Below are 71,010 nucleotides of genomic sequence, written 5' to 3'. Positions count from 1 at the left end.
AGGTCGCTCAGTCGAGCAATGAATTTCAAAAAATGATTCAACCACAACGACCATGGAGGTTTTCCAATGCTTCAAAATAAAAAATATTAAACATTGAATATCCCTTTTAAGGTGAAGTTATTAATTACACGTTGGATGGTGTATCAATACACCCAGTCATTACAAAGATGCAGGCGTCCTTCCTAACTCAGTTTCCGGAGAGGAAGGAAACCGCTGAGGGATTTCACCATATGGACAACGGTTACAGAGATGAATGGCTGTGACAGAAGAAAACTGAGGATGGATCAACCTCATTGTAGTTACTCCACAATACTAACCAAAATGACAGAGTGAAAAGGAAGTACAAAAATATGCATCCTATGCATCCGGTTTGCAACAAGGCACTAAAGTAATACTGAAAAATGTGGCAAAGCAATTCACTTTTTTGTCCTGAATACAAATTCGTTTTTTGAAAAACATTAGGTTTTCTGTCTGGAATTGTTACACTCCTGCCATGTAAAAATGACTGCCGTGGCAGATTTGCACGGGACTAAAGTTACAATGTGGTGTTTTGTGCTTGTGCACATAACTATATTACCCAACCTCCCCCAGTAAACTGAATCCTGTTTGAATAGGGCTAATAATTGCAATTAACAGATTATTGATGGCTCTGACATAATTATGGTTGTATCCCAAATGACACCCTATTCCCTATATAGTGCACTACTTTTGACCAGGGCCCGTAGGGTGCACTATATAGGGAATAGTGTGCTTTTTGGGATATTGCCTGTGACATTTCTACCCATTCATCCCCTCCCCTAGCATGCTGACCAGGTGGTACAGCAGAGTGACCTTTCACATGCCCAACGAGGAGGTCATCAATGGGATCAGGGTGTGCCTGCTGGCTGCACTGCAGAAATACTACGTTGTTACCATTTTAAATACATACAATTTTTGAGTCTAGGCCATTATGAGGTGACCCTAAAGAGTTGTGATGCCAATTGTATATATTTTTAAACATAGCTTACTAAAGGCCTTCCAGCCTGGAAAAACGACACATTTTTGTTCAAAACCAGAGACAGTAAAAAATGCCTTTCAGAAAGTATTCACACCCCTTGACTTTTAAAAATGTTATATTACAGCCTGAATTTAAAATGTATTAAATTGAGACTGTGTCACTGGCATACACAAAATTCCCCATAATATCTAGGTGGAATTATGTTTTCAGAAATGTTTACAAATACAAACAATAATAAAAAGCTGATGTCTAAGGTCAATAAATATTCAACCGCTTTGTTATGGAAAGCTTAAATAAGTTCAGGAATAAAAATGTGCTTAATAAGTTGCATGGACTCACTGTGTAATAAGTGTTTTAACATGATTTTTCAATGACTACCTCATCTCTGTACCCCACACATACATCTGTTGTGTCCCTCAGTCTAGCAGTGAATGTCAAACAGATTCAACCACAAAGACATGGGAGGATTTACAGTGCCTTGCAAAGGGCACCTATTGGTAGATGTAAAATAAAACATTGAATATCCCTTTGAGCATGGGTAAGTTATTAATTATACTTTGGATGGTGTATCAATAGTCACAACAACTATGCAGGTGTCCATCCTAACTTGGTTGATGGAGAGGAAGAATAACGGTCAGGGATTTCACCATTATGCCAATGGTGACTTTAAAACAGTTACATTGTAATGATTGTGATAGGGAAAAATTGATCAATATTGTACTTACTCCACAATACTAACCTAAAATAAGGAAACCTGTACAGATTAAAAATATTCCAAAAGATGCATCCTGTTTGCAATAACTGCAAAAACAATGTCAAAGAAATGTCCTGAATACAAAGCGTTTATGTTTGGGGCAAATCCCACAACATGTTGCAGTGTATATTTTCAAGCATGGTGGTTGTTGCATCATGTTATGGGTATGCTTGTCATTGGCAAGGACTATGAAGTTTTTAGGATAAAAAATAAATTGAATGGGGTAAAGCACAGACAAAATCCCAGAGAAAAACCTGGGTTGTCTACTTTCCAACAGACACTGGGAGGCATTCACCTTTCAGCAAGACAATAACCTACAGCACAAGGCCAAATATACACTGGAGTTGCTTACCAAGACAACGTTGAATGTTCCTGAGTGGCCTAGTTACAGTTGACTTAAATTGGCTTAAATCTATGGCAAGGCTTAAAAATAGCTGTCTAGCAATGATCAACAACCAACTTGACAGAGCTTGAATAATTTAAATAAGAATATTGTGCAAATACTGTACAATCCAAGTGTGCAAAGTTCTTAGAGACTTACCCAGAAAGACTAACAGCTGTATTCGCCAAAGGTGATTCTAACATGTACTGAGTCAGGTGGTTGAATAATTATCGAATCAAGATAGTGTTTTTTAAATTTAATTTAAATGTAATTTCTTTTTTACAAATGTTAGAATTTTTCTTCAATTTTGATAGGGTTTTGTATAGATCGTTGTCAAATGATAATTAAGTCTATTTTAATCCCACAATGTGGAAAAGGGGGTGTGAATACTTTATGAAGGCACTATATACAGTGGGGCAAAAAAGTATTTAGTCAGCCACCAATTGTGCAAGTTCTCCCACTTAAAAAGATGAGGCCTGTAATTCTCATTATAGGTACACTTCAACTATGACAGACAAAATTAGAAAAAAAAAAATAGAAAAAAAATCCAGAAAATCACATTGTAGGATTTTTAATGAATTTATTTGCAAATTATGGTGGAAAATAAGTATTTGGTCACCTACAAACAAGCTACATTTCTGGGTCTCACAGACCTGTAACTTGTTCTTTAAGAGGCTCCTCTGTCCTCCACTCGTTACCTGTATTAATGGCACCTCTTTGAACTTGTTATCAGTATAAAAGACACCTGTCCACAACCTCAAACAGTCACACTCCAAACTCCACTATGGTCAAGACCAAAGAGCTGTCAAGGGACACCAGAAACAAAATTGTAGACCTGCACCAGGCTGGGAAGACTGAATCTGCAATAGGTAAGCAACTTGGTTTGAAGAAATCAAATATGGGAGCAATTATTAGGAAATTGCAGACATACAAGACCACTGATAATCTCCCTCGATCTGAGGCTCCACACAAGATCTCACCCAGTGAGGTCAAAATGATCACAAGAACGGTGAGCAAAAATCCCAGAATGGGACCAAAGTAACAAAGCCTACCATCAGCAACACAATACGCCGCCAGGGACTCAAATCCTGCAGTGCCAGACGTGTCCCCCTGCTTAAGCCAGTACATGTCCAGGCCCGTCTGAAGTTTGCTAGAGAGCATTTGGATGATCCAGAAGAAGATTGGGAGACTGTCATATGGTCAGATGAAACCAAAATATAACTTTTTGGTAAAAACTCAACTCGCCGTGTTTGGAGGATCAAATCAAATAAAAAATGTATTTATATAGCCCTTCGTACATCAGCTGATATCTCAAAGTGCTGTACAGAAACCCAGCCTAAAACCCCAAACAGCAAGCAATGCAGTTGTAGAAGCACGGTGGCTAGGAAAAACTCCCTAGAAAGGCCAAAACCTAGGAAGAAACCTAGAGAGGAACCAGGCTATGTGGGGTGGCCAGTCCTCTTCTGGCTGTGCCGGGTGGAGATTATAACAGAACATGGCCAAGATGTTAAAATGTTCATAAATGACCAGCATGGTCGAATAATAATAAGGTAGAACAGTTGAAACTGGAGCAGCAGCACGGCCAGGTGGACTGGGGACAGCAAGGAGTCATCATGTCAGGTAGTCCTGGGGCATGGTCCTAGGGCTCAGGTCCTCCGAGAGAGAGAAAGAAAGAGAGAAGGAGAGAATTAGAGAACGCACACTTAGATTCACACAGGACACCGAATAGGACAGGAGAAGTACTCCAGATATAACAAACTGACCCTAGCCCCCCGACACATAAACTACTGCAGCATAAATACTGGAGGCTGAGACAGGAGGAGTCAGGAGACACTGTGGCCCCATCCGAGGACAAAGAATGCCGAGTTGCATCCAAAGAACACCATACCTACTGTGAAGCATGGGGGTGGAAACATCATGCTTTGGGGCTGTTTTTCTGCAAAGGGACCAGGACGACTGATCCGTGTAAAGGAAAGGATGAATGGGACCATGTATCATGAGATTTTGAGTGAAAACCTCCTTCCATCAGCAAGGGCATTGAAGATGAAACGGGGCTGGGTCTTTCAGCATGACAATGATCCCAAACACACCGCCCGGGCAACGAAGGAATGGCTTCGTAAGAAGCATTTCAAGGTCCTGGAGTGGCTTAGCCAGTCTCCAGATCTCAACCCCATAGAAAATCTTTGGAGGGAGTTGAAAGTCTGTGTTGCCCAGCAACAGCCTCAAAACATCACTGCTCTAAAGGAGATCTGCATGGAGGAAAGGGCCAAAATACCAGCAATAGTGTGTGAAGACTTACAGAAAACACTTGACCTCTGTCATTGCCAACAAAGGGTATATAACAAAGTATTGAGAAACTTTTGTTATTGACCAAATACTTATTTTCCACCATAATTTGCAAAGATTTTTTTTCTCATTTTGTCTGTCATAGTTGAAGTGTACCTATGATGAAAATTACAGGCCTCTCATCTTTTCAAGTGGGAGAACTTGCACAATTGGTGGCTGACTAAATACTTTTTTTGCCCCACTGTATCAACATTAAGGACACCTGCTCTTTCCATGACAGACTGACTAGGTGAATCCAGGTGAAAACTATGATCCTTGTTGATGTCACCTGTTAAATCCACTTCAATCAGTGTAGATGAAGGGGAGGAGATGGGTTAAAGGAGGATTGTTAAGCCTTGAGACAATTGAGACATGGATTGTGTATTTATGCCATTGAGAGTGAATGGGCAAGACAATATTTAAGTGCCTTTGAACGGGGTATGGTAGTAGGTGCCAGGTGCACCAGTTTGTGTCAAGAACTGCAACGCTGCTGGGTTTCACCAGGTGCAACCATTTCCTGACCGAAAGGGCATCCAGCCAACCTTCCGCTCAGGACTGTCCTGGACCACACCGTCACCAACAGGGATTGGTTCTTCCTGGCTCTGTCATTATGAAGCCCAATGCTGTTTAGACACCCACTTCTACCCCTCTGGCTGTACATTCTCAGTGGAGAAATGGGCAGAATTAGGCTTAGGTCATCAGTTTTGTAACACTTCCTCATTTATCAAAATATATATCTCTCCCCAGGGTTTACTTCTTCTACCTGATGGCTCATCACATTCAACAGGGCTGTGGCTTGCCCACAAACTACATATCAGTCTACAACACGGCAAACCTCCAGGTGCCAGTGCCGTACAAATACGGCCTCAAACTGGCCTATCTGTCAGGCCAGTACTTCCACTCAGAGCTGGCCATCCAGCTGACAGACAAGCTTTACTTCCTCCTTTGCCTCAGCCCCGCTAGAAGGAGCACACCAGCCTGCACAACAATGAACAGGTCTCAACCGAGCAAACCGTAAAGAAGAAAAATAGAAAGAGGGGGAAAAATGTATTATGAGGAAAGGGGACGCTTTCAGATTCTAACTTGGATTAGATTTCAAATTGTCTTCTCTTGGTAAGATTAATCAATGTCTGAAATAGAGGTAGTATGTACATTAATGTATAGTTAAAGTGACTGCATATATGATAAACAGAGAGTAGCAGAAGCGTCAGGAGTCTTATGGCTTGGGGGTAAAAACTGTTGAGAACCCTTTTTGTCCTAGACTTGGCACTCCGGTACATTCTATGACTGGGTTGGCTGGGGTCTTTTACAATTTTTAGGGCCTTCCTCTGACACAGCCTGGTGTAGAGGTCCTGGATGGCAGGCAGCTTAGCCCCAATGATGTACTGGGCCGTACGCACTACCCTCTGTAGTGCCTTGTGGTCAGAGGCCGAGCAATTGCTGTACCAGGCAGTGATGCAACCAATCAGGATGCTCTCGATGTTGCAGCTGTAGAACCTTCTGAGGATCTCAGGACCTATGCCAAATCTTTTTTTTTCCTGACGGAGAATAGGCTTTGTCTTGGTATGTTTGGACCATTCTAGTTTGTTGGTGATGTGGACACCAAGGAACTTGAAGCTCTCAACCTGCTCCACTACAGCCCCGTTGATGAGAATTGGGGTGTGCTCGGTCCTCCTTTTCCTGTAGTCCACAATCATCTCCTTAGTCTTAGTTACGTTAAGGGATAGGTTGTTATTCTGGCACCACCCGGCCAGGTCTCTGACCTCCTCCCTATAGGCTGTCTCGTCGTTGTCAGTGATCAGGCCTACCACTGTTGTGTCGTCTGCAGACTTGATGATGGTGTTGGAGTCGTGCCTGGCCATGCAGTCGTGGGTGAAAAGGGAGTACAGGAGGGGACTGAGCACGCAGCCCTGGGGAGCTCCAGTGTTGAGGATCAGCATGGCAAATGTGTTGCTGCCTACCCTCACCACCTGGGTGCGGCCAGTCAGGAAGTCCAGGATCCAGTTGCAGAGGGAGGCGTTTAGTCCCAGGATCCTTAGCTTAGTGATGAGCTTTGAGGGTACTATGGTGTTGAACTCTGAGCTGTAGTCGATGAATAGCATTCTCACATAAGTGTTCCTTTTGTCCAGGTGGGAAAGGGCAGTGTGGAGTGCAATAGAGATTGCATCATCTGTGGATCTGTTTGGACGGTATGCAAATTGGAGTGGGTCTAGGGTTTCTGGGATAATGGTGTTGATGTGAGCCATTACCAGCCTTTTAAAGCACTTCATGGTTATGGACGTGTGTGCTACGGGTCTGTAGTAATTTAGGCTGGTTGCCTTTGTGTTCTTGGGCACAGGGACTATAGTGGTCTGCTTGAAACATGTTATTACAGACTCAATCAGGGACATGTTGAAAATTTCAGTGAAGACACCTGTCAGTTGGTCAGCACATGCCCTGAGCACACGTCCTGGTAATCCGTCTGGCCCTGCAGCCTTATGTATGTTGACCTGTTTAAAGGTCTTACTCACGTCGGCTACGGAGAGCGTGATCAACAGTCCGGAAGAGCTGATGCTCTCATGCATGCCTCAGTGTTGCTTTCCTCAAAGAGAGCATAGAAGTGATTTAGCTCGTCTGGTAGGATGGGTCACTGGGCAGCTCGTGGCTGTGCTTCCCTTTATAGTTTAATAGTTTGCAAGCCCTGCCACATAAGACAAGCATCGGAGCCGGTGTAGTGTGATTCAATCTTAGCCCTGAATTGACGCTTTGCCTGTTTGATGGTTCGTCGCAGGACATAGCAGGATTTCTTGTAAGCTTCCGGGTTAGAGTCCCGCACCTTGAAAGTGGCAGCTCTACCCTTTAGCTCAGTGTGAATGTTGTCTGTAATCCATGGCTTCTGGTTGGGGAATGTACTTAGTCACTGTGGGAACGACGTCCTTGATGCACTTATTGATAAAGCCAGTGACTGATGTGGTGTACTCAATGCCATCGGAAGAATCCCGGAACATGTTCCAGTCTGTGCCAGCAAAACAATCCTGTAGTTTAGTATCTGCTTCATCTGACCACTTTTTTTATAGACCGAGTCACTGGTGCTTCCTGCTTTAATTTTTGCTTGTAAGCAGGAATCAGGAGGATAGAGTTGTGGTCGGATTTACCAAATGGAGGGAGAGCTTTGTATGCGTCTCTGTGTGTGGAGTACAGGTGATCTAGAATTATTTTCCCTCTGGTTGCACATTTAATATGTTGATGGAAATTTGTTAGAACTGATTTAAGTTTCCCTGCATTACAGTCTCCGGCCACTAGGAGCGCCGCCTCTGGGTGAGTGGTTTCCTGTTTGCTTATTTCCTTATACAGCTGGCTGAGTGTGGTCTTAGTGCCAGCATCTGTCTGTGGTGGTAAATAAACAGCCACGAAAAGTATAGCCGAGAACTCTCTAGGCAAGTAGTGTGGCCTGCAATTTAACACAATATACTCTACTTCAGGCGAGCAAAATCTAGAGACTTCCTTCGATTTCGTGCACCAGTTGTTGTTTACAAATATGCACAGACCACACCCCCTCGTTTTACTGGAGTGTGCTGTTCTATCTTGCCGGTGCAGCGTATATCCCACTAGCTGAGTATCCATGTTGTCATTCAGCCACGATTCTGTGAAACATAGGATATTACAGTTTTTGATGTCCCGTTGGTAGGATATTTGTGATCGTACCTCGTCTAGTTTATTGTCCAATGATTTCACGTTGGCGAGTAGTATTGACGGTAACGGCAACTTTCCCACTCGCCTTTTCCGGGTCCTGACCAGGCATCCGGCTCTTTGTCCTCTGTACCTGCGTTGCTTCCTCTTGCAAATACCTTGGATGTTTGCCCTGTTGGGTGTTTGGAGAATGTCCTGTTCATCTTGTTGATGAAAAAAATGTTTGTCTAATCCAAGGTGAGTGATCGCTGTTCTGATATCCAGAAGCTCTTTTTTTGCCGTAAGCCTATGGTTGCAGAAACATTATGTACAAAATAAGTTACAAATAACGCAAAAAAAAACACCTTTTTTTCACCTAGTCTGCCATTAGGCTACCTACTGCCCTGACCCATCTGATCAATGAGATAAGAAATAAGATGGCGGTGTATACTTTGTTGGATTACTTAATGGAGCAAAAATTGATTTGATTTATCTGGACAAATTCTAAATGCCAACGTTCGTGCTGAGGTTCGTGTTTACATGGCTAATATTTTGTAAGAGTTAAATATACACTATATAAAAGTATGTGGACACCCCTTCAAATTAGTGGATTTGGCCATTTCAGCCACACCCATTGCTGACAGGTGTATAAAATCGAGCACACAGCCATGCAATCTCCATAGACAAACATTGGCAATAGAATGGCCATACTGAAGAGCACAGTGACTTTCAATGTGGCACAGTCATAGGATGCCACCTTTCAAAGAAGTCAGTCAAATGTCTGCCCTGCTAGAGCTGCCCGAGTCAACTGTAAGTGCTGTTATTGTGAAGTGGAAACGTTTAGGAGCAAAAAGCTCAGTGCGAAGTAGTAGGCCACACAAGCGCATAGAATGGGACCGCTGAAGTGCATAAAAATAGTCTATCCTCTGTTGCAACACTCACTACCAAGTACCAAACTGCCTCTGGAAGCAACGACAGCACAAAAACTGTTCGTCAGGAGCTTCATGAAATGGGTTTCCATGGCCGAACAGCCACAGGTAGGTAGCCTAGTGGTTAGAGCGTTGGGCCAGTAACCAAAAGGTTGCTAGATTGAATCCCCGAGCTGACAAGGTACAAATCTGTTGTTCTGCCCCTGAACAAGGCTGTTCCTAGGCCATCATTGTAAATAATAATTTTTTCTTAACTGACTTGCCTAGTTAAAGGTGTAAAAAAACAACAACACAAGCCTAAGATCACCATGCGCAATGCCAAGAGTCAGCTGGTGGTGTGAAGCTCATCACCATTGGACTCTGGAGCAGTGGAGACGCGTTCTCTGGAGTGATGAATCGTGCTTCACCATCTGGCAGTCCGCCGGACGAATGTGGTTTGGCTGACGCCAGGAGAATGCTATCTGCCCTAATGCATTGTGCCAACTGTAAAGTTTGGTGGCGGAGGATTAATGGTCTGGGGCTGTTTTTCACGGTTCGGGCTAGGCAATGCAATGATGACCAGTGGTGGGAAAAGTACCCAATCGTCATCTTTTTAAAGTAAATACACCTTAATAGAAAATTACTCAAGTAAAAGTCCTCCAGTAAAACACGACTTGAGTAAAAGTCTAAAAGTAATGTTAAATTTACTTAAGTATCAAATATAAATGTAATTCCTAAAATATACTTTATCAAAAGGTTAAAGTATAAATAATTTCCTTATATTAAGCAATTCAGACGGCACCATTTTCTTGTTATTTTAATGTACGGATAGCCAGGTGCACACTCCAACACTCAGAAAATAATTTACAAACGAAGCATGTGTGTTTAGTGAGTCTGCCAGGTCATCGGCAGTAGGGATGACCAGGGATGTTCTCTTGATAAGTGTGTGAATTGGATAATTTTCCTGTCCTGTTAAGCATTCAAAATGTAAACCAGTACTTTTGGGTGTCAGGGAAAACATATGGAGTAAAAAGTACATTATTTTCTTTAGGAATGTAGTGAAGTAAAAGTTGTCAAAAATATAAATAGTAAAGTACTACTTAAGTAGTTTCAGGGTATTTTTTAATTAAGTACTTTACACCACTGACATTCTAGACGATTCTGTGCTTCCAACTGTGGCAACAGTTTGGGAAAGGCCTTTCCTGTTTCAGCATGACAATGCCCCCGTGCACAAAGCGAGATTCATAAAGAAATTGTTAATTGTTGCATTTATACATCTCTGACACACACCCCACCAGCCATGCCACCTGGGGTCTTTTCACAGTCCCCAAATCCTGAGCAAATTCAAGAAAGCGTATAGTATTACATAGAGACATTATTGCATGAAACACCCATCTCATACTGCACAAATGAACACCAAACCTGGTTTCAAAAAACATAAAGCAACACCTCACAGCAACGCCTCCCCCCTATGTGTCCTAGATCACAGGAGGTTGGTGGCACCTTAATTGGGCAGGATGGGCTCGTGGTAATGGCTGGAGTGGAATATGATCAAACATATGGTTTCTATGTGTTTGATGCCATTCCATTTGCTCCATTCCAGCCATTATGAGCCAACCTCCCCTCAGCAGCATCCACTCACCTAGATAGTTTCTGTTTGTATTGATATGTAGGCTATGTGTGCCATTTTTAAATTGATGTAGTTCTGTCCTTGAGCTGTTCTTGTTTTAGTATTTTGTCATGTTTTGTGTGGACCCCAGGAAGAGTAGCTGCTGCTTTCGCAACAGCTAATGGGGATTCTAATAAAAGACCCAAATAGAATACAGTATATACATAAGAGATGAGAAAAGCAGTTTGTAAACATTTTAAAGGCAAGGTCAGTACAAGTGCATCAAAGCTGGGACCGAGAGACTGGATAACAGCTTCTGTCTTAAGGCCATCAGACTTAAATAGCCATCACTATTCGGCTTCCACCCCGTTACGCAACCCTGCATCTTTAGAGGCTGCTGCCCCATATTCATAGTCTTGGAATTACTGGCCACTTTACTAAAGTTACTAGTGTTCCATTATTAATGTTTAAATAATGTTTACATACTGCTTCACTCATCTAATATGTATATACTCTATTCTATTGTATTTTAGTCAATGCCACGCCGACATTGCTCGATCTAATATGTATATATTTCTTAATTCCATTATTTTACTTTTAGATGTGTGTATTGTTCGATACCAATGCACTGTTGAAGCTAGAAACACAAGCATTTCGCTACACCCATAATAACATCTGCTAAATATGTGTGCGACCAATAAAATGTTGATTTGAAAAAATAAAAATATGTATATTTTTGATCTAGGTGTGACAGAAGTATTTTAATTTAACACCAACCATAGTAGTTTTTGTGTTTGGTTTTGTTGCTCCAGATACATTTGTGTGGATGGGAAAAGTTCTTAACCTGTTTTAAAAATTTTTTTTACAGAATGTTTGTGGGGCCATCCCCAATGTACTGCATGTCAAAGTGATCAAAAAGCTTTCCACTTGAATGTATTGATAGTCCATTAGCTGTGATGTCCCTTCTCTGTAGGTGTGTAGGCACAGGCCTGGGGTATATTCATTACCTCTTGCAGCAGAAACCGTTTAAGAACGAAACGGAAAAACACAGAGACCTACCTAAATTTGTCCAATAAACTACTGTTGCAAAATGTTTTCTGTTAAACGGTTTGTTGCAACAGACAAATGTTTTGCAACAAATCGGCATGAGAGTACACAGTTGATCGTTTAAAGAAGCACTATGCAGAAATCGCGGCGGCATTTCCTGGTTGCTAAAATTCAAGTACCTGATCAGGCTGTTGATTGTGGAATGTTGTCCCACTCCTCTTCAAATGGCAGTGTGAAGTTTCTGGATATTGGCGGGAACTGGAACACGCTGTTGTACACGTCGATCCAGAGCATCCCAAAAATGCTCAATGGGTGACACATCTGGTGAGTATACAGGCCATGTAAGAACTGGGACATGCTCAGCTTCCAGGAATTGTGTACAGATCCTTGCGTCGTGGGGCCATGCATTATCAATTGCTGGATTTAACAAAACTTGCGACCTTGCCTAATTCCTCTTTTCAAATCAAATCTAGGAGAAGTGCCATGCTTTAATTTAATTGAACTGTTCCCATTCATATAAAGAGTTTTAATAGTACTACAAAATAATTCCCCAAAACCAAATTTCTCAAGGGAGAGAAATAAAAACTCATGTTCCACTGTATCGAAGGCTTTATAAAAGTCTAAGAAGACAAAACTATCTTCGAAGATTAGATTAGAATAGTCTATAAAGGTTTAATACCAGTCGGATATTATTAGATATGTCTATTCCTCATGAAGCCAAATTGGCGGCTCTATAATTGATTCCAATGCTGCCTTCAGTATTGGAGGCTAATATTTTTTGTTTGTTATTGAGCAGACAGATTGGATGCCAATTATCGAGCAGAAACAAGTCTTTCTTGGGCTTAGGGATTAATGTAATCAGACTGAGTCAAACTGGGAGGGAGAGCATTATTTGCAATGCTTTCAGAAAAGACCAACAGAAATGGGCCAACTGTTGAGAAAACGTATTGTAAAACTCAGCAGATATACCATCAGTCCCAGGAGACTTATTATTTTTAAGGTGTTCAATAGAAGAAATGATCTCTTCAACTATAATAGGATCATTACACTGTTCCCTCTCAGCCTCCCCAATTGACTTCACAGCCCCCAGAGTCAAAAAAAGAGGTGAGGAAACCTCACAATACTTAGAACTATATCTATTCCTGTAGAAATTGCAACTAAAGTTAAAGATTAATTTGGGATCATATGTGATGAGACCATTAATATTTACTTGTGGTATTTTTCTAACATGAAACTATGAATTTCGTTCACCCTCTAGCCACTTCTTCCTCGATCTGACAAAGGCTCCTTCTGCTTTCAGTTTATACATCTCGTCAACTTGTGTTGTAGCTCAAACAGAACAGATTTGTCCTCAGAGCTTTCAACAGGCTTTTGAACTCGAGGTGATCTTTGTAATAACACCTTCTTCAGCTATCCTCGTCTTGGCAAGAATACTCCCATATTATCGAGCTCTTAATCTTCCAGTAGGATGCTCTGCCAAGGTCATTATCAGAGAAAAAGTTTAATGTCAATATAAATAGCTCTATGATCAGTAAGGGGAGTGGCAAGGATGTTAACAGAAATACCCTGTTTATCCAAACATTTAGACACCAGACAAAAATCTGTGATTGTCTGGAGCGTGCCTTATTACTCCAAGTGAAAGACTTGTCATTAGGAAACTTTACTCTCCAAATATCTAATATCAAACCTTTCCATAAACTGCCCCACACTTGTATTGATGGAAGTGGACTGTTCCAAATATCTCTAATATCAAACCTTTCCATAAACTGCCTCAAACTTGTATTCATGGAAGTGGACTGTTCCAGAGGCCATCTATCAATTCAATTAGTTGGAGAAGTATTAAAAAACCCACCTACTGTAAGTAAAGCATTAGGGAACTTGGTTAGCCAATAGAGAATACGCTTTCCAAAGATTCAAGTAACTGATCATTATCAAGTTTGGAATTGTACCCATACATGGTCGTGGTATTAATAATGTTACAGTTGACAACAAGAAAAATAAAGTGTCCAAAAGGGTCAGTCAGAAAGCACAATACTTCATTTGAAATTATTCTTTAGCGCGATAACGCTTGCAGACCGTTCAGAACCATAAATCATTGCCGCACTGATCTCCAGAAGTTGACATTGGTAGAAAATTCTACCAATGACCTCCATACAAAACATCCCAACTGTAAAGTATGGTGGAGGGAGCATCATGGTTTGGGGCTGCTTTGCTGCCTCAGGGCCTGGACAGCTTTCATTGACAGAAAAATTGTTTCCCAAGTTTATCAAGACATTTTGCAGTAAGTTGAAGCTCAACAGATGTTGGGTGATGTAACAGGACAACGACCCAAAACACAGAAGTAAATCAACAACAGAATGGCTTCAACAGAAGAAAATACGCCTTCTGGAGTGGTCCAGTTCGAGTCCTGACCTCAACACGATTTGAATGACCTCTAGAGCAGTTCACACCAGACATCCCAAGATTATTGCTGAACTGAAACAGTTTTGTAAAGAGGAATGGTCCAAAATTCCTCCTGAACGTTGTGCAGGTCCGATCTGCAACTACAGAAAACGTTTGGTTGAGGTTATTGCTACCAAAGGAGGGTCAATTAGTTATTCAATCCAAGGGTTCACATACTTCTCCCACCCTGAACTGAATGTTTACGTGTGTTCAACAAAGACTACAAAACATATAATTGTGTGTTACTCGTTTAAGCAGGCTGGGTTTGTCTGTTGTTGTGACCTAGATGAAGATCAGATCAAATTTGATGACCAATTTATGCAGAAATCCAGGTATTTCCAAAGGGTTCACATACTTTTTCTTACCACTGTACCTACACACACAAACACCTCACTCTGTGAGAGAGAAAAAACGCCACCTGCTGGAGAAGACAGATTTTGGGCCGATTTATCATTCTCGCTTTCGCGTCTTTCTCTCTAGTCTGACTTGAGAGCTGCTGCGAAAATGGCGGTGTCTCGTCGCTCATCGCAGCAACAACAGTGCAACCTGCTATCTCCGCCACGAAACGGTTCTCTTTCGGTAAGTCCGCCGGGATCTCCCTCGCTTGATCTTGTGACAGCGACGTTAGTGCCTCCGGATGGTGAGCGTGGATGCAGCACGGGCATGGAGAATCCTTCGGCCTCCCCGGATCTTCAAACCTCGGCCCTCAGCAGTGGGAACAGCACAAGTCCGACCACAACAACCTCCGGCGGGGGGAGTAGTAGTGTCTCGAGCCCGAGTTCAGGAGGCACGACCCCTGGCGACGGTAGTGGGATCGGTGGAGCTTTCAGGGAGCTATTTGAGGCCTGTCGGAATGGAGATGTGTCCCGGGTGAAGAGACTTGTTGACTCGGTGAATGTGAATGCGAAGGACATGGCCGGACGAAAATCTACCCCTCTGCATTTCGCTGCTGGTTAGTTAAGATAGCGCTTGTTTTTGTGTTGTCAGCGCGAGTTGGCAGGTTGGAGTGTTTTCAAACGTCGCATCGTGCTTGTGAAAAATATCAAAATGCTGGTGTGCCACGACGAGAATGGATAACTAGTTATTAGTTAGCTACTATACTGTAACTAATTACGAATGCTAATTTAATTTGCTTCTGTTAGTTAGCTAACTACTTTTCCAATATCAAGGCCCATCGAAAACAGCTAACTTAGTTGGCTAACTAGCTAATACTAAAGACAGTTTGGCACACAGACCGATAGGGACAGAAGGCCTCAGTCTCTCAGCCTTCGTTGTTACTAGCTAAACGTAAACAAACGTGCATTTTTGGGTGTTTCTCAAGCTAATCCGCGGTGAACCCCAGAGTGTACTTTTTGGTTCCAACCCAGCACTAACATACCTCTGGTTCACTAAATCAATAGTTGGTGATTTGTTGAATCCGTTCTGTTCCAGGGCTGTAACCAAAATATGCATACCTTTTTTGGCATTCTAGAGCAGGGTTTCCCAAACTCTGTCCTGGGGCCAATGCAGGGTGCACTCGTCGTTTTTGCAATAGTATTACACAGCGGACTCAAATAACCAACTCTTCAAGCTTTGATTATTTGAATCAGTAATGTGGTGTTAGGTCAAAAACCAAAACGTGCCTTGATCGCAGGATTGAGTTTGGGGAACCATGTTCAAGAGGAACTGCTAAAAAGTAGTTTGGTTGTTAATATTATGCTCTGTTATTATAAAAAAAAATCTTCATAGAACTGACATTACATTTTTTGGGGTAATTTAACCTTTATTTAACTAGGCAAGCCAGTTTAAGGACAAATTCTTGTTTACAATGACTGCCAAACCTGGACAATGCTGGGCCAATTGTGCGCCGCCCTATGGGTCTCCCAATCACGGCCGTATGTGATACAGCCTGGATTACTGTCACCATGTATGCACTGATCATGTTTTGTCTGTCATTGTGTCAGGTTTTGGCCGGAAGGATGTGGTTGACCACCTCTTACAGACTGGAGCAAATGTGCACGCCAGAGACGATGGTGGCCTCATCCCCCTGCACAATGCCTGTTCCTTTGGCCACGCTGAGGTGGTCAGTCTACTGTTGTGCCAAGGTGCAGACCCCAATGCACGGGACAACTGGAACTACACACCTCTGCATGAGGCAGCCATCAAGGGCAAAATTGACGTGTGCATCGGTAAGGGTGGATGTAAAAAATAAATTGTCTGAAGATGGAGGGTGACATGCACATCCTAAACTTAAGAATAGCTGTACTTCAAATACCTGCCTATGGAATATTGCTGCTCCCAGTGCCTTGTTACTGCACCCAAATATACAGTTTTGTCTTTCAACACTCTTAAACCCTGGTCATTTGTCCAGGAAATGTTATGTTGACAATATTCAATCAATCCAATTTACATCAGCAGATGTCACAAAGTGCTTATACAGAACCCAGCCTAAAACCCCAAAAAGCAAGCAATGCAGATGTAGAATTGACTTTACTAAGGTGATTTACTATAGGTATGTTAAACTACTGTAAACTGTGCAAGGTATAAGACTATAATTGAATTAAAATGACACTGTTTCCTATGTCTCCTTCACACAGTGCTTCTCCAGCATGGCGCTGATCCCAACATCCGTAATACGGATGGCAAGTCTGCTCTGGATCTGGCAGACCCCTCTGCCAAGGCTGTGCTCACCGGTGAGTTTCATACAACTACTCCCTTTCAGCCAGTTCTCTCCCCCATTACATTGGGTACGTTCCTATGTTGTATATTGTATTTTACGTGACTGCAACGACCTGGGCCCGCTTTCCCAAAAGCATCTTAAGGCAAAATGAATATTGGAACCATAGGATCCTATCATTCTAATGATTAACTTAGCCATAAGATGCTTTTGGGAAACTGGGCCCAGGACTGTAACCTTTTATCTGAATCATGGCTTGTCTTGACTTGGAACTCTGTGCTGTTCTAACCTGATATTTTGTATTCAGGTGAGTATAAGAAAGATGAACTCTTGGAAGCGGCAAGGTGAGTATCTTTATCGACTTGTTTCATTGGAGTGATCTGTTTGTAGTATTAGGCTACCTACCACATCTTTAATAATTTTCTAATACAAAATATTTTCTCTTTCTTCTGTTCTCTTATGAACTGTGTGCTACAGGAGTGGCAATGAAGAGAAGCTGATGGCACTATTGACCCCACTAAATGTCAACTGCCATGCCAGTGATGGCCGCAAGGTAAGAAGGATATCGCCTCCACAACATTACATGCCCACATGTTATATTAATGTTGTATAATATTGTAGCATATGCTTGATTTGTTCTAAAGATTGGTGTGACCAATGGCAAGAAAAGTCTGGAGAGAGACTGTTTTCAGCCTACATTCCAAAACAGTCACTTGTGTAGGGTTTAAAAACACCATCTCATCCTAGGAGGATTATTATATGTAGAACACCATAAAGAGGATTTGTCATTGGATTGGATTTAGGCAGGGGACGCTTTGACTTTAACCAACTTCTGCTCAGGCCATATTCTCTATATACTGTACTGATTTAACAGTGATATCAACATGGGTTTTCCAATTTTTGACCAAATATTTTCTGTGATTGTAGTTGAAATGTAATCCTTTTCATTGTATATAAATGTATGTTACCCTATTTAACCATTCCCTGTTTTCATTTTGGTACAATGTTTTTGTAAAAAAAAAAAACTGTTTAGTAGAATATGGATAATTAGTATTTTTCTTTCTACTCCTTCAGTGTTTAGCTATTGCTCCAAATCAATTTTGCAGATAGATCTTCGTAGGAAATATTTTCACTTTTATTTGGGTCCCTCAGTTACCCCTTAATTCTAGTAACACTGATCCTCGGTCTTCTGCACATCAAACATTTGCTATAACCAAGTTGTTGCCAATATCGATCAAATTTTCCTATCAAAGCTGTTATTTGAATATACTAGCTTGAAGCTCTCAGATCTTTGTTTTTGAATAGTTGGTCATGTTTATCACATCATTAATATTTTATCATGTAGTGCAGAGTTTCCCAACCCTCTCCACGGGGTTGTTTTGTTTTAACCCTAAACTGGCTCACACAGTCTGGGGCGGCAGGGTAGCCTAATGGTTAGAGCGTTGGACTACTGAAAGGTTGCAAGTTCGAATCCCCGAGCTGACAAGGAACAAATCTGTCGTTCTGCCCCTGAACAGGCAGTTAACCCACTGTTCCTAGGCCGTCATTGAAAATACGAATTTGTTCTTAACTGACTTGCCTAGTAAAATAAAGGTTAAAATAAAATAAATAAATAATTAGTCAAAGGCTTGATGATTAGTTAACAAATTTAATCAGGTGTGTCAGTTTAGGGTTAAAACAAAAATGTGAAACATCTGGGGGGTGGGGTGAGGACAGGGTTGTTAAACCATGATGTTGTGCAGTGATTCCCAATTCTGCTCCTAGAACTCAACAGTAAAATTAAAAAAATAATAATAATAATATTTGTGGCCCAGGACATGCACACCTGATACTACTTGTCAACCAATCATCAAGCCCTTGACAAATTGAATCAGGTTTTCAAAAATGTGCTGTTGGGGGTACTCGAGGACCGGAGTTGGAGACATGGATTGTAGCGTGTTATGTTATGTAAATTCAATTTTAGCTTAATGCATTGAATCTCTAGAACTTTCACAGACCACATTTACATGCACACTAATATCTCATTATTCGGGATACTCATGTATTGTTTGAGTTGACGCATATAAATATCATATCCTGTTTACAATAACCTGAAAAGGCTTGTATCCTGGCTATGCGAAACCTGGATAAGTTGCCTGGGATTTGCTGATCTTAGGTGGGATACTGTGGCATGTAAACATCTTATCCCATTTACTGTTGTTTTTCAGTCTGCGCAGGCTTAGTTTCACATTTCATGGATGTTGGGCGATGTTTTCTTCTCATTGTCAAACAAATCACTTCAAAATGTAGGCTACCTGCGGAATTCAATCAACCATAATTCCAGAATTGATTTAGCTGATACTCTGTACTGGACCATATAGCCTACTGGCTATATAGCCTATAAGTTTCTGCTTATAATTACAAACATTTGGTAGGCCATTATTATAGTTTCTGACATTTGGTAGGCCATTTGTTTGTCAACTACAGTTAGATACATGCAGCTTCTTCTCTGTCAACGTATTGCACCAGAAGACTAAGTAAAGTAGTGCTCACCAGAATGTCTTACATCAATAGAATTAATACATTAGTAACCTGGTTAACATTGGTTAAGTTGTCTGTTTCGTTTAGGAGCTGAGGAGAAAACGCTATAACTTCAGAACACTAAAGATTGGTCATGTGCAAAATGTCCTAATGTCATCAGTTTGACCGATTTTAAGGAAATGTATAGCTGAGGACTATGAAACACGTTTCCGATAAGACTTCAATTAGTCTTGGGTGCAAATTGTATGTTGTTGAAATACTGTCTGCTTGCATAAGTGTCGAAGATGACACACTCATTCGCATTTTCTCGAGATGCTGAAAGAAATAATATTTTCCTGTTTGAGACAAAAGAAACATTTGTTGTTAAAAACAATAAAACATAATTCTGCAGGAGTTAATAGGATATCACGCTGCATGTGAGGTTATAGTCCTACAGTCCATGTCCATATTTCAGTTAGTATTCCATTTAACCCCTATGAATTTAAATTATGAATATTTTGTTCATTCATAGATACAGGGATACTCGTGAGTGGGATATTGAAGGTGAAAGTACACGGCTTATCCCGAAAGACCTTTAGCAGGATATGAGCTACTATCCAGAATACTGTACATGTGAACATGGTCATTGGCTTACTGTCATGAGTGCTTTGTGGTAATAGGATGGTTGTTTAGGATTATTTTCATCTTTGCATTGTTATTAGCTGTTGATTAGTTTAGTGTTTGGATCAGATGATATTGTTTCACCAGAGCACTCCTCTCTCTACTCAGGGTGTCATGACTTGACAATTAACTTCAGTCTGAGGAAAGTGTATTTAAAGTCAAGGCTCTACTTTGCATTGGTAATTGTGGGATAGTTTTTGCTCATTTGTAATTGTATTTACCCCTCGTCTTGTTTGGCACTAGTTTTAATTATTCAGTTTTTCACCCCCAATGCATTCTCATGAGTAGAGAAGTCATTGCCAAAAAGCTAGAATTCATCTCTGAGTTGGCAAGAAACCATATCTTTCTCCTTTTCATAATTTTGAATAATACATAATCTAGAGTCTATTGGCTAGGATGAGCAGTATTTTTCTGTCATCATAATTCACTCTGGCTAACCTGGTCCCTAAAGTGTATAATTTAAAATCCTACTCATTATTCTTTGACATTTAGGTTTTCCAAGCACATTACCTTGTTCCTAACTGACATTTAGGAAATCCTCAACAACAACTAAATGTTATCATAACTGCGTCTCCTCCATCTGTTTTGTTTGGGTTTGTATGAATGGGCCGTTTTGTTAAGAAGACTCTTGGGCACACTGTGGTGACAACAAAGCACTCACTCCCTGCGCCTCCGTGTGCCTGTGCCAGTCTGAGGACTTGTGTGGGTGTAGGATAAGCACTTTGGCTTTTCCCGAGGGGATAACCAGGGAGCCTGTCTTCCTTATTAAGAATACTACGGCGCAACAATGAGAGTAGTCACCTTTCCCTAAAGCTGTGTACTCATTGTACCTGGTGTCACTGAATTTCTATGAATGGTTAATTCCGGTGTGTTTCTCACTTCACTTTAAAGGGTGATAGGCTAAAAGTATTATTTTTTGCTGTGAAATAAAAATACTAAAATTGTAATTTGTTTTGTTTTTTGTGACTCTGGCAACATTGTCGATCAGTCAACATCCCAAAAAATGCTGGTAAGTTTCTCGATAACTGCCACCTGATTGTTGCACTGTTGTGATTTGTATTTTTTTTTCTTTAATCCATGTTTTATTTGACCAATACGCTGGCTCTCACTTGTAATTGTGCATCATGGAAATGGGTCTACTGGTCACGTTCATATTTCCCACCCCAATGCTCCTGTCCTGTGAATATGTGTGTGGGTGGGTGTATGTGTGCCAGACCTAGGTTTAAATCGTATTTGTTGTCTTTCGAATACATTAGCTGTGCTTGATTTGAGCTTTCCTGCTGCGATGGTACAGATGGAATAGTCCCCAAAGTGGACTACCAAAACCATGCCCATCAAGCACTCCAGCAAGGCTCAATCACATGCTGAAAGGATTTAAAAGAAAACAGGTGGGCCAACCTACTTTTTGAACCCAGGTCTGGTGTGTGTGTGTGTGTGTGTGGTGGAGGTGAGTAAGTGGTTCTGAGGCCACGGCCCGCTTCGCTCGTTGGTTTTGGAAAGGAGCTCGAATATACCACATTGCCTGCTTTTCCAGAGTGCCACCCTCCCCTTTCTGCACTCCTAACTACTTTACACACTCTGCTAAGTTTCAATCACTTCTTGCTCTTCAATCAATATATTTATTGTAGGACTGTGACTTTTCTGTTTTGGTCACATGTGCATGTCTGGATGCCTGCACCTGCATTTTGTCAATTGATTCTTGTACTATATTGTATGTTTGTGATTTGACACTGTCCGCTTGTCTCGTCTTGAATGGGTCATATTCCTTGGTTGAAGAAAAACTCTAATTCCTCATCTTTAAGTGCTGTGCCGTCGTTGCTGCTCATGCTTTTTGTATTATTCGATTTCTTTCCGTGTGATTGCCTTCATCAAACGTGAATGATATTGTTAGTCTGTCCTGTCTGAGTTGTTCAGTGGTCTTATTTTGTCTTGATACCTACCAGTGCATGACTGCTACTGTTTCTTCCTTTCTGTCCGTGAGGTAAACTGTTGCTAAACTCCTGGGTGGCAAACTTTTCCACAGCTTTGTGTACACTAACATTATTATGCTTGGCTCACATAGGCACCATGTGATTTGGAATGGCCAAACAGATCTACACAACATATTTTTATGAATAAACAGTAGATTCAAACCGTAGCCATCTTTTTAGCCTCCTGTATATTATGTTTAGGAAGGAAGGGGTGTAGTTGAGGGACAAGTCAGATTTCCATTTTTCATAACTTGTTTGAGGTAAGCAAGCGTTAGTGTGCGGCCTAAGAAATATATTTTAAGATTGATCATCTGAGACTTCTGTCAGACTTTCATAGACGGGGCGGTTGAGAACAGGTTGATTTTGTTTTTGGGGGTGTAATACTCAAACCATTCTGAGCTTGCATCCTTCCACCATTCAACTGCAATGAGAACTCAGACTGCTCGCCCATGCAATTTGCTTCCTAGCATAATCAGCCATTCACTCTCTGGCTCCCTGAAGGCAGTGTGTCCTGATGTGCATTGACTCTGAGCTCTGTGTGTCTAATGACATGTCCTCTCTTCCAGTCCACCCCACTGCACTTGGCGGCTGGCTACAACCGAGTCCGTATCGTCCAGCTACTGTTGCAGCACGGGGCAGACGTCCATGCCAAGGACAAAGGGTAAGACCAAACTCAATACAGTTCCATTGAAGGCCTGTTTTCCTCCACTGTTTCTTCGTCTGAGACCATTCTCAGCTGAGAAGCGTCTCAACCACAGATTCATAGAATACAAGAACTGTTCATTTGAATGACTATCTCTCTGGCAGTGGCCTGGTCCCTCTCCACAACGCCTGCTCCTATGGACACTTTGAGGTCACAGAGCTTCTGCTCAAGGTAAGGGCTCTAAAAGATTCTAGTTCTTTTTACAAAATGGATTTCTGTGGACCCGCCATTGATGCCCCTTTTAATTAGACAATTGTAGAATGTTGGTTTTATTGATGGAGAACAATTAATAAACTCTCCTGTCTGTCTACAGCATGGAGCGTGTGTGAATGCCATGGACCTGTGGCAGTTTACTCCTCTCCATGAGGCTGCATCTAAGAACCGTGTGGAGGTGTGTTCGCTGCTGCTGAGTCATGGTGCCGACCCCACCCTTCTCAACTGCCACAGCAAGAGCGCCGTGGACATGGCCCCCACCCCCGAACTCAAAGAGAGACTAACCTGTGAGTTCAGTGGGAGACTGGAGAGAACACATACGTGCATACACACTTTTTCTTGCCACGGTATGCATGTATGTGAGCCCTTTGGAATTACCTGGAATTCCCTTTGGAATTACCTTAGATTTGATCTGATCTTCATCTAAGTCACAGCAATAGACAAACATAGTGTGCTTACACAAATTTGTGTGTTATTCGTTTATTTTTCTTGTCTATATTGAATACATAATTTAAACATTCACAGTGTAGGTTGGAGGGAAGTATGTGAACCCCTAGGCTAATGACTTAGCTTTTGGATAATTGGAGTCAGTGGTCAGCTAACCTGGAGTCCAATCAATGAGACGATATTGGAGGAGATGTAGGTTAGGGCTGCCTTGCCCAATAAAAAAAAAACTCACAAAATTTGGGTTTGCTATTCATTAAAAGCATTGCCTGATGTCAACCATGCCTCGAACAAAAGAGATCTCAGAAGAAATAAGATTAAGTATTGTTGACTTGCATAAAGCTGGAAATGGTTATAAAATTATCTCTAAAAGCTTTGATATTCATCAGTACACGGTAAGACAAATGGTCTATAAATGGAGGAAGTTCAGCACTGTTGCTACTCTCCCTAGGAGTGGCCGTCTTGCAAAGATGACTGCAAGATCACAGCACAGAAAGCCCAATGGGGTTAATAAGAAAATTGGAGTGTAAGCTAAAGACTTACAGAAATCTCTAACATGCTGACATCTCTGTTGACGAGTCTACAATACGTAAAACACTAAACAAGAATGGTGTTCATGGGAGGACAGCACAGAAGAAGCCACTACTGTCCAAAAAATTGCTGTACATTTGAAGTTTGCAAATGTGCACCTGGATGTTCCACAGCACTACTGCCAAAATATTCTGTGGACAGATTAAACTACAGTTGAGTTGTTTGTAAGGAACACACAACACTATGCGTGGAGAATAAAAGGTACAGCACACCAATATTTATTTCACCTTTATTTAACCAGGTAGGCTAATTGAGAACAAGTTCTCATTTACAACAGCGACCTGACCCAGATAAAGCAAAGAAGTTCGACACACACACAGTAACGGAGTTACACATGGAATAAACAAACATACAGTAGAAAAAGTATATATACAGTGTGTTCAAATGAGGTAGGATAAGGGAGGTAAGAAATAAATAGACCATGGTGGTGAAGTAATTACATTATAGTAGTTAAACACTGGAATGGTAGATGTGCAGAAGATGGAGGTGCAAAAGAGCAAGATAAATACATAAATAAATACAGTATGGGGATGAGGTAGTTGGATGGGCTATTTACAGATGGGCTATGTACAGGTGCAGTGATCTGTCAGCTGCTCTGACAGCTGGTGAGGGAGATATGAGTCTCCAGCTTCAGTGATTTTTGCAGTTTGTTCCAGTCATTGGCAGCAGAGAACTGGAAGGAGAGGCGGCCAAAAGAAGAATTGGCTTTGGGGGTGACCAGTGAGGTATACCTGCTGGAACGCGTGCTACGGGTGGGTGTTGCTATGGTGACCAGTGAGCTGAGATAAGGCGGGGCTTTACCTAGCAGAGACTTGTAGATGACCTGGAGCCAGTGGGTTTTGCAACGAGTATGAAGCGAGGGCCAGCCAACGAGAGCGTACAGGTCGCAGTGGTGGGTAGTATATGGGGCTATGGTGACAAAACGGATGGCACTGTGATAGACTGCATCCAATTTGTTGAGTAGAGTGTTGGAGGCTATTTTGTAAATGACATCGCCAAAGTCAAGGATCGGTAGGATGGTCAGTTTTTCGAGGGTATGTTTGGCAGCATGAGGGAAGGATGCTATGTTGCGAAATAGGAAGCCGAATCGAGATTTAATTTTGGATTGGAGATGCTTAATGTGAGTCTGGAAGGAGAGTTTACAGTCTAACCAGACACCTACAGTGGGGAGAACAAGTATTTGATACACTGCTGATTTTGCAGGTTTTTCTACTTACAAATCATGTAGTCTGTCATTTTTATCATAGGTACACTTCATCTCTGAGAGACGGAATCTAAAACAAAAATCCAGAAAATCACGTTGTATGATTTTTAAGTAATTATTTTGCATTTTATTGCATGACATAAGTATTTGATCACCGACCAACCAGTAAGAATTCCGGCTCTCACAGACCTGTTAGTTTCTCTTTGAAAAGCCCTCCTGTTCTCCACTCATTACCTGTATTAACTGCACCTGTTTGAACTCGTTACCTGTATAAAAGACACTCAATCAAACAGACTCTAACCTCTCCACAATGGCCAAGACCAGAGAGCTGTGTAAGGACATCAGGGATACAATTGTAGGCCTGCACAAGGCTGGGATGGGCTACAGGACAATAGGCAAGCAGCTTGGTGAGAAGGCAACAACTGTTGGCGCAATTATTAGAAAATGGAAGAAGTTTAAGATGATGGTCAATCACCCTCTGTCTGGGGTTCCATGCAAGATCTCACCTCGTGGGGTATCAATGATCCCCGTCCAACCTGCACAGAGGGAGAAAATTCTCAAATACAGGTGTGCCAAGCATGCGCCCAGCCTGCCACAAGGAGAACCTAGAGCGCGATGGGACGAGGACATCCTTGCCGGCCAAACCCTCCCCTAACCCTGACGATGCTGGGTCAATGTGCGCCGCCCGATGGTGTCCCCTGATCGCGGCAGCTGCGACAGAGCCTGGACTCGAACCAGGATCTCTAGTGGCACAGCTAGCAACTGTGATCCAGTGCCTTAGACCACTGCGCCACTCGGGATGCCCTCAGTTCTTTATTTTTGATCAAATCCAGATTATTTCCTTTGTCATTATGGGTTAATGTGTGTAGATTGTGGCAAAATACCTTCCAAATGCACTGTATACATGTGCACACTTTTTATACCTGATAATGAAATAAACACTTGTGCACAGACTACTCTCACAATTCATAAAGACTATATACAGCTGAGAATGTCTGTGTGGGCCCATGGCTTTTCTCACATTTCAATTTAACCTTTTTCATTCAATCTCCTTTCTGCCATCCAGATGAGTTTAAAGGTCATTCACTGCTCCAGGCAGCTCGGGAGGCAGACATGGCGAAGGTGAAGAAGACTCTGGCTCTGGAGATCATCAGCTTCAAACACCCACAGACAAATGAGACAGCCCTGGTGAGATCATCCCTGTTCCTTCTGGCTGATGCTCAATGTCACAGTGCTGACGTCTATAATGTTACGTCATAATCAACAGCTATGGATGTCACAAATGGCAACCTATTTCCTATATTAAAAGTTATGGGCCGTGATCAAAAGTAGTGTACTATATAGGGAATAGGGTGCTATTTTGAATGTAATCCTATGTCAGAATACATTTGTGTAACATACAGAACCTTGCTCCCTTTGTGACATGCATGACCTAGGATAAGCACAAAACCTGAAGGCATTCACACACTCTCCATACAGTGATTTCATTGAAGGTGTTGTCCTTCTGTTTCAGCACTGTGCCGTTGCCTCCCCTCACCCCAAACGGAAGCAGGTGACAGAGCTGCTGCTCCGTAAAGGTGCCAACATCAACGAGAAGAACAAAGAGTAAGACACCATGTCCGTGTTTCCAATAACATTGTATCGGAGGGCCCCCCTGCAGAATGAGAATCCTCTGAGGCTGATTCCAGCGCAAGTAAAGTGATACCTCTGTCTCCTCTTCTGTCTCTAGCTTCATGACAGCACTGCATGTTGCGTCTGAGAGAGCACACAACGACATCCTAGAGGTGCTGCAGAAACATGGAGCCAAGGTACACCCTGCAGGCTTCTTCAGTCTCACAAATACCACTTCATTTAATTTATCTTGTCATTTCTCACTGGCTCACAGCCTCCATATCTGATAGTTCATAAAATATTTTTTGGTGAAGTTAAGTGTATCACAATTAGTTTTGAATCTGTTGCTGTTTGTCACTGACTATTCCCTCTGTCCTTCTCCCTACCCCCTCCATCCCTCCAGGTGAATGCGGTGGACACCCTGGGTCAGACGGCCCTCCACAGGGCAGCCCTGGCGGGCCACATCCAGACATGCAGACTACTGCTGAGCTACGGGGCTGACCCTGCCATCGTCTCCCTGCAGGGCTTCACTGCCTCACAGATGGGCAACGAGGCCGTGCAGCAGATCCTCAATGGTACAGTAGTAGAGCGTCTTGGGTTAAATACAAAGATTATCTTTTTATATTCTATTCTCTACATTTGGGTTGACAATGGTACCTGTGTGCATCTAAGATGTTTTATGAACTTCGATGAAAGATGCATTACATACATATGGCCTTTAAATCTAGCCTATGCAGTGATGGTAAGTTTGCAGGATGTATAAGAAAGAAATGATCAATTATCTTGCCCATAAATATTGCATAGTGCTTCGTCAAATTTCCCAGTATGTTTTATTTCATGATGTTGGTTCATTTCATACAGAAAATGTTCCAACTCGTAACTCTGACGTGGACTACCGGTTTCTGGAAGCCGCTAAGGCTGGAGATTTGGACACTGTGCAGGTAAGCTGATCAGCTACATCGTCTCGGGGTCATGAATTTAATCACGTTACATGCATCAACCATCGACCTACCATCATGAATCCAAGATGTCTTCCTCTGTCACCTTTGATATTCCGTCTATGTTGTCACGTCTGTGTGTTGTAGCAACTGTGCACTCCTCAGAACGTGAACTGTCGGGATCTGGAGGGTCGTCACTCCACCCCTCTGCACTTTGCTGCAGGCTACAACCGTGTGGCCGTGGTGGAGGACCTGCTACATCATGGAGCTGACGTACACGCTAAAGACAAAGGGTCCGTGTTGTCTTTACTAGTCCACCCTACTACCTCTGTCTTCCTTAGGTCTCTGCTGAGACTTTTGCTTTCACTTCAGATAGTCAGCAAAAAGGCTTTCACTTTGTATGAATAAATATCTTTACATTTGCTTTCATTCTGCATTGACTACCTCTTTATCATTGGATTACATTTAGCATTCAATACATACAATACTTGAAAACTTTAGTCATAGAATTACATAATTTATAGGATCTCTGTGCTTTTACTGGTTTAACTAGTCTTCTGTCTGTCCTGCAGTGGTCTGGTGCCCCTCCACAACGCCTGCTCCTATGGTCACTATGAGGTGGCTGAGCTGCTGGTCAGACACGGGGCATCGGTGAACGTAGCTGACCTCTGGAAATTCACCCCTCTCCATGAGGCTGCTGCCAAGGGCAAATACGAGATCTGCAAACTGCTGCTCAAGGTTAGTCTAGCTGTGCCTTTCATATCAACTCTTCAGAAATGATCAGGTCGCAAAGGCATAAGGCTATATATACTGAGGCAAACGTAAGTATTTATTGTGATAGCTTTTTATAGACTTTGCTCAAAGCACCAAAATGTCTCTCTGTGTATATGTATAACTAAAAGAGATTTTCAGCGCCAGAACAAAGTATTTAACAGAACATCTTTTTTTAAATGTACATTCAAGATGATGCATTTGTGTGTGTTTCTCCAGCATGGAGCAGACCCCACCAAGAAGAACCGTGATGGCAACATGCCTCTGGACATGGTGAAGGATGGAGACACAGACATCCAGGACCTGCTAAGAGGAGACGCTGCCCTGCTGGATGCTGCTAAAAAGGGCTGTCTGGCTCGTGTCCAGAAACTCTGCAGCCCAGAGAACATCAATTGTAGAGACACACAGGGACGCAACTCCACTCCCCTGCACCTTGCTGGTATTGTACCTACCAGAATCAATTCATGGAATCAATCAATCCATTTTCATATTTTTATAAAGCACTTTTTACATCAACAGTTGTCACAAAGTGCTTTACAGTTACCCAGCCTAAACCTTGAATAGCAAGCAGTGGAATCAATTTATTGAATGGGAAATGTGGAACCCAGACACAAACTTTTACTACCCAAACAGAAGTGGATCCCCTTACATAAAAGGATGACAGGCAACTCATCAAACCCTGGACACTTTGATCATTTGTAGCTATACTATTACACATTACATTCATTCATTAATGCTTTTTTGTAAGGTAGACTGCCATGTTTCATGTTGTCATCCGTCTTGTGTCCCACCTCTAGCTGGCTACAACAACCTGGAGGTGGCGGAGTATCTCCTGGAGCACGGGGCTGATGTCAACGCACAGGACAAAGGAGGCCTCATCCCCCTGCACAACGCTGCCTCCTACGGGGTGAGTCGGCACATATTACGCCAGGCTGTGGAAGACATTGTACATGCTGTATGGTTTGACCTAAGGTTTTATAACATAGACAATACATAAATACCTACGCTATGTAACAGCTTGGATGATGACTTAGAAGATATTGTTTGGGTTACAAAACCTTATAGAAAATCCGCACAGCAAATATAAGGAACAAAACACCCACACTGCTTTCACAAGATTTCCACAAGGTCACTTTCATCACAGTGTGGGTGTTTTGTTCCTTATATTTGCTGTGCGGATTTTCAATAAGGTTTTGTAACTGTGTGGATGTCATCCGTTTCTGGTCATATCGTGTTATTAATTTAGTCTCATCTGCTACTCCTATCCTCTGCTCCTCTCCTGTCTCTCCTCTCCTACAGCACGTGGACATTGCTGCCCTCCTGATAAAGTTCAACACGTGTGTGAATGCTACAGACAAGTGGGCCTTCACCCCCCTCCATGAGGCGGCTCAAAAGGGCCGGACCCAGCTGTGTGCGCTCCTGCTGGCCCACGGAGCAGACCCCACCATGAAGAATCAGGAGGGACAGACGGCACTGGACCTGGCCACGGTAACATGCCTTGATCTCTTACTGTTAGAGCAGCTAGCAATGCCACAAAATGAAGTGTTGTTTTTTTGCTGTTACTGGCAGACATTTGCTCAAATGGCGAAGGTGCATAAAGATAGGAATTCATATATGACTCCATCGTTTGAACACTATCCACAGTTTAACTACGGCGTGCGACGTAGTTCTGATTTTATAGGCAGATTGAACCATCTCATTTTTCTCTTTTTTCTAATTGCCGCCGTCTTGGAGCTAGAATTGGGATCATGTACAGTGCATTCGGAAAGTATTCAGACCCTGTGACTTTCAAAAAACAAATTACGTTAACAGCCTTATTCTAAAATGTATCCAATCATTTTTTCCCCTCATCAATCTGCACACAATACCCCATACTGAAAAATTAAAAACAGGTTTGTAGAATGTATTAAAAAATAAAAAACATAACTTATACATAAGTATTCAGACCCTTTGCTATGAGACTCGAAATTGAGCTTGGGTGCATCCTGTTTCCATTGATCATCCTTGATGTTTCTACAACTTGATTGGAGTCCACCTGTGGTAAATTCAATTGATTGGACATGATTTGGAAAGGCACACACCTGTCTATATAAGGTCCCACAGTTGACAATGCATGTCAGAGCATAAACCAGGCCATGAGGTCAAAGGAATTGTCCGTAGAGCTCCGAGACATGACTGTGTCGAGACTTCAGATCTAGGGAAGGGTACCAAAACATTTCTGCAGCATTAAAGGTCCCCAAGAACACAGTGCCCTCCATCATTCTTAAATGGAAGAAGTTTGGAAGCACTAAGACTCTTCCTAGAGCTGGCTGCCCGGGCAAAGGGGAAAAGGGGCTTGGTCAGGGAGGTGATCAAGAACCTGATGGTCACTCTGACAGAGCTCCAGAGTGACTCTGTGAAGATGGGTGAACCTTCCAAAAGGACAACCATCTCTGCAGCACCAATCATTCCTTTATGGTAGAGTGGCCAGATGGAAGCCACTCCTCAGCAAAAAGCACATGACAGCCCGCTTGGAGTTTGACAAAAGGCAATGAAAGGCACTCAGACCATGAGAAACAAGATTCTCTGGTCTAATGAAACCAAGATGGAACTCTTTGGCCTGCATGCAAAGCATCATCCTGGAGGAAACCTGGCACCATCTCTACGGTGAAGCATGGTGGTGGCAGCATCATACTGTGGGGGTGTTTTTCAGCGGCAGGGACTGAAAGACTAGTCTGGATCGAAGGAAAGATGAACGGAGAAAAGTACAGCGATCCTTGATGAAAACCTGTTCCAAAGCGCTCAGGACCTCAGACTGGGGCTAAGGTTCACCTTCCAACAGGACAACGATCCTAAGCACACAACCAAGGCAATGCAGGAGTGGCTTCGGGACAAGTCTCTGATTGTCCTTGAGTGGCCCAGCCAGAGCCCGGACTTGAACCCGATCGAACATCTCTTGAGAGACCACCTGAAAATAGCTGTGCAGCGACACTCCCCATCCGACCTGACCGAGCTTGAGAAGAATGGGAGAAACTCCCCAAATACAAGTGTGCCAAGCTGCTAGCGTCATACCTAAGACTTGAGGCTATAATTGCTGCCAAAGGTGCTTCAACAAAGTACTGAGTAAAGGGTCTGAATACTTTTTCATTTTATTTTTATACATTTGCAAACGTTTCTAAAAAACTGTTTTGCTTTGTCGTTATGGGGTACTATGTGTAGATTGAGGATTTAAAAAATGTAGATTAAGGCTGTAACGTAACAATGTGGAAAAAGTCAAGGAGTCTGAATACTATCTGAATTCACTGTATACTGTGCTAATGTCCATACAAAAAAATAGTAACAATACATTTCGGTGAACATGGCAAATGAGCCATTTGTTATGTGAGTACATGGGGGACGCCATCTTTATGCACTATACCATAATATATTCTTACCACTTTTCCAATTTTATATATTTTGACATACTTAGCAGAAACTAGGGATTTGGTCCACAGCCTGAAATTCAAACTTTTAGAACAACCAGCTCTCGCATATGGCTTTGCCATCTAATTATGCCCTCCTCTCAGGCTGATGACATCCGGGCCCTGTTGATGGATGCCATGCCCCCAGACGCCCTGCCCAGCTGCTTCAAGCCCCAGGCCACAGTGGTCAGCGCCGGCTCTGTCATCTCCCCGGCCTCCACGCCCTCCTGCCTGTCTGCAGCAAGCAGCATCGACAACCTGGCCGGGCCCCTCAACGAGCTGGGGGCCGCAGGGACCTCCGGGGTGGCCGACGGGGCCACGGGCTCCGATAGGAAGGAGGGAGAATGTGAGTAGAGAGAGAGCCAGGAACGAAACTGGGGCCGGGGTTTTAGCATGAAGCTGATATTCTACCTGTTTTGATATTCTTGTAGATTCAACAGCTTTGACTCAATGGTGGAAGTCGAACATGCTGACTAGACCAGGCACTGGTGTGCGCCTAGTTTTTGTTTTCTAGTCTCTCCTCCTTCAGTCTTCTGACTTTTATATTGGTTGGCAACCAATTTATGGTGCATTACCACCACCAACTGGACTGGAGTGTGAATCTCAGTTCATCTTTCAATCACCCATGTGGATATATGCTCCTAAAAACCAATGAGGAAATGGGAGAGGCGGGACTTGCAGCGCATCAAGCGTCTCAAATAGAACTAAGTTCTATTTTGGCGCGTGTGTGTGAGCAGTTTGGATAAAATTATTGAATAACATGTATGTGGTCAGCATGTAAGTCAATACAGATGACTCAATGTGGCCTATTCATTTCACATACTGAATCTGCTCTTTGTATTCCAGTGGCAATGTTGGACATGAACATCAGTCAGTTCTTGAAGAGCTTGGGTCTGGAGCATCTGAGGGACATCTTTGAGAGAGAACAGGCGAGTGTTTTAATGATTGAGTTTTATGCTATATCGTAACTTATTTAATATGGCATCTAATGAATCTGACATTTCATGTGTATTTTTCCCACTCTTGAAGTAGCTGTTATCATGACACAGTTTAGGATCCCTGCTCTGTACTGAATGTCCTGTTCTCTCCCAGATCTCTCTGGATGTGCTGGCTGACATGGGTCATGAGGAGCTGAAGGAGATTGGGATCAATGCCTACGGCCACCGACACAAACTCATCAAGGGAGTGGAGAGGCTGCTGGGAGGACAACAAGGTCTGGACCAATATTCCCTCAAAAGATATTCCCTCAAAAGAAAAATTTCAGGTCTGCTGAGCGCAAACTTGAACGTTGTGAAAGTTCTGTGCAACTTCCAGCGCACATTTACTGTGAACACTGAGGCTGTACCTGCTTTAAGTTATAGTTTTAACAATGGCCAAGTAGGCTACTGTGGCTATTCGATCATAATGTAAGCCTACCAGAGTGGAGACAAACAATGGAGAAAATACACCCCATAACATTTTAACATGGAAATAGCTGTTCTATCATTCAGCCAACAGTCAATATGTGGTGTTCAATGTAGGCCTACATTCCATGAGACTTTTGGAAAAAAACATGCAGTGCTTGACATTAACCTGTTTATCCACTTGTCCTTCAGACAAGGAGGTGACTGAAAAGGTTGTTTGATGCAAGAAACCACTTTGCAAAATAAAATGCATTATTATTCCCATACCCTTTATTACAGCGAATCAGACAAATTATGCTAGCTACCCTCTGCCTATTGGCTACTTAACTTATTCAAGCATGTCTCAAAATACAACACTGTCCCTTAACATAAAAAAAAAGCTTTTTACCTGACTTGCTTTTCAAAGTTTTGTGCTCTTGTAGGAAGAAATCACTCCCCTCACTAACTAGCAAAATATATTAACAAAATGTTCACACGTGACTACATGCAGGTCCTGCTTTGATCTCAAAGCAAGCACATCTTCTCACGACCGCTCGTGCTGTAAATGGTCCAGATCCATATATGGCAATGGTCTATTTGCATATAGGTCTACTGCAGCTCTGATTGGTTACGCTGCATCGGGCTGAGTCTTGTGCATTAATGCAATAGAATCCTACTCCGATGCGTTCTGCCTACAACAACATTTCTTGCATAGTTTTGCATACAAAGTCTCTCATAGTTTGTTTTGTTGCGGTATGTTGCATTTAAAGTGGCTAATATTGTGTTGATTTGATCATAATTGCCACAGTAAAGGGAAACATTGATCGTGTTAACAGAGAAAAATCTAGAAAATTGAGTGAAGTTCAATCTTGTGCTTCTCTCCGTGGGCTGATATTTTTTTTGTGCGGCAGTCTCGGAGCTACTGCGCGAGGGAACATCGGTCAGAACATTCCCGAGAAATCTCTGAGGAGCTGATGTGGCTTTTCCCATTTATTGCTGCCTCAAATACTTAGACTATTCCTCCAATTCCTGGAATGGAGATTCTCTATTGAAAGTTATTTTTAGTCCAGTGCTAGGCCAAATATACGTGTGGGAAACTCACCCTGAAAGTATAGGTGGGAAGCCAACCCAATATGTAACCAAGTTTATTTCCAGGTTATTTGTTTGTTCTCCAGGTGCCAACCCATACCTAACATTCCACTGTGCCAACCAGGGCACGGTCCTCATTGACCTTGCCCCTGATGACAAGGAGGGACAATCAGTGGAGGAGGAGGTGGGTACACCCATACAGAGAGAGATACACTGAGTGTACAAAACATTAGGAACACCTGCTCTTTCCATGAGACTGACCAGGTGAATCCAGGTGAAAGCTATGATTTATTATTGATGTCACTTGTTAAATCCACTTCAATCAGTGTAGATGAAGGGTAGGCGACAGGTTAAATAAGGATTTTCAAGCCCTGAGACAATTAAGACATGGATTGTGTTTGTGTGCCATTCAGAGGGTGAATGGGTAAGACAAAAGATTTGAACGGCATATGGTGGTAGGTGCCAGGCACACTGGTTTGAGTGTGTCAAGAACTGCAACACTGCAGGGTTTTTCACGCTCAACAGTTTCCTCTGTGTATCAAGAATGGTCCACCACCCACAAAGGACATTCAGCGAACTTGACACAACAGTGGGAAGCATGTGAGTCAACATCGGCCAGCATCTCTGTGGAATGCTTTTGAGACCTTGTAGAGTCCATGCTCCAACAAATTGAGGCTGTTCTGAGGGCAAAAGGGGGTGCCACTCAATATTAGGAAGGTGTTCCTAATATTATGTACACTTGTGTATAATGTATACGTACGTATATATTCTATGTGATTCTGTGAGTTGACCTCATCACACTCTGGTCTGAATGCTAATAAAAATGGAGCCTTTGACAACACTGATCCACAGCATCTTAATGAAGCTGAGTGACGGTTCTGTACCAACTGTCGCTCAGGGGTGAAACAGTACCATGTTTGGAGAAATCGAATAATTCTGTGATTAAAAAAAACAACTGTTTTAAGACATTTCATGTTTGTTTTTCTTCTCTCTGCTCCAGATGCAAAGTACCATCCGAGAACACAGGGATGGAGGCAACGCAGGAGGGGTGTTCAGCAGATACAACATCATCAAGGTCTACTTTACATTATATTACAGTACTACACGCTCTACTCTACATTTGCTCATAGGATGGATCTCTTTGAGATATATAAAAAATATCTGTTATTTTACCAGGTAAGTTGACTGAGAACACGTTCTCATTTACAACAACGACCTGGGGAATAGTTACAGGGGAGAGGAGGGGGAAGAATGAGCCAATTGTAAACTGGGGATTCTTAGGTGACCGTGATGGTTTGAGGGCCAGATTGGGAATTTAGCCAGGACACCGGGGTTAACACCCCTACTCTTACAATAAGTGCCATGGGATCTTTTAATGACCTCAGAGAGTCAGGACACCCGTTTAACGTCCCATCCGAAAGACTGCACCCTACACATCATTTTTTAGACCAGGGGAAAGAGTGCCTCCTACTAGCCCTCCAACACCACTTCCAGCAGCATCTGGTCTCCCATCCAGTGACTGACCAGGACCAACCCTGTTTAGCTTCAGAAGCAAACCAGCAGTGGTATGCAGGGTGGTATGCTGCTGGCTTTAGAAATACACCCATATCTTCAATTTGATACCATCCTCGATCAGTTATAGGTTGTTAAGAATGCACTATGGCAGGGGTCGGCAGCAGACGGCCCAAAACTTGCCTGCAAGTGGATACATTTTTTTATTTATGTTAAAATAAGAGATGTGTTCGTGTTTTTAATGTAATTACTGTTATTTTACATTTACATTTAAGTCATTTTCAAATTGTCTCTTTTTGGGCTTAGTTGTGGTCATTTTGCAGCGTACAAATTTATTCTTATTATGTTCTGGCCCCGATCATCCACTCCGACAAAAATCAGCATCGGGCTGAATCTAGTTGCCTACCCCTGCACAATGGTTTCAGGAATGTTGATCCCATCTTTTGAAAAGGAAGGAAGATTAGAAGTTATTGGTATTGCGGCTATAATTGATTCCTGTCTGTGTGTGCATGCAGATCCAGAAGGTGGTCAATAAGAAGCTGCGAGAGCGATACACACACCGCCAGAAGGAGATCTCCGATGAGAACCATAACCACCACAATGAGCGCATGCTCTTCCATGGTAACAAGACATATTCCATAATCATATTACAACCTGTTCTTTAAAAAAAAGTTTTTTTAACCACGCTCCTTATTTCAACAACAAAAATGTCTTAACTGATTATCACTAGAGAAATGTTTACCCTGTGTCATTATTGTTATACTTTTTATTTATTTTTTACAAATATCAATTTCAATCGTATTTCACATTGTTCTTGTTTCATGTCTTTTGGTTCTCCAGGTTCTCCGTTCATAAATGCCATCATCCACAAAGGCTTTGACGAGCGGCATGCATACATCGGAGGGATGTTTGGAGCAGGGATCTACTTTGCTGAGAACTCCTCTAAGAGTAACCAGTATGTGTATGGCATCGGGGGTGGCACCGGATGCCCCACTCACAAAGACCGCTCCTGTTACCTGTGCCACAGGTGAGACATGATTGATGGAAAGAACACATATTTAGGTGAATTGAGGGTTTACTGCTATTACTCATGATTAGACAGCTTTCATCAGAGCTATGATAATTGTGAAACCTAATTACTGAACCATTATTTGACCCCTGTTCTCCGTGACTTCCAGGCAGATGTTATTCTGCCGTGTGACCCTGGGGAAGTCCTTCCTCCAGTTCAGTGCCATGAAGATGGCCCACGCCCCCCCTGGACACCACTCTGTGATTGGTCGGCCCAGCGTCAACGGCCTGGCCTACGCAGAGTACGTAATCTACAGAGGGGAGCAGGTGAGACTTAAATTGAATACTATTGAATACTACTAGGCAAGTCCAGGCAGAAGTTTTACAAATTAGGGGCTGGTTTCCCAGACACAGATTTGAGCCTAGACCTGGACTAAAGCATCCACAATGGAATATTTGCTTTGAAATCCAGTACTTATTATTTGCTCTTATTGCTCTTCACTGTCTCATGTTTGTTGGCAGGCCTACCCAGAATATCTCATCACCTATCAGATCCTTAAGCCAGAGAGCACAGACACGTCTGCTGCAGGAGAGGATCAGAAGTCCTAGTCCTGCGCCACCAGACCAATCTCTCTCTCTCACTCACACACACACACACACACACACATATTCTCCTGACCCACAACATTATTGTAATGCCTAAACCTTTTTCAGACTGAGTTCCATGCTTCTTGTCCAGTAACAGTAAACTGGACAGATGACATTAAATATATTGTAATATACTGTAATATATTATGAAATGTACTGTAATATATTTATGCAATAAGGCCCGAGGAGGTGTGGTTTATGTCCAATATACCACAGTTAAGGCCTGTTCTTAAGCACAGCACAACGCAACGCAGAGTGCCTGAATACAGCCCTTAGCCATGGTATATTGGCCATATACCACAAACCCAGAGGTGCGCCTTATTGCTATTATAAACTGGTTACCAACCTAATTAGAACAGTAAAAATTATGTTTTAATCTTAACTGTGGTATACGGTCTGATATGCCATGACTTTCAACTAATCAGGATTCAGGGCTCAAACTACCCAGTTTATAATTAAGCAGTAAGGCACGAGGGGGTTTGGCATATGGCCAAAATACCTAGGCTAAGGGTTGCTCTTAAGCATGATGCAAAGCAGAGTGACTGAATACAGCCTTTGGCTGTGGTATATTTGCCTTATACCACAAACCCCCAAGGTGGTTTGCCTTATTGCTATTATAAACTGGTTACCAACCTAATTAGAGCAGTACAAATTTGTCATACCTGTGGTATATGGTCTGATATACCACGCGTTCAGCCAATCAGCATTCAGGGCTCCGAATCACCCAGTTTATAATATGAAATTAACTGTCGTATATTATCTCCTGCTTGTGGTGATAGTCTTTCAGTTTCCTTTGCATTGGCTGCATGTATAGACAGGCGCATGTATGGCCAATATCGGGTGTGGGTTCCCCATTAGCTACCCTTGGAGAGGGGGTTGTAGAGATTCACTCTCTCATCTGCCCTGCAGTGTCAGAATAGTTGGCTACCATTCTTACCTAATCATGCCTTGTGACTTGGAGAATCACCTATTTTCAACCCTGTTGTTCTCAACCAGTCTGTAACCCCTGTAATACTGCCCCCTGCCCACCATCCTTACATGCATGCATACATACATAATGTATAGCCGTAGAATAGTTTGAGATTTGTGATTTATAATGATGCAGATTACACTAGTACCACATGGATTACTCAATATTATTAATAGGATTGTTTTTCTTAACTCTTCTTGAATTGCCTTACTACATGCCTGAGGTATATTCCAGATAATGCAAGAGAACCGTAGAATTAGAATTCCTCATCCTAATTCTATGAGGAGAACACGCATGATTTGGAAGAGAACAGTTATCTACTCTGACATATTATTTGTTGTACAAGAAATGTGAACTCCACAACCCGGATTGCCATGGTCTTATTCATGGACTTCTTTAAATTCATGAGTAAAGATTTGCACTTTTAAATAGATACTATTTAAGTTATTTGACATTAATTGCAAATGTTATGGTAAAGAAAAAATGTATGTACAGGTTGTGTAAATGGATGTGTATAACTGTTTAACAATGTCATTTGGAGTTTATTGTAAATTAAGTCTAAATTCCTTTCTGGCCTTGATTCTCTTTACTTTTTGAATAAATGTTGTCCATGTAAGAGCAGTTTGTTGGACATTTTGTTTTCATGTTGGCTCTGATTATTTTCTACAGCTGGTAAGATAGTAATATGGAATTAGTATAGCCAAACATGTTACATGTTAATGATGTATGAAAAAGTTAAACATGATTTAGTAGTAGAGAAAAGTAATTACTGATAATGCTTTTAAAAGCACTGAATTTGAAAGGTGTATGAGGTGAAAGAAATATATAAATCCCAACCGCTTGATCAGTTCAACCCCTGATTATTAGTTATTACAGCTCCATATATAGAATAAAGTCATACATAACAAGAAACAAGTCAATGTTTTAACTAGAACCATTACTAAATAATAGCTACTGGACTTTAGTTTTCTGCAATGAGCGTTCTGTTTCAGTCGAGTGGAGGTCAACTTGTATCTGGCACTCGGTCACTGTGGCTGGTGCTGGAGTAGAGACTATGGTTAGAGTACTGGCTGGTCTCTCTGGGATTATGATAGGCTGTACTCCAATAGTCGGAGATACAGAGAATCTGTTTACATACTATTGATTCAGGGAATAGGGATTCAAGTTGTTGGGAAACCGGTTATAGATGTTATCCATGGTGTACGTAGGCTTAGGGTATGAGAGTTGGTTCCAATGGTTCCTCACTGCTGACCCATCTGTGTCCATATAATACTTAGATCCTGGAACATCAATAGTTAGGGGTTGGGGTCATGAATGAGAATGTAAAACCAAATATAATGCCATGAAAAGCAATATTTTTCAAAAACGGTTCTTAAAGTAAAATCCTTCAAACAACCAATATTTGGCCTGGCTAGTGCAATAAAACACAGTTTACCTCATAGCTCAAACTTGGATACAGATTAATATAATAAAGACATTCAATCTGGCTATCATGTATATTTTCACTAACTGGAACTGCCAAACAAAGGTATAAAGAACCAAGCAGCAAAATGAAGGTATTAATATCGGACGTTCACCTGTCAGACAATGATTGTTCATTCACAGATATGACTAGTTTTGCTAACCTAACTTGTGCATTTAAATGCATTTCCAATCACAAAGCAAAATCAAGCATGCCATGCATAAATCATTAATAAAATCAAAAGTAATTAAAAACTGATAAATGGTCCTCATCAAAGCTTTTTTTTTTAAACCTTTGAATGTGTATTTAGGTTTCTCTCGCAGACTCCTGAGGAGTTATATTTCTGATATACCAATACACTTCAAACATTTTCAAAACAATGTATGGCCTTTGAGCCAATCAAAATAGCACACACCTACAGATGAAGTCAGAAGTTTACATACACTTAGGTTGGAGTCATTAAAACTTGTTTTTCAACCACTCCACAAATTTCTTGTTAACAAACTATAGTTTTGGCAAGTCGGTTGTGCATGACACAAGTAATTTTTACAACAATTGTTTACAGACAGATTATTTCACTTATAATTCACTGTATCACAATTCCAGTGGGTCAGAAGTTTACATACACTAAGTTGACTGTGCCTTTAAACAGCTTGGAAAATATCCAGAAAACAATGTCATGGCTTTAGAAGCTTCTGATAGGCGAATTGACATCATTTGAGTCAATTGGAGGTGTACCTGTGGATGTATTTCAAGGCCTGCCTTCAAGCTAAATGCCTCTTTGCTTGACATCATGGGAAAATAAAAAGAAATCAGCCAAGACCTCAGAAAAAAATGTAGACCACAAGTCTGGTTCATCCTTGGGAGCAATTTACGTAATGCCTGAAGGTACCACGTTCATCTGTACAAACAATAGTACGCAAGTATAAACACCATGGGACCATGCAGCCGTCATACCGGTCAGGAAGGCGACGCGTTCTGTCTCCTAGAGATGAACGTACTTTGGTGCAAAAAGTACAAATCAATCTCAGAACAACAGCAAAGGACCTTGTGAAGATGCTGGAGGAAACAGGTACAAAAGTGTCTATATCCACAGTAAAACGAGTCCTATATCGACATAACCTGAAAGGCCACTCCGCAAGGAAGAAGCCACTGCTCCAAACCCAACGGCTTGCAACTGCACATGGGGACAAAGATTGTACTTTTTGGAGAAATGTCCTCTGGTCTGATGAAACAAAAATAGGACTGTTTGGCCATAATGACCATCATTCTGTTTGGAGGAGAAAGGGGGAGGCTTGCAAGCCGAAGAACACCATCCCAACCGTGAAGCACGGGGGTGGCAGCATCATGTTGTGGGGGTGCTTTGCTGCAGGAGGGACTGGTGCACCTCACAAAATAGATGGCATCATGAGGTATGACAATTATGTTGATATATTGAAGCAACATCTCAAGACATCAGTCAGGAAGTTAAAGCTTGGTCATAAATGGGTCTTCCAAATGGACAATGACCCCAAGCATACTTCCAAAGTTCTGGCAAATTGGCTTAAGGACAACAACAACAACATTTACATTACATTTAAGTCATTTAGCAGACGCTCTTATCCAGAGCGACTTACAAATTGGTGCATTCACCTTATGACATCCAGTGGAACAGCCACTTTACAATAGTGCATCTAAATCTTTTAAGGGGGGGGGGGGTGAGAAGGATTACTTTATCCTATCCTAGGTATTCCTTAAAGAGGTGGGATTTCAGGTGTCTCCGGAAGGTGGTGATTGACTCCGCTGTCCTGGCGTCGTGGGGGAGTTTGTTCCACCATTGGGGGGCCAGAGCAGCGAACAGTTTTGACTGGGCTGAGCGGGAACTGTACTTCCTCAGTGGTAGGGAGGCGAGCAGGCCAGAGGTGGATGAACGCAGTGCCCTTGTTTGGGTGTAGGGCCTGATCAGAGCCTGGAGGTACTGAGGTGCCGTTCCCCTCACAGCTCCGTAGGCAAGCACCATGGTCTTGTAGCGGATGCGAGCTTCAACTGGAAGCCAGTGGAGAGAGCGGAGGAGCAGGGTGACGTGAGAGAACAAGTCAAGGTATTGGAGTGGCCATCACAAAGCCCTGACCTCAATCCTATAGAAAATGTGTGGCCAGAACTGAAAAAGCATGTGTGAGCAAGGAGGCCTGCCAACCTGACTCAGTTACACCAGCTCTGTCAGGAGGAATGGGCCAAAATTCACCTAACTTAGTGTGGGAAGCTTGTGGAAGGCTACCTGAAACGTTTGATCCATGTTAAACAATTTAAAGGCAATGCTACCAAATACTAATTGAGTGTATGTAAACTTCTGACCCAGTGGGAATGTGATGGAAGAAATAAAAGCTGAAATAAAGCATTCTCTCTACTATTATTCTGACATTTCACATTCTTAAAATAAATCGGCGATCCTAACTGACCTACAACAGGGAATTTTAACATTTACATACATTTACATTTAAGTCATTTAGCAGACGCTCTTATCCAGAGCGACTTACAAATTGGTGCATTCACCTTATGACATCCAGTGGAACAGCCACTTTACAATAGTGCATCTAAATCTTTTAAGGGGGGGTGAGAAGGATTACTTTATCCTATCCTAGGTATTCCTTAAAGAATAACTAGGATTAACTAGGATTGAATGTCAGGAATTGTGAAACTGAGTGTAAATGTATTTGGCTAAGGTGTATGTCAATTTCAGACTAAAACTGTACCACATCTACACGGGTGTTATCAGAGTTCTTGTGTTGACTTGTTATATTTCTAATTAACTTTAGATTTATAACTCCACAAATAAGTTTGTCTAATGAAGATGGAATTTACAACATGCAAAAACCATTCCCCACATTGGTATCTTGGTGTAACAGGTACTAACCAACTGTTTTATGTCACCATCCTCTAAATTAAGATGTATGTCAACCTCTTTAGCGTCCAGAATTTGTGCCAGATGAAGCTGGGAAACTGTTTCATGAGTTAGATTTTTTTATGCTACGAAGAAATGTAGTAGGCAAGAGTAAAAGTCGCTGGAGTTTTACGTCGTCACAATCAGCTGAGCGAGCGGAACTGTTACGTTGACGTATGACAACAAACTACTGTACTTAGCTATCGTTGAAGTACTGACATGTATAATTTAAAATGCTCCTTTATTTCAAGGATGATGCCTAGCTCCTAGACATGTCATAACATTTGCAGCCATTACTTGTGCGACTATGTTTATCTACGTTTTTGTTAGTAGCTTGAGTTAGCTGTCTTGCTAACATGTTCAGTTTGATGCATCCTGTAAACTTGTTTGTCTTTGCATTGTTGATGACAATACCCAATGCTATAGGCTCTTCATATGAGATCACAGTGGATGTCGGAAAGCCATCAGGACATCTGAAACATTTCTGGAGGAGCACTGGTTTCTGGTAGGATAATGCACCTTTTTGATTTAGTTTAGAGTCATATTTTGTGGCTATGCTACCTTCCATGGCTACTTTCTGTTAGTCAATTACCACTTTGCAACAGTGTTAAAACAAAATATTTGTAAAAAACGACCTTATTATTAAAATAAGGGCAGGATCACATGCAAAAAAGTATTTGTCATAGGCTATTTTGTATTCGTATTTATTTAGGACCCCCATTAGCAGCTACTCTTTCTGGGGTCCAACAACATTAAGGCAGTCAAAATATTACTATAACACTTTTCACAACGCATTAACTGTGTTCCCTCAGGCCATTACTCTACTATCGCATATCTACAATACCAAATCTGTTTGTAGAGGACGTTTTTATCGTGTGTATGTGTGTCTCTTCACTGTGCCCGCTGTTCCATAAGGTGTATTTCTGTTTTTTAAATCTGATTGACTTTGGTAAACACAGGGATTCCCTATGGGTGGCTCAATTTGCCCGACGACTCAGTTAATTGTAAACACATGCTTTCTTCCCCTCTCCAGCCCCCCTCTTCCACACACCCAGTCCAACCAGTATGACCTGAGCAGGGACCAGGAGCTGAACCTGGCCTACGTGGGCTCAGTCCCCCATGGGGGGATTCAGCAGGTTCGGATCCACTGGATGCTGGAGCTGATCACAGCACAGTGAGTATGGGGGTGCCTGCTTTAGGGCCTTGAGGTGGGTTAGTGAATCAAATATGTACATGTTAAGTGACCTTTGTATGTTGTATATTCCATTGTGATATGTTGCGTTAATCTAATTCAAAGTATTGTTTTGTAGCATTGACAAAGGAGAACTCCAGTACAACTTTAGCCAACTGGACCAGCTGATTGACCTCTTGTGGATAAATGGACTACTCCCAGGTACAGTACTTTCACCCACCTGATCTGGTGACTTTTATATATAAATATATATATATATTATAGTTGAAGTCAGAAGTTTGCATACACCTTAGCCAACTACATTTAACTCAGTGTTTCACAATTCCTGACATTTAATCCAGGTAAAAATCCTCTGTTTTAGGTCAGTTAGGATCACCACTATTTTAAGATTGTGAAATGTCAGAATAATAGTAGAGTGATTTATTTAAGCTTTTATTTCTTTCATCACATTCCCAGTGGGTCAGAAGTTTACATACATTCAATTAGTATTTGGTAGCATTGCCTTTGAATTGTTTAACTTGGGTCAAATTTGTCAGGTAGCCTTCCACAAGCTTCCCACAATTAGTTGGGTGAATTCTGTCCCATTCCTCCTGACAGAGCTGGAGTAACTGAGTCAGGTTGGCAGGCCTCCTTGCTCGCATACGCTTTTTCAGTTCTGCCCACAGGTTTTCTATGGGATTTGTGATGGCCACTCCAATACCTTGACTTTGTTGTCCTTAAGCCATTTTGCCACAACTTTGGAAGTATGCTTGGGGTTATTGCCCATTTGGAAGACCCATCAATATATCAACATAATTTTCCAACCTCATGATGCCATCTATTTTGTGAAGTGCACCAGTCCCTCCTGCAGCAAAGGACCCCCACAGCATGATGCTGCCACCTCCGTGCTTCACGTTTGGGATGGTGTTCTTCTGCTTGCGAGCATCCCCCTTTTTCCTCCAAACATAACGATGGTCATTATGGCCAAACAGTTCTATTTTTGTTCCATCAGACCAGAGGACATTTCTCCAAAAAGTACCATCTTTGTCCCCATGTGCAGTTGCAAACCATAGTCTGGCTTTTTTATTGCAGTTTTGGAGCAGTGGCTCTTCCTTGCTGAGCGGCCTTTCAGGTTATGTCGATATAGGACTCGTTTTACTGTGTAATTGTAGATACATTTGTACCCGTTTCCTCCAGCATCTTCACAGGATCCTTTGCTTTTGTTCTGGGATTGATTCTAGGAGACAGAACGTGTCTCCTTCCTGAGCGGTATGACAGCTGCATGGTCCTATGGTGTTTATACTTGCATACTATTGTTTGTACAGATGAACGTGGTACCTTCAGGCATTTGGAAATTGCTCCCAAGGATGAACCAGACTTGTGGTCTACATTTTTTTTTACTTTTTTTTTTTCTGAGGTCTTGGCTGATTTCTTTTTATTTTCCCATGATGTCAAGCAAAGAGGCACTGAGTTTGAAGGTAGGCCTTGAAATACATCCCCAGGTACACTTCCAATTGACTCAAATAATGTCAATTAGCCTATCAGAAGCTTCGAAAGTCATGATATCGTTTTCTGTAATTTTCCAAGCTGTTTAAAGGCACAGTCAACTTAGTGTATGTAAACTTCTGACCCACTGGAATTGTGATACAGTGAATTATAAGTGAAATAATCTGTCTGTAAACAATTGTTGGAAAAATTACTTGCGTTATGCACAAAGTAGATGTCCTAACTAACTTGCCAAAACTATGTTTTAACAAGAAATTTGTGGAGTGGTTGAAAAAACAGTTTTAATGACTCCAACCTAAGTGTATATAAAATTCTGACTTCAACTGTGTATATATATATCTTGTGACAGACCAGGAGGTTGGGTCAATACGTTTACACAGATCAGACACGGACAGAGTATGATTAGCTCTGTTTCATGGGTGTTTATTAAATAATAAATCAAAAGAAAAGGATAGTTCTCCCCAATGAGACCCTCTCCAGGATACCGTCTTCAACTACACAGAAGTCACCTTACTTCTCCCAGTCCTCCCCTGTGTGCTGCCCTTCTGGCAGCTTTATGGGGCTTGTACAGCTGGTTAGCAATCAGCCCTTGATTACTCAAGAACTCCCCAATCAGCCCGAATTAGTCCTGGGTGGAGAGCCCATCGAGACCTGGCACGTCCAGCAGATAGAGCCATTGTTGCTCCCTCCAGTAACCACGAGCACAACCGTTCCTTGATTTTAACTGGCGGCTTTATTCTGTAGTTTTAGTCAGAATTATCACCTTCCTTGAGAACTATAAAGTACCGTAAATGAAAAATACAATTAAGCACACTCTTACAACCTTATGTTACGAGTGACTTATTAGCTTGGTATCACACTGAAGTGCTTACATACATAACAGTTTAACCGGCGTTATAACGGGTTCAGATTAAACACATGAATAAAAGGAAAAAATACCTCATTGGCTGCTTATTACAGAAGGGAGGAAATCAAACTTCACACCTATTATTCCTGGCATGAATTCACACTTCATCCTAACATACACTCTTCAACCTTTATGAACTACACCGGATGACATGAAAACTTAGCTAACGCAGCGCAGGATTGCCTTCCCTCCAAAAATATGTTGCTACAATAATGATCCCCGTTACAACAGTATTAGCTACGTAGTTCCGCTTGTATTATCATTTCCCCCGCACAGCGGACACGTAAACAATTCAAACAAAAGACAATGACATAACCTGTAAGTCTAACTGTCAGTTACAGCCATCGTCTCATGATGTATACTCCGTCTGTCACCAGGCTTCAACGAGTCTCCCCCTGGTTGCTGACCTGCTTGTACGCTACTAAAAATGTACATAGATACATACATGCGTATGTATGTGTATGAATGTGTGTGTGTATGAATGTGTGTGTGTATATATATATATATATATATATAATACACTGCTCAAAAAAAAGGGCACACTTAGACAACACAATGTAACTCCAAGTCAATCACACTTCCTGTGAAATCAAACTGTCCACTTAGGAAGCAACACTGATTGACAATAAATTTCACATGCTGTTGTGCAAATGGAATAGACAACAGGTGGAAATTATAGGCAATTAGCAAGACACCCCCAATAAAGGAGTGGTTCTGCATGTGGTGACCACAGACCACTTCTCAGTTCCTATGCTTCCTGGCTGATGTTTTGGTCACTTTTGAATGCTGGCGGTGCTTTCACTCTAGTGGTAGCATGAGACGGAGTCTACAACCCACACAAGTGGCTCAGGTAGTGCAGCTCATCCAGGATGGCACATCAATGCGAGCTGTGGCAAGAAGGTTTGCTGTGTCTGTCAGCGTAGTGTCCAGAGCATGGAGGCGCTACCAGGAGACAGGCCAGTACATCAGGAGACGTGGAGGAGGCCGTAGGAGGGCAACAACCCAGCAGCAGGACCGCTACCTCCGCCTTTGTGCAAGGAGGAGCAGGAGGAGCACTGCCAGAGCCCTGCAAAATGACCTCCAGCAGGCCACAAATGTGCATGTGTCTGCTCAAGCGGTCAGAAACAGACTCCATGATGGTGGTATGAGGGTGGGGGTTGTGCTTACAGCCCAACACCGTGCAGGACGTTTGGCATTTGCCAGAGAACACCAAGATTGGCAAATTCGCCACTGGCGCCCTGTGCTCTTCACAGATGAAAGCAGGTTCACACTGAGCACATGTGACAGACGTGACAGAGTCTGGAGACGCTGTGGAGAACGTTCTGCTGCCTGCAACATCCTTCAGCATGACCGGTTTGGCGTTGGGTCAGTCATAGTGTGGGGTGGCATTTCTTTGGGGGGCCGCACAGCCCTCCATGTGCTCGCCAGAGGTAGCCTGACTGCCATTAGGTACCGAGATGAGATCCTCAGACCCCTTGTGAGACCATATGCTGGTGCGGTTGGCCCTGGGTTCCTCCTAATGCAAGACAATGCTAGACCTCATGTGGCTGGAGTGTGTCAGCAGTTCCTGCAAGAGGAAGGCATTGATGCTGTGGACTGGCCCGCCCGTTCCCCAGACCTGAGCACATCTGGGACATCAAATCAAATTTATTTATATAGCCCTTCGTACATCAGCTGATATCTCAAAGTGCTGTACAGAAACCCAGCCTAAAACCCCAAACAGCAAGCAATGCAGGTGTAGAAGCACAGTGGCTAGGAAAAACTCCCTAGAAAGGCCAAAACCTAGGAAGAAACCTAGAGAGGAACCAGGCTATGTGGGGTGGCCAGTCCTCTTCTGGCTGTGCCGGGTGGAGATTATAACAGAACATGGCCAAGATGTTCAAATGTTCATAAATGACCAGCATGGTCGTATAATAATAAGGCAGAACAGTTGAAACTGGAGTAGCAGCACGGTCAGGTGGACTGGGGACAGCAAGGAGTCATCATGTCAGGTAGTCCTGGGGCATGGTACTAGGGCTCAGGTCCTCCGAGAGAGAGAAAGAAAGAGAGAAGGAGAGAATTAGAGAACGCACACTTACATTCACACAGGACACCGAATAGGACAGGATAAGTACTCCAGACATAACAAACTGACCCTAGCCCCCCGACACAAACTACTGCAGCATAAGTACTGGAGGCTGAGACAGGAGGGGTCAGGAGACACTGTGGCCCCATCCGAGGACACCCCCGGACAGGGCCAAACAGGAAGGATATAACCCCACCCACTTTGCCAAAGCACAGCCCCCACACCACTAGAGGGACATCTTCAACCACCAACTTACCATCCCGAGACAAGGCTGAGTATAGCCCACAAAGATCTCCGCCATGGCACAACCCAAAGGGGGGCGCCAACCCAGACAGGATGACCACATCAGTGAATCAACCCACTCAGGTGACGCACCTGTAGTGTGGTTTTCCACTTTAATTTTGAGTGTGACTCCAAATCCAGACCTCCATGGGTTGATACATTTGATTTCCATTGATCATTTTTGTGTGATTTTGTTGTCAGCACATTCAACTATGTAAAGAAAAAAGTATTTAATAAGAATATTTCATTCATTCAGATCTAGGATGTGTGTGTGTGTGTGTATATATATATAAATAAATAAATGTGTGTATGTATGTATGTATGAGAGAGCATCCCAAACATGCTCATTGGCTTACATGTTTTGTGAGTATACAGGCCACGGAAGAACTGGGACATTTTCATATCCCAGGAATTGTGTACAGATCCTTGTGACATGGGGTTATGCATTATCATGCTGAAACATGAGGTGATGGCAACAGATGAATGGCATGACAATGGGCCTCAGGATCTCGTCACGGTATCTCTGTCCATTCAAATTGCCATTGATAAAATGCAATTGTGTTTGTTGTCCGTAGCTTATGCCAGCCCATACCATAACCCCACCACCAAGGGGCACTCTGTTCACAACATTGACATCAGCAAACTGCCCGTCCACACGACACAATACACGATGTCTACCATCTGCCCGGTACAGTTGATACCGGGATTCATCTGTGAAGAGCACACCTCTCCAGCGTGCCAGTGGCCATCGAAGGTGAGCATTTGGCCACTGAAGTTGGATACGACGCCGAATTGCAGTCATGTCAACACTCTGGTAAGGACGAAGAGCACGCAGATGAGCTTCCCTGACAGCTTGTGCAGAAATGATTCAGTTGCCCGGGTGATGGTCTCAGATGATCCCGCAAGTGAAGAAGCTGGATGTGGAGGTCCTAGGCTGGCGTGGTTACAAGTGGTCTGCAGTTGTGAGGCCGGTTGGACGTACTGCCAAATTCTCTAAAATGTCGTTTGAGGCGGCATATGGTAGAGAAATTAACATTAAATTCTCTTGCAGCAGATCTGGTGGACATGCCAATTGCATGCTCCCTCAACTTGAGACATCTGTGGCCTTGTGTTTCGTGACAAAACTGCACATTTTAGAGTGGCCTTTTATTGTACCCAGCACAAGATGCACCTGTGTAATGACCATGCTGTTTAATCAGTTTCTTGATATGCCATACCATTCAGGGGGATGGATTATCTTGGCAAAAGAGAAATGCTCAATAACAGGGATGTAAAAAAAAAATTGTGCACAACAGTTGAGAAAAATACACTTTTTGTGTGTATGGAAAATGTCTGGGATCTTATTTCAGCTCACGGAACCAAAACTTTACATGTTGCATTTATTTTTGTTCAGTATATGCTTTCTCAGTAGTATTTTATTTTTTGACTATGGTTCATATTGAGTTTTTTTTCTACTTGTTTGTTCCAGGTTTTGAATTGATGGGCAGTGTGAACAACTACTTCACCAACTTTGAAGACAAAATGCAGGTGGTGGAGTGGAGAAACCTGGTGCATCTCATTGCAAAGAGGTATATTGGTGAGTATACTGTTCAGTGATAGGTGAACACACAGTCACCTATGTATCCTTATGGATCATTCATATAAATGGTATACTCACTAACACTATTCCTCCTGAATTACAGAGAAGTATGGCTTGGGAAGTGTATCTCTGTGGAACTTTGAAACATGGAATGAACCGAACAATCATGACTTTGACAACGTCACTGTGTCTATCCAAGGTATAAAAAATGTCAAATATTCCCACAGGTGGCATCAGTCCTGTCCCATCATACTTTCTGTAAGGAATGAAAGAAAGCATAATATAATCTCATTTGATGAATAATAATTTGTATGTGGTCTGTATCTCAGTATCCACTAGAGGCTATTGGTCTGCTTCCACCTCCAGGGTTCCTGAACTACTATGATGCCTGTTCTGAGGGCCTGCGGGCTGCCAGTAGGGCCCTGCGCTTGGGCGGTCCAGGAGACTCCTGCCACACCCCACCACACTCCCCCTACTGCTGGGCTATGCTGCAGCACTGCTACAATGGCACCAATTTCTTCACTGGGGAGACAGGGGTGCGGCTGGACTACATCGCCCTGCACAAAAAGGTGGGCCTGGGACCGTGGTGTGTGTAAACTGCACACCTTCATTACTATGTTTGAACAATTACTCTGTCTGACTCTAGTCTCCTAACAAGAGAACAGTGCCTAATCCTGACAATTGAAGCACTCACAGTTTCAGGATGAAAACTGACTTGGACTTGTGAGACTCAGTTCAAGTTTAGGTTTTGCTTTCTTTCAGGGTGGAGGCTATTCGTTACCCATCATGGAACAGGAGATCCAGACAGTGAGAGAGATCCAGGAGCACTTCCCTCTCTTCCGAACTCTGCCAGTTTACAATGATGAGGCCGATCCATTGGTGGGCTGGTCCAAACCTCTGGCGTGGAGGGCTGATGTGACATATGCAGCCATGGTTGTCAAGGTATGAAACAGTTAACTGACTTGTCTGTTATCTGTCCTGATTGTTATCTCCTATGTCCATCAGGTTTGGGGTCAATTCCATTTAAATTCCAAACTTTCCTCATTGAAATGCATTGAGGAACATTGGAATTGGAATTTCAGTATACTGTGCTTATTGAATTGACTGTATTGAAATGGAATTGACCCCGAACCCTGCTGTCCACCAGGTGATCTCCCAACACCAGGACCTGCTGTTGTCTGACCAGAACAACACCATCAACTACACCCTGCTAAGCAATGACAATGCCTTTCTCAGCTACCACCCTCATCCGTTCACTCAGCGCACCTTGACGGCCCGCTTCCAGATCAACAACACCCAGCCCCCCCACGTCCAGCTGCTCAGGAAGCCTATACTGACCGTCATGGGGCTGCTTGCTCTGCTCGGTGAGGCTCTCTCCTGTAGTGACCGTCATGGGGCTGCTCGCTCTATTTATTTAACCAGGTAGGCCAGTTGAGAATAAGTTTTCATGTACAACTGCGACCTGGCCAAGATAGAGCAAAGCATAGTTACACATAAACAAATAATAATAAATAAGTAGTTATTTTCAATAGCTGTTGTCTTTTCTTGTAGTGATAAGGTATAGAACAGTTCTTGTTTTTTCCCACCAAATTTAGGTGGGACTTAATCTGTCTACCCAGATGTTCTAACTTTTTATGAAATTGTTTTGTTTTTTTATTATTGTTTTGCAAAAAGGAGAGACTCAAGTACTGTCTGAGGTTGTGGAGGTTGGGGGGACCGACAACAACACTGTGGGGATCCTTGCCAGCACCCATGACCCCCTCATGTCCTGGACCTCTGACAGCTGGCAAGCCACTGTGCTGATCTATAACAGCGATGACACCAGCACATCTACCACCACCGACCTCATTAGGGTGTCTCTCAAAGGATTCACAGGACAGCAAGGTGGGTGTTGACGAATGTCTGAATCAGGACTTAGTTTTACTTCATATGTAGAGTGCATTCAGAAAGAATTCAGACCTCTTCCATTTTTCCACATTGTTACGTTACAGCCTTATTCTAAAATGGATTGAATAAAAAATCCTAAATCTACACACAATACCCCATAATGACAAAGCGAAAAACAGATTTTTATAAGTCTTTGCAAATGTATAAAAATAAAATAAATAACATACCTTAGTACTTATGTAAATCAGACACTTTTCTATGAGACTCGAAATTGAGCTTAGGTGCATCCTGTTTCCATTGATCATCCTTGATATTTTTACAACTTGGAGTCCACTTGCTATATTACATTTATTGAACATGATTTGGAAAGGCACACATCTGTCTATATAAGGTTCCACAAAACAAAGCCATGAGGTCAAAGGAATTGTCTGTAGAGCTCCGAGAAAGGATTGTGTCGACACAGATCTGGGGAGGTGTACCAAAAAATGTCTGCAGCATGGAAGGTCCCCAAGAACAGTGGCCTCCATCATTCTTAAACGGAAGAAGTTTGGAACCACCAAGACTCTTCCTAGAGCTGGCCGCCTGGTCAAACTGAGCAATCGGAGGAGAAAGGCCTTGGTCAGGGAGGTGAAGAAGAATCCAATGGTCACTTTGACAGAGCTCCTCTGTGGAGATGGAGGAACCTTCCAGAAGGACAACCATCTGTGTAGCACTCCACCAATCAGGCTTTATGGTAGAGTGGCCAGACGGAAGCCACTCCTCAGTAAAAGGCACATGACAGCCTGCTTTGAGTTTTCCAAAAGACACCTAAAGACTCTCAGACCATGAGAAACATGATTCTCTGGTCTGATGAAACCAAGATTGAACTCTTTGGTCTAAATGCCAAGCGCCATGTCTGGAGGAAACCTGGCACCATCCCTACGGTGAAGCATGGTGGTGGCGGCATCATGCTGTAGGGACCTTTTTTAGTGGCAGGGACTGGGAGACTAGTCAGGATCGAGGCAAAGACGAACGGAACAAAGTACAGAGAGATCCTTGATGAAAACCTGCTCCAGAGTGCTCAGGACCTCAGACTGGGGCTAAGGTTCACCTTCCAACAGGACAACGACCCTAAGCACACAGCCAAGACAATGCAGGGAGTGGCTTCGGGACAAGTTTCTGAATGTTCTTGTGGTCCAGCCAGAATCCGGACTTTAACCTGATCAAACATCTCTGGAGAGACCTGAAAATATCTGTGCAGCAATGCTCCCCATCCAACCTGACAGAGCTTGAGAGGATCTGCAGAGAAACTCCCAAAATACAAGTGTACCAAGCTTGTAGCGTCATACCCAAGAAGTCCCAATGCTGTAATCGCTGCCAAAGGTGTGGAGTAAAGGGTCTGAATACTTATGTAAATGTGATGTCTCAGTTTAATTGTAATAAATGAGCAAACATTTCTAAAAACATTTTGTTTTATCATTATGGGGTATTGTGTGTATATTGACACAATAACAATTGAATACATTTTAGAATAAGTCTGTAACGTAACAAAATGTGGATAAAGTCAAGGAGTTTGAATACTTTCTGAAAGCACTGTATATAGTCAACCGTAAATTTTTCTTTGATGTTGCAAACAAAATTGCAGTTGGATTCAAATGTATTAGCAGTTCCGTAAGTATTGGATTTGAACTGTTAGTAGATGAGCAAAATAGTGACTTCAGCAGTTTCATGAATTGTGATTTTGACTTTAGGACTTGTGTATGTAACATATTACCTGGACAACAATGTGACCAACCCATCCCAGCTGTGGCAGAGCATGGGCAGCCCAGACTACCCCACAGCAGAGCAGTTCAGACAGCTGAGGAACATTGAGGTACAAAGAAAAACACCCTCTTCCATGAAAATAACATTTCTCTCAAATAACTAAGCTTGTATTTCAGTCAATCACATCATAAATTCCTCTTCTTTTTAAGTGACATCAATGTATGAACATGGTCAGTTTTTTATGGAATGAACTACAGCCATTGTAGCTGAGCTGAATGGTTTGTTGATTTAACCCTAGGATCCTCAGGTGGATGGACCTCTGCCCTTCCCTGCTGAAGGCATCCTGACCATGTGGGCCAAGCTCTATGTGCCCTCTGTCCTCCTCATACATGTGTGTGCCCAGCCCAAGGCCACACCAGACCAGGTCAGTGCCACCAGCTGACATGGGCTTTGATGACAGTATTATCCACACCTTGGTGATTAATTAATTTCTTAGGATGGTATTTTCAAACTGTCCTGTTAAATCATCAACACCCTAACTGTATTTTATTGATCTCCTATAAGGTGAATGGATTGCGATTCATCAGCATCACAAAAAGCCAAGTTATGATTGTGTGGAAAGATGATTGTGTAAATTCCAAGTAAGTACTTTTTTTTTGGGGGGGGGCTCTTCTACTTAGTGGTGAGTTGACATGTCTTATTTTTTTGTAGGTGCATTAAGACTTTTGAGGTGGAGTTCTCCAAAGACCAGGAAGAATTCAAGAGGGTAAACACCCGGGATACCATTTTCACGTCCTATGTATATTCACCAGGTAAAAATGGTTTAGAAAGTTAACTTTCTTTTGTGATCTTATGCAATAGTTGGCCTGTATTAAGCATTGTGGATTCACATTTGAAAATGTGTCATTTGATTACAGAAAACCTGGAGGTTAGTGGTAGCTACAGAGTACGAGCTGTGGACTACTGGGGAAGAACTGGAGAATATTCACTGACTGAGAAATATTCAGAGGAAAACTAAAATGTAACTAGTGTTTCCTACATGGCACCATGACTGATTGTACAAAAGCATATTTTGTTTGTAAAATTTTTACTTTCAGAAAATATAAATCAGCATTATTGACTTAGTCTGATATGTTTGTTTACATGGAATAATTTTTCCATACAAATATTTTGTAATTTCACAATCAATAAGTAAAACCACTTACCATTTTTGAATATTTTTTTAATGCTCATGAGACAGTGATAACATTACAATGCTCATGTTTTTCCCCTGGACAATGTACTCACCAAGCCAACTAAGTTTCTTTAAACTCTATTGTTGCGAACAGTGAATGAGCAATAACATAGTGGTGTTAATGTGATGTAGAGTCTACCTCCATTGGATTGGTGCAGGCGTCATGCTCAAATGTACAATTACTTTTATATACAGTACCACTCAAATGTTGACACCTACTACATTTTTACATTGTAGAATAATAGTGAAGGCAAACTATGAAAGAACACATATGGAATCATGTTGTCACCAAAAAAGTGTTAAAAATTTCAGAAGATTTTAGATTCTTCAAAGTTGCTGCATTTAACCTTCGACAGCTTTGCACACTTGGCATTCTCTCAACCAGCTTCACTTCACTTTAACATTTTTGGGTACTATATGATTCCATATGTGTTATTTCATAGTTTTGATGTCTTCTACAATGTAGAAAATAAAGTAGGTGTCCAAACTTTTGACTGGTACTGTACATGAGGGGCATAATATAATTTTTATATAAAAAAATCTTATGCGATTTCCCTCTTCAGTCATCAGTAAATATCTCTGTCCAAGCCAGCACGTTGTAGGGATCCCTTGGCAGCAGTTCCTTCATAGTAGACATTCAGCAAGCTCCTGTTGAGCAGAGAAAAATCAGAAGAGGGTCAACTGGGATGCTAAATTTGTTGGACATCCCAAAAATAAACATTTGCTTTAGTTGTACAAAGCACATTTATGCTGGTCATAAATATTTGTTGAGTAGGAGATGAGTTAAGTAACTCTCAGTGAATGTTTAAAGGCGGCACTCAGCATTTACAGTAATGCAGACAACACTGATCCTTCCTCTTTGATGGTGTAGTCCGGATTACTATAAAGCATTTCATAACAATTGTTGATGTAAGGGCTTTATAAATAAAATATGAAAAATGTAACCCATACCAGACTGCAGCACGGGCTCAAATTGTCCAGCCATGCAGATCTCTTCCTGCTTGGCGCGAATGCTCCTCTGGATGGCTGGTGGCAGGCCACGGGGGTTACGGGAGAATATCAGGGAGTAGCCATCCTCACAGCTTCCATCATCCTTCAGGGTACGGCAGGCATATGTGATGGCATAGTTGTCATAGTCGGTGTCAATCACCCAGTAGTTGTCACCTGAGAGAAGAGGAGAGTATTGTGAGTATCGTGCGCAGCTTACTAGTTGTTATTTCTGCATCTGTAAGTGTATTTGTGTATAACGGTATATTTAGTAGACGTACCTCCGCTGGACAGATAGCTGGCCAGGCCCTGGTAGTTCATGAACATCTTTCCAGGGGTGGTAGAGTCTGGCACAGTGTACTGGGCAGCCATGTCAGCGCACACAACCCAGAATCTGTAAATAGGGGAAAGTATTTCCAATCAACTTATCATAGATACAGTATTCATGTAAAATGGCTAAGTTACAAACATGTAGTAGATGTAAGGTTTTCAGTTTGACCCTTATACACAGATTTGGAAAGCCATGTTCCATTTAAGACTATTACTACTTTTAAGACTTACCATTTCATCAGAAATAACCTCCAGGCAGCTCTTACCCAAAAAGTGTGACACGTCCCTTGGAGGCGGCGACCATGGAGCCGTCGTCACCGATGGTGTACTCAGCTGAGATGTTGTCCTGGAGGAACAGTCCCTCAGGGTCCTTCTTCTGCAGAGCGTACCACTTCCCTGCGTACTGGAGCACACACAGATAAACTGGTTGGTTGAAGAGCCTTGCAGGTAGCCTAGGCAATTATTATTTCCTCCATACTGGAGCAGGAGTGTTGCAACTATTTTTCTAGCTGTGTACTGTGGCACTAGCACATAAAAACAGATGTAGGGCCTTGCAGGACAGTTTGGTCTTCTATAGAGGACTGTTTGTTTTACTCACTCTCTTGGGGTCAAAGTCCTCCTTGACATTGAAGCTGTCCACCACACAGGAGGCAGCCCAACTCTGCTCCAGACCCGCCAGGAGCACCACCACAAGGGCCAGCATATGGAAGTCCATTTCTAGAGAAGAGACAAATTCCATAAGTATAACTTCATATGTAATAAAAACAAAATCAATATTTTGATAAAGCACAATAGCTGGTCCTCTCAATTGGTAACTACATTTTTATAAAAAGCCCATAACATAAATTCACAGCAACATTTTAACATTCCCACGAAAAGTAGCAAAAACGTACCTTTTCAGGGACAAAGCAAGAGGTTAAGCTTCGATGAAGTTGCAGGTATGCGTTTCTCTTCTGTCTAGAATCCTTATATACACAAGGCACAGACGAGCTCACTGATTATATTTTCACATCTTGGTCCTAAGTGGAGGGTTAAATCTTAATCTATTACTAATCCAGTTAACAAAATCCTACCCAAAAACTGTTGCACTCTCCCATACACAATGAAATGGCTTTATGTAATTGTAGCAAGGGTATTTTCTAGTCTAAACACAGAGAAAGCATATCTAGGGAATTAGTTTACCTTAGCCAAGCCAAAGTACTGTTTACATATGGGCATGGCAATACCAAGGTATTAGATAGTTCTTTAGTGACATGGAAATAAATGACATGCATGTCTTATCAGTTGGTAACATATTCATTGAACAATGATTAATAATCAGGGATTGGATATCAAGTTCAGGCAGTTGAAGAGTAAACAATTATTCAATTGTAAGAATACATGCTTTATGAAATTAACAGTCCACGTGGGACTGTTAATGCCCCTGGGTTACATAACATGATCTGTTGCACCAGTTTGGTTCTGTAATCCCAGACAAAATGTTCTTGGACAGACCGCTGAAGCACATTATACAAGAGGGTTGACGCCAGGTGAAATGGGTGCATAAGTGTCATTTCTGAAAATTATTTCAGTGAGCAAAGCCATACATTGGATCATCCCTTGCTAATATATACTGTGCACTATAGATATAGTTGACAAATAAAGCATTTGTCTTTTTCTATAATTAACCACTTCTGTCATTGTTGCCTGGGGATGAGCTTGAATTACTGCGTCTTGGCACCTTTGGCTTTCGACCATGACAACACAGTTCCAGGTCAAGGGTCTGCTCCACTCCAGTCATGACAGCAAACCACAGTCGTCCTATTTACGTGCATGGCCATGACACAGAACAGTACGATCTTGTTTCATGTAATAATGTTTGTAATAATGGGGGGGGATCCATTATAGCATATCCATTACTCAAAAACAAAGGAAGTGTGACAAAAAAAAATAAGTTATTGAAGCAAGTGCAAGGAAAATGGAGAAAGGATGAAAGAATGATGATTCAAAGACAGAATAAATATTTACCATTTATTTATCAAGTAGCATGTATGACATTGTCATGAGGGTGTGTAACAAGGGTACAAACATTTAACTTTACTTACAATAGTGCATTTGTGATATTACAGTTGAATCCAAATAGCAAGCCATTATTTTATATGCCATGTAAATGACTACAAAAAACTATATTTGGTCTCCAGACCAAGTGAGGGTTTATCGGTTAGAGTGCACACGTCAGTAAAATAACTGTGCCGGAGAATTTTGGACCAAGTATATCCAGGAAAATAAGAGTGGAACAATACAGGAGCAGTGTGAAGAGCTTCACAGTAACTTCTCCCAGTGCCAGCTCATTTCAAAATGGACTCTTCACTGGCTGTAGTGAGAGACCAGAAAAAAAAGTAGGTGTCAAGTTTCTATACAGAAACAATCAAGTGTTGAATAAAATAAAGCAGCTGTTTTTACTGCCATATGTTGTTATTCAGGCTATTCCTATAGAACATGCAAAATACCTATTGATGGACCTATATCCAAGCATGCAAATGTGTTTACTTAAAAGGACAAACATGAGAGCAAATTTGCCAGTAATCTCTTAAAAACAAACATGGACGTTTACCTTCTGCTAGCGCCTTGGCAATTTTCTCTTGTTCTTCACGAACCTTCTTCTCCTCTTCCTCAATCCTTCTTTCCTCTGCAGCAATAGGCTTTAGTTCATCTGAAATTAATTTAGAGGGGGAGAGAGTGTTAAAATCAAAACTTAAAATGGAATTACTTCTGAAAAAAAAATCAAACACCATATGATAATCTATTTATGTTTACAACTATGAAGAATCCCATGTTATTGCAGGTTTTCAACAAGTTGGAGGTCAGTGTCTGCATGGCTTCAATGTTAAGGTTGCTAGTTCAGCTAACGTTAGTCTGTGGCCACAGTATAGGACATTTGTACTCTAACGTTAGTATGCCACCACCTGAGGCGTCCATACGGCATGCCGCCTGTCTGCACAGTGTGAGTCAATGCAAAACCTTTATTTAAGGTTCACAACTCACCATATCTCCTCTTGCCAAATACTATACCAGCTAACAAAGCTGAGTACCTTGCGGTCTGTAATGAGAAACAAATTACGCATATCAGACAGTATCACTCAGGCAATGATTTAACGCTAACATTAGACAAACGCTAGCTAATTCACGGGCTTTTTTATTTCACATTTATTTAACTAGGCAAGTCAGTTAAGAACAAATTCTTATTTACAATGACAGCCTACCCAGGCCAAATCCCAACGACACAGGGCCAATTGTGCACCGCCTTATGGGCCTCCCCATCACGGCCAGTTGTGATACAGCCTGGAATCGAACCAGGGTAGACCGCTGCGCCACTTGGTAGTCCACAACAACAATCTGCATGCAATGTCAAAACTGTCAGCTGATGCATAACATGCGCAAATGATTGCAGGTTTGGAAGTAATAGCTATGTGTTGAAAATGTAGCTAGCTAACGTTATTAATTATTCCAATAGCTAGGTTGTTAGTTAGCCAGCTGTCTAGTTTGGCAGAGGTCTCGGACAATGCAGCATTGTTATGCAACTTATTCGCTGCAAATTAGGAAACAATTCACGATTTATTTTTAAACAAAACTACTTTCAACAGCATGTTACACAAATGTGTTGCCACAAACCTTAATAAGCGGTGACACTGCCACTGGAGGGACCATTTTGCTGCTGGTTTGTGTTGGTTAGCCTGCTCCGAAATTTTGCACAACAACAGCACCAGAGGTCACTCTACTGATGAAAAGGATTGTGGGAAATTGCCGGTGTCTAATTTTGTTAGCGCTATCTGGAATCCTTGGGATGTCCCTCCCGTTAACCATAACCCTTACCTAACCTTAATCATGGATTAAACCATTGAAAATACTGTAATGAAACAGTCCCAATGATCCCATATAGCGTTACCAAAGCCACAATGTCAAAGACATTTCTATTTCAACAATGTCTCTTTTTAAAATCAATTTTTAAACCTAATCCTAACATCAACCACATTGCTAATTGTATGCCTAATCCTAACCTTACATTAAGACCAAAAACCTCATGTTTGTTGTTGTCATGAATTTTTACGATATGGACATTTAACTTTGTGGCTGTGATAACTAGTGAAACCCCCCTTCAAATTCACTCGTGGTTCATATGTTTTATAAAATTACAAAAAATATCTTAATTTTATCAAACTTTATAACCCTAAATTTCATAACCGAGTATTGAGCTAAATGTTCTAGATTATCAAGTGTGACTTATTAAAATCGTTCACCACCTTCTGCTCTATCAACACTAACCACAAGATGCCAGCAGCTGCAAGCTTTTGTGGGTCTTTGCTTCAGCCAGGTAGCAGGCTAATTGGGCAGGATCAGACAGATTAGTAGAGTATGGGATCTACTCCTGCTGTAGTGAATGTATTTGCTGCTACAGAAAGCTTATCATCATGGTAAAGTGTTCATACATTCCAAAGCCTATTTTAATGATGCAAAACATACCTTCACAATCAGTAGGTAAAATATGTTGTTTAGTTTTTCCATCTGGGATTTGGCCTCAATCTTGCTCGGCATGACAAATGAATGGCAGCAATTTACAACAACCCCTCTCTTCCTTTAGGCTTGGCCCAGCTTCCCCACCTGCCCAACTGTCCTTATGTCATGCTTCACGTAGTCATTGTTTTCAAAGCACTCCAAAGCCAGCTGCAGGTACTGAGGTAGAATAGTGATCAGGTCCACCTTGTTGAGCATGCTCCTGGCGAAAATCTGGAGGTCAGGTGTGGACACATTTACAACAACCCCTCTCTTTAGTTATTATGCTCACAGCCTCTGGAATAGCCTGCCAGAAAACCTGTGAGGGGGTGGGGGGGCTGAAACTGTGGACATATTTAAATCACATTGCGTTGCAAAATGTACACATCATTGCTTTATTAGTGAGTGACCATGTTTGCCTCTGCAGCAGTAATATAACGGCACATACAAAAATCATGTAGCATTATTTCTCTTTATTGAGCGTACAAGATATGATTGCAAAATCAAATCTCATTAAAGCTCCATGTTATTCAAGTGTTCAAAAAATACAAATAAAAACTGAGAAGCAGCATGTGACATAAAGGACATTAAGCAAAGTAGAAAGTGTTTAAATCATTAAATGCATAAAAATATATATAAAAAAGGAGCAAATAGAATCAACTTGACCTGACAGGGCAAGTTGCTCCATAGCTGTGGAGCTCTTTATGACAATGCACTGTCTATATGGTATTGTTAACAGGCCTACCTTTTGGGGGAGAAGCACTCTCATTTGATAATATGTGTGAAGTGCAGGGGTAGAAATGGAGAAAGAAAATCACTCCTGTATCCCTCCAATGTAAAATCTATGAATTCAATGTGAAATGCAACATTTTACATCGCAAAACGTTTTCACGTCCAGAACCCCCTTCCCCCAGACTCCCTCCCATTTCCACCCCTGGGGAAGCATATCTGATGGGTAAGACAAAAGGGTGCATGGGTTTTCAGCAATTTCAAAGTTAACATTACTTTATTCAACCCGATACTATATATGTTGCCAATGTAAGAAAGATCAGGCAGATATTGTGTCTTATAGAGTCCTAAACAGTTAGCTGTAGCATCATGTAGTGTGTCCAACTCCACAACAAAGTGAGATCTTCATTGCTGTCCTTTTGGCAAACCTAATTTTCCCCCGGTTCTTCATGTTTGCGGTGTACTCGTGGGATTTCAGTTTGGCGTAGTAGTCTGAGAACTTGTTGAAGAGGATGGAGATGGGTAGTCCGTTCAGTATGATTCCAAAGGAAATACAGAAGAAAGCAAAGAGACGCCCCAGGATGGTCTCTGGATACATGTCTCCATAGCCCACGGTGGAGATGCTGACCTGGAGGGCAGAAATTACAAGAGTTATGGAACTTGAACCCCTTTCACAGGGAAAATGTAAAAGTGTTATCTGTCCCACTTCAGTCACGACTTAAGAAATTCTTATCATACCCTTTCAGAAAGATATATACAGGGCCTAATAGTGGCCTGACTTTATGTCCAGAATGTTGATCATAATTAAGCACATACGGCATGCTTCATGTGAACAGGCATGGACATGGACAGATACACATATTCTAATGGAGGTGCGCTGACCTAAGGTCCACCCTGTAATAGCATTATAGTATTAAGACACTATCCAGGAACCATATAAACCATCCATTTAAATCATGTCAGGCCATGCAGTTCATATGAAACAGTTACTGGTACTTTGATCAGTGTTTAAGCTTATCATTCAGTTAGTGGCCACTGACAGCCATTAGTACACAGTGCAGTAGGTAGTATTGTGAGGTGACTACAGAGCGAGCCATAGACCAGACACACTACAGACCTGAAGCCAGACCTGAGCCTCCCTGCATCATCGCTGGAAGATCACCAGAAATAAAGCTGAATATAAAGCTACAGAGAATGAAAGTTTGACTTTTAAAAAACTCCTAACGGTCTATTGTGAACTAATATACTTACAGCAGCCCACCACCATGCATGGGGGATGCTTGTGAAGTTGGTTTGGGGCACGTCATGCTCCACAGTGTAGACCATGGCAGAGAAGGCGAAGATTCCCATGGCAATGAAGAGGAAGAGGCAGCCCACCTGCTGGTAGCACTGGCGGAGTGTGAAGCCAAACGCCCTCAGTCCGGTGGAGTGGCGCGCCAGCTTCAAGATACGAAATATACGCATCAGCCGCATAATCCGCAACACCTGGCCCAGCTTCCCCACCTGCCCAACTGTCCTCATGTCGTGTTCGTGCTTCACATAGTCATTGTTTTCAAAGCACTCCAAAGCCAGCTGCAGGTACTGAGGTAGAATAGCGATCAGGTCCACCGTGTTGAGCATGCTCCTGGCGAAAGTCTGGAGGTCAGGTGTGGACACCAGCCTGAGCAGATACTCCATGGTGAAAAAAGCAATGCACAGAGACTCCACAAATTCACAGTAGGTCTTCCCGCTCAATTGGCCAGAGGGAGTCTTGTACTGCATATCCTCTACTGTGTTGAGTGTCATTGCCACCAGGGATACCAGGACAAACAGGCTGGAGACCAAGGCCATGAGCTTGGCAGGGACAGATGAGAAAGGTTTTTCCATTAGGTTCCAGATCACTCTGCGGTTATGGCCCATGAACATGTCCTGAAACAGCTCCTCATTCTCCTCGATCTCCACCTCGGCCTCCAGCTCTCTCTGGATGTTCAGCTGCTCGTTTATTTCGTCCTGTCGCTCCTCAAAGGAAATCCGGCAGCAGCGGTGGGTGTTCTTGATCCTCACACCCCAGTAGTTGATCTCCTCCAGAAAGTTTCTGGGACACAGCTCATCTTTTATCCACAGCACCCCAGTTCTGTAGAAGGTGAAGATGTTGTTGAAAATCTCTGGGTCCCTGTCGAAGAAGTACTCATTTTTCTTGACTTGGTAATCGTCACACAGGTCCAGTTTCTTGTTGTGGTCTGTATAGGTGGCAAGCCGCCCTATCCTAGTTTTGGGGTACCTGGCCGCCAACCGGTAAGCTATCTGATAGGACTTTCCCCCAACATTGATGTTGAGATTGTAATTCTTGGTGGGTGAAGCCAGCCTTGAAAGAAGAGCCAAAGGCTTCTCATCTTCCTCATCCTCATACTCAGAGTAGATGTCATAAATGTCCTTGCTCAGTTCCTGCATGGAATTCCACTCTTTTATACAGCTGTCCTTGGTGAATGGAAGGGTGCTGTCTTCTGAGGGTCTTCTAAGTTCAGCACTAGGCCCGGTGACTTTGTAGTTAGGGAAGAGGCTCTGCCTCCTGTTCCAAAGGTTGAGCATCCTCCCGGTGCTTCCCATGTCGTTGCCTTCCGTGGGCTATACAGCAGACGGCAGATTGAAATCTGGGAGCATTACTGTTCTACTTTAATACCCCCCTCTGATTAAGCACATGCAGAGGATGTTAGCGGGATGCATTGCGTGCCACGGCCCCATCAATGATGCTGACAGAGGATCCATGTGCTTACAGAATATTTACATACCATTATCCCCTCCCAAGCTCCTCTGGCCCTGTGTGTAATGTAAGTGCTTTAATGTGTTTGGACCCCAGGAAGAGTGGGGATCCCTAATAAATACACATATGTCTGTCAGTGAACACACTTCATCAACTCACTTCCTTAGAGTCTGTAAACAAGTCTGTATACGGTATGTGTCATCAAACTGAGTATATGAAGACAAACTGATACATGAACTCTCCCCTTCATGAATTCATCAATAGGTTTTCTGTAGTGTTGTTTTGGGCAGATTAAGGACTGCCGTTACCTCAACTGCATCCTTGTCAACTGATCAAATCAAATCAAATTTTATTTGTCACATACACATGGTTAGCAGATGTTAATGCGAGTGGAGCGAAATGCTTGTGCTTCTAGTTCCGACAATGCAGTAATAACCAACGAGTAATCTAACCTAACAATTCCAAAACTACTACCTTATACACACAAGTGTAAAGGGATAAAGAATATGTACATAAAGAGATATGAATGAGTGATGGTACAGAAGGGCATAGGCAAGATGCAGTAGATGGTATCGACTACAGTATATACATATGAGATGAGTAATGTAGGGTATGTAAACAAAGTGGCATAGTTTAAAGTGGCTAGTGATACATACAGCGGGGAGAAAAAATATTTGATACAATGCCGATTTTACAGGTTTTCCTAGTTACAAAGCATGTATAGGTCTGTAATTTTTTATCATAGGTACACTTCAACTGTGAGTGTTGAGACGGAATCTAAAACAAAAATCCAGAAAATCACATTGTATGATTTTTAAGTCATTGATTTGCATTTTATTGCATGACATAAGTATTTGATCACCTACCAACCAGCAAAAATTCTGTCTCTCACAGACCTGTTCGTTTTTCTTTAAGAACCCCTCCTGTTCTCCACTCATTACCTGTGTGAACTGCACCTGTTTGAACTCGCTACCTGTATAAAAGACACCTGTCCACACACTCAATCAAACAGACTCCAACCTCTCCACAATGGCCAAGATCAGAGAGCTGTGTAAGGACATCAGGACTAAAATTGTAGACCTGCACAAGGCTGGGATGGGCTACAGGACAATAGGCAAGCAGCTTGGTGAGAAGGCAACAACTGTTGGCGCATTTATTAGAAAATGGAAGAAGTTCAAGATGACGGTCAATCACCCTTGGTCTGGGGCTCCATGCAAGATCTCACCTCGTGGGGCATCAATGATCATGAGGAAGGTGAGGGATCAGCCCAGAACTACACGGCAGGACCTGATCAATGACCTGAAGTGAGCTGGGACCACAGTCTCAAAGAAAACCATTAGGAACACACTACGCCGTCATGGATTAAAATCCTGCAGCGCACGCAAGGTCCCCCTGCTCAAGCCAGCGCATGTCCAGGCCCGTCTGAAGTTTGCCAATGACCATCTGGATGATCCAGAGGAGGAATGGGAGATGGTCATGTGGTCTGATGAGACAAAAATAGAGCTTTTTGGTCTAAACTCCACTCGCCGTGTTTGGAGGAAGAAGAAGGATGAGTACAACCCAAAGAACACCATCCCAACCGTGAAGCACGGAGGTGGAAACATCATTCTTTGGGGATGCTTTTCTGCAAAGGGGACAGGACAGCTGCACCGTATTGAGGGGAGGATGGATGGGGCCATGTATCGCGAGATCTTGGCCAACAACCTCCTTCCCTCAGTAAGAGCATTGAAGATGGGTCGTAGCTGGGTCTTCCAGTATGACCATGACCCGAAACACACAGCCAGGGCAACTAAGGAGTGGCTCCGTAAGAAGCATCTCAAGGTCCTGGAGTGGCCTAGCCAGTCTCCAGACCTGAACCCAATAGAAAATCTTTGGAGGCAGCTGAAAGTCCGTATTGCCCAGCGACAGCCTCGAAACCTGAAGGATCTGGAGAAGGTCTGTATGGAGGAGTGGGCCAAAATCCCTGCTGCAGTGTGTGCAAACCTGGTCCAGAACTACAGGAAATGTATGATCTCTGTAGTTGCAAACAAAGGTTTCTGTACCAAATATTAAGTTCTGCTTTTCTGATGTATCAAATACTTATGTCATGCAATAAAATGCAAATTAATTACTTAAAAATCATACAATTTGATTTTCTGGATTCTGGTTTTAGATTCCGTCTCTCACAGTTGAAGTGTACATATGATAAAAATTACAGACCTCTACATGCTTTGTTAATAGGAAAACCTGCAAAATCGGCAGTGTATCAAATACTTGTTCTCCCCACTGTATCTATTACATATTACTGATACTGCTGAGCACATGCGTTCATGAACGCTGGCCAAGCACTGCTCCAATTGAGTAATCTAGGTGTAGGCTAATCCATTGTCTCTTAAGAATGTAAAGATTAGGTGATAGTTTCTTTAGGCTTAGGGGACAAATTAAGAATTTGAATTAATGAATCTCCAACGAGGGGATTTTTGTATTCTCTTGCGATACAATACATTCATTTTGGTTTTCACATAATTCCAGAAAATAGTCTGAATGTTATTGTTAATTGTTTATTGCCAGATTGTAATGACACAGAGACCTCTGTGCTGCAGGAGAACAAAGAGGGTGTGGGGGTGTTTAAAGAGGATAAGGACTTTAAGACGTTAACATGCTTCCTGTCAGAGTGGACAACAGGTGTCTGTGGTCTCTCTTAGCCTATTAGAATCAAGGCCACAAGCTCACTTTGACATATATTCAATTACATGAATTATGTTACTACACATGGAGAACAATTATATACAATAACACTGACAAGAATATAGTGATGGTGATCGTAGAGGAGATATTCATTCTATAAAAGAACTCAACAGCCATTTTATTGTCTGACATAACTTGGCTTGGAAAATGAATCCTCTTATAGGATATCAGATTATTGACTTGCTGATTAAAAGGTCTACACACAGATCCAGTCAAACACTTGTACTGGGCCTGTTTCTCCTCTGTTCCCATACCAGTCTATTGTTTTGTTTCTTCTCTGTTTCTCCTCTGTTTCTCCTCTGTTCCCATACCAGTCTATTGTTTTGTTTCTCCTCTGTTTCTCCTCTGTTCCCATACCAGTCTATTGTTTTGTTTCTCCTCTGTTTCTCCTCTGTTCCCATACCAGTCTATTGTTTTGTTTCTCCTCTGTTCCCATACCAGTCTATTGTTTTGTTTCTCCTCTGTTTCTCCTCTGTTCCCATACCAGTCTATTGTTTTGTTTCTCCTCTGTTTCTCCTCTGTTCCCATACCAGTCTATTGTTTTGTTTCTCCTCTGTTCCCATACCAGTCTATTGTTTTGTTTCTCCTCTGTTTCTCCTCTGTTCCCATACCAGTCTATTGTTTTGTTTCTCCTCTGTTCCCATACCAGTCTATTGTTTTGTTTCTCCTCTGTTTCTCCTCTGTTCCCATACCAGTCTATTGTTTTGTTTCTCCTCTGTTCCCTCCAGTCTATTGTTTTGTTTCTCCTCTGTTCTGTTCCCATACCAGTCTATTGTTTTGTTTCTCCTCTGTTCCCATACCAGTCTATTGTTTTGTTTCTCCTCTGTTTCTCCTCTGTTCCCATACCAGTCTATTGTTTTGTTTTTTGTTTCTCCTCTGTTCTACCAGTCTATTGTTTTGTTTCTCCTCTGTTCCCATACCAGTCTATTGTTTTGTTTCTCCTCTGTTTCTCCTCTGTTCCCATACCAGTCTATTGTTTTGTTTCTCCTCTGTTCCCATACCAGTCTATTGTTTTGTTTCTTCTCTGTTTCTCCTCTGTTTCTCCTCTGTTCCCATACCAGTCTATTGTTTTGTTTCTCCTCTGTTCCCATACCAGTCTATTGTTTTGTTTCTCCTCTGTTTCTCCTCTGTTTCTCCTCTGTTCCCATACCAGTCTATTGTTTTGTTTCTCCTCTGTTCCCATACCAGTCTATTGTTTTGTTTCTCCTCTGTTTCTCCTCTGTTTCTCCTCTGTTCCCATACCAGTCTATTGTTTTGTTTCTCCTCTGTTCCCATACCAGTCTATTGTTTTGTTTCTCCTCTGTTTCTCCTCTGTTCCCATACCAGTCTATTGTTTTGTTTCTCCTCTGTTCCCATACCAGTCTATTGTTTTGTTTCTCCTCTGTTTCTCCTCTGTTCCCATACCAGTCTATTGTTTTGTTTCTCCTCTGTTTCTCCTCTGTTTCTCCTCTGTTCCCATACCAGTCTATTGTTTTGTTTCTCCTCTGTTCCCATACCAGTCTATTGTTTTGTTTCTCCTCTGTTTCTCCTCTGTTCCCATACCAGTCTATTGTTTTGTTTCTCCTCTGTTTCTCCTCTGTTCCCATACCAGTCTATTGTTTTGTTTCTCCTCTGTTCCCATACCAGTCTATTGTTTTGTTTCTTCTCTGTTTCTCCTCTGTTTCTCCTCTGTTCCCATACCAGTCTATTGTTTTGTTTCTCCTCTGTTCCCATACCAGTCTATTGTTTTGTTTCTCCTCTGTTTCTCCTCTGTTTCTCCTCTGTTCCCATACCAGTCTATTGTTTTGTTTCTCCTCTGTTCCCATACCAGTCTATTGTTTTGTTTCTCCTCTGTTCCCATACCAGTCTATTGTTTTGTTTCTCCTCTGTTTACCAGTCTTTGTTTTGTTTCTCCTCTGTTTCTCCTCTGTTCCCATACCAGTCTATTGTTTTGTTTCTCCTCTGTTCCCATACCAGTCTATTGTTTTGTTTCTCCTCTGTTTCTCCTCTGTTCCCATACCAGTCTATTGTTTTGTTTCTCCTCTGTTTCTCCTCTGTTCCCATACCAGTCTATTGTTTTGTTTCTCCTCTGTTCCCATACCAGTCTATTGTTTTGTTTCTCCTCTGTTTCTCCTCTGTTCCCATACCAGTCTATTGTTTTGTTTCTCCTCTGTTTCTCCTCTGTTCCCATACCAGTCTATTGTTTTGTTTCTCCTCTGTTTCTCCTCTGTTCCCATACCAGTCTATTGTTTTGTTTCTCCTCTGTTTCTCCTCTGTTCCCATACCAGTCTATTGTTTTGTTTCTCCTCTGTTTCTCCTCTGTTCCCATACCAGTCTATTGTTTTGTTTCTCCTCTGTTTCTCCTCTATTGTTTTGTTTCTCCTCTGTTCCCATACCAGTCTATTGTTTTGTTTCTCCTCTGTTTCTCCTCTGTTCCCATACCAGTCTATTGTTTTGTTTCTCCTCTGTTCCCTACCAGTCTATTGTTTTGTTTCTCCTCTGTTCCCATACCAGTCTATTGTTTTGTTTCTTCTCTGTTTCTCCTCTGTTCCCATACCAGTCTATTGTTTTGTTTCTTCTCTGTTTCTCCTCTGTTCCCATACCAGTCTATTGTTTTGTTTCTCCTCTGTTTCCCTCCTCTATTGTTTTGTTCCCATACCAGTCTATTGTTTTGTTTCTTCTCTGTTTCTCCTCTGTTCCCATACCAGTCTATTGTTTTGTTTCTCCTCTGTTTCTCCTCTGTTCCCATACCAGTCTATTGTTTTGTTTCTCCTCTGTTTCTCCTCTGTTCCCATACCAGTCTATTGTTTTGTTTCTCCTCTGTTCCCATACCAGTCTATTGTTTTGTTTTTTGTTTCTATTGTTTTGTTTCCTCTGTTTCTCCTCTGTTCCCATACCAGTCTATTGTTTTGTTTCTCCTCTGTTTCTCCTCTGTTCCCATACCAGTCTATTGTTTTGTTTCTGTTTCTCCTCTTTCCCTCCTCTATTGTTTTGTTTCTCCTCTGTTCCCATACCAGTCTATTGTTTTGTTTCTCCTCTGTTTCTCCTCTGTTCCCATACCAGTCTATTGTTTTGTTTCTCCTCTGTTTCTCCTCTGTTCCCATACCAGTCTATTGTTTTGTTTCTCCTCTGTTTCTCCTCTGTTCCCATACCAGTCTATTGTTTTGTTTCTCCTCTGTTCCCATACCAGTCTATTGTTTTGTTTCTCCTCTGTTCCCATACCAGTCTATTGTTTTGTTTCTCCTCTGTTCCCATACCAGTCTATTGTTTTGTTTCTCCTCTGTTTCTCCTCTGTTTCTCCTCTGTTCCCATACCAGTCTATTGTTTTGTTTCTCCTCTGTTTCTCCTCTGTTCCCATACCAGTCTATTGTTTTGTTTCTCCTCTGTTTCTTCTCTGTTTCTCCTCTGTTCCCATACCAGTCTATTGTTTTGTTTCTCCTCTGTTTCTTCTCTGTTTCTCCTCTGTTCCCATACCAGTCTATTGTTTTGTTTCTCCTCTGTTTCTCCTCTGTTCCCATACCAGTCTATTGTTTTGTTTCTCCTCTGTTTCTCCTCTGTTCCCATACCAGTCTATTGTTTTGTTTCTCCTCTGTTTCTCCTCTGTTCCCATACCAGTCTATTGTTTTGTTTCTCCTCTGTTTCTCCTCTGTTCCCATACCAGTCTATTGTTTTGTTTCTCCTCTGTTCCCATACCAGTCTATTGTTTTGTTTCTCCTCTGTTCCCATACCAGTCTATTGTTTTGTTTCTCCTCTGTTCCCATACCAGTCTATTGTTTTGTTTCTCCTCTGT

General features: G+C 42.2%; 4 protein-coding genes across 8 annotated transcripts; 2 read left to right on the top strand and 2 right to left on the bottom strand.

Moving 5' to 3' along the window:
• Positions 1-14,562: 14,562 nt before the first annotated feature.
• On the top strand, positions 14,563-39,058 carry LOC118358447 (poly [ADP-ribose] polymerase tankyrase-1). Of its 4 annotated transcripts, none has more exons than XM_052479005.1 (28): positions 14,563-15,064; positions 16,056-16,280; positions 16,689-16,784; positions 17,076-17,112; positions 17,246-17,321; positions 20,937-20,957; positions 22,485-22,579; positions 22,726-22,792; positions 22,935-23,121; positions 26,140-26,261; positions 26,587-26,678; positions 26,803-26,881; positions 27,088-27,259; positions 27,546-27,625; positions 27,770-27,915; positions 28,195-28,360; positions 28,613-28,832; positions 29,191-29,300; positions 29,693-29,881; positions 31,939-32,179; positions 32,680-32,762; positions 32,926-33,046; positions 34,391-34,488; positions 35,305-35,379; positions 36,332-36,439; positions 36,650-36,843; positions 36,995-37,151; positions 37,347-39,058. In XM_052479005.1, the coding sequence occupies exons 1-28, from the start codon at positions 14,617-14,619 to the stop codon at positions 37,431-37,433; spliced, it is 3,792 nt and encodes a 1,263-aa protein (XP_052334965.1). In that variant the 5' UTR covers positions 14,563-14,616; the 3' UTR covers positions 37,434-39,058. The 4 variants fall into 4 exon arrangements, with proteins under 4 accessions (XP_052334965.1, XP_052334966.1, XP_035592174.1 ...); XM_035736281.2 differs by having other exon boundaries at positions 14,564-15,064; positions 36,332-36,437; positions 36,657-36,843; XM_052479006.1 differs by lacking the exon at positions 20,937-20,957.
• A 3,875-nt stretch (positions 39,059-42,933) lies between these two features.
• On the top strand, positions 42,934-55,938 carry idua (alpha-L-iduronidase). 2 transcript variants are annotated; one of them, XM_035736279.2, is made up of 15 exons: positions 42,934-42,998; positions 43,251-43,329; positions 43,858-43,998; positions 44,135-44,217; positions 50,224-50,331; positions 50,438-50,533; positions 50,701-50,903; positions 51,097-51,276; positions 51,482-51,698; positions 52,009-52,218; positions 53,952-54,073; positions 54,263-54,388; positions 54,529-54,605; positions 54,676-54,776; positions 54,882-55,938. In XM_035736279.2, the coding sequence occupies exons 3-15, from the start codon at positions 43,976-43,978 to the stop codon at positions 54,980-54,982; spliced, it is 1,647 nt and encodes a 548-aa protein (XP_035592172.1). In that variant the 5' UTR covers positions 42,934-42,998; positions 43,251-43,329; positions 43,858-43,975; the 3' UTR covers positions 54,983-55,938. The 2 variants fall into 2 exon arrangements, with proteins under 2 accessions (XP_035592172.1, XP_035592171.1); XM_035736278.2 differs by lacking the exon at positions 42,934-42,998 and having other exon boundaries at positions 43,005-43,329.
• On the bottom strand, positions 55,697-57,731 carry LOC118358442 (purpurin-like). Its single transcript, XM_035736277.2, has 6 exons — positions 57,409-57,731; positions 57,114-57,232; positions 56,782-56,918; positions 56,467-56,579; positions 56,150-56,362; positions 55,697-55,846 (listed from the first exon to the last, which is right to left on the bottom strand). Exons 2-6 carry the CDS (start codon positions 57,228-57,230, stop codon positions 55,836-55,838), a joined length of 591 nt encoding a protein of 196 aa, XP_035592170.1. The 5' UTR covers positions 57,231-57,232; positions 57,409-57,731; the 3' UTR covers positions 55,697-55,835.
• Positions 57,732-61,434: 3,703 nt separating this feature from the next.
• LOC118357938 (potassium voltage-gated channel subfamily V member 2-like) lies at positions 61,435-64,474 on the bottom strand. The gene is made up of 2 exons (XM_035735247.2): positions 63,026-64,474; positions 61,435-62,402 (listed from the first exon to the last, which is right to left on the bottom strand). Exons 1-2 carry the CDS (start codon positions 64,358-64,360, stop codon positions 62,142-62,144), a joined length of 1,596 nt encoding a protein of 531 aa, XP_035591140.1. The 5' UTR covers positions 64,361-64,474; the 3' UTR covers positions 61,435-62,141.
• Positions 64,475-71,010: the final 6,536 nt, after the last annotated feature.

Source organism: Oncorhynchus keta, chromosome 25, assembly GCF_023373465.1.
Source record: "Oncorhynchus keta strain PuntledgeMale-10-30-2019 chromosome 25, Oket_V2, whole genome shotgun sequence".
NCBI classification, from domain to species: domain Eukaryota; kingdom Metazoa; phylum Chordata; class Actinopteri; order Salmoniformes; family Salmonidae; genus Oncorhynchus; species Oncorhynchus keta.
This window is presented reverse-complemented; position numbering and strand designations above follow the sequence as displayed.

Excerpts from the sequence above, each read along its gene's own strand:
- LOC118358447 (XM_052479005.1), top strand. The coding sequence starts at position 14,617 with ATGGCGGTGTCTCGTCGCTCATCGCAGCAACAACAGTGCAACCTGCTA. Across the intron at positions 26,679-26,802 it reads ATCAACGAGAAGAACAAAGA|CTTCATGACAGCACTGCATG; the intron begins GTAAGACACCAT and ends TTCTGTCTCTAG. Across the intron at positions 28,833-29,190 it reads CACTCCCCTGCACCTTGCTG|CTGGCTACAACAACCTGGAG; the intron begins GTATTGTACCTA and ends TCCCACCTCTAG.
- LOC118358442 (XM_035736277.2), bottom strand. The coding sequence starts at position 57,230 with ATGGACTTCCATATGCTGGCCCTTGTGGTGGTGCTCCTGGCGGGTCTG. Across the intron at positions 56,919-57,113 it reads AGGACTTTGACCCCAAGAGA|TACGCAGGGAAGTGGTACGC; the intron begins GTGAGTAAAACA and ends TGTGTGCTCCAG. Across the intron at positions 56,363-56,466 it reads CAGCTATCTGTCCAGCGGAG|GTGACAACTACTGGGTGATT; the intron begins GTACGTCTACTA and ends CTCTTCTCTCAG.
- idua (XM_035736278.2), top strand. The coding sequence starts at position 43,181 with ATGTTCAGTTTGATGCATCCTGTAAACTTGTTTGTCTTTGCATTGTTG. Across the intron at positions 50,904-51,096 it reads ACATCGCCCTGCACAAAAAG|GGTGGAGGCTATTCGTTACC; the intron begins GTGGGCCTGGGA and ends GCTTTCTTTCAG. Across the intron at positions 54,777-54,881 it reads GTCCTATGTATATTCACCAG|AAAACCTGGAGGTTAGTGGT; the intron begins GTAAAAATGGTT and ends ATTTGATTACAG.
- LOC118357938 (XM_035735247.2), bottom strand. The coding sequence starts at position 64,360 with ATGGGAAGCACCGGGAGGATGCTCAACCTTTGGAACAGGAGGCAGAGC. Across the intron at positions 62,403-63,025 it reads ATGCATGGTGGTGGGCTGCT|GTCAGCATCTCCACCGTGGG; the intron begins GTAAGTATATTA and ends TCTGCCCTCCAG.